Consider the following 72089-nt stretch of genomic DNA (forward strand, 5'->3'; position numbering starts at 1 on the left):
ATATAAAAGTGCAAAACCTAAGAGTCTTAATCAGTTGAGAACTATCTAAATTGTCCAATATTCATTTTAGAATTGTGCAGAAAATACACAGTCCTCACAAGATAGTTCTGAACGTTTACAGATCCTGAATAGTGATAGGATTTGGGGAGTTAATGATTTGTAATCTGTTTATGAAGGTGGGAAAAGATTAATCTTAGAAATAATGTTTGGTTTTCAGTAGCTAATCTGTACATCTAGGAAGAAAGAGCAATTAGTAAGAAAGAAGGAAGAAGGTCTTAAATCTGGGTCTGTGGTTTGTCTCTAGCAGATAAAGCTCAACAATTTTAGTTCATTCTTACTAGAAACCGCTGTGAGGCATTTTGTGTTTGAGGCTTTATTTGGACTATTTCAGTATCTGAAGCACCAAAGATACTCTTGATTTCATTAAATTGCTCTTTGTTATAATGGTACTATACAGCTATCCTTCAGGTTTGAAGATAATGCTACTGATGGTAGGATTTTATCTGTGTATGTGGTGTAGCTGAAAAGGCTACACATGTAATGCCTTCCTCATTGTGTGCTCATAATAGGTGTCCTTTCCTGTGCTGATTCGTTTTGCTATTTTGGAACGATGACAAAAATTCTAAATCAAAATGACTAAAGTCAGAATATCAGAAAACACAACTTCTCATTTTGATGGAAGAAATCAAAAATTAAAATCAACCCCACCTAAAATTATGGAAAAGGGGAAATCAGTGTGACAAACGCTGTCTAAAAAGAATCACTGAAATGTCAAAGCTCAAAGGATCAATCGAGGTAAATATTTATTTGACTTTGGTTTATCATCTTTTATTATATTTTGACTGTTTTTTTCCCCTCTGCATAGCCCTGGCTACTTGCCTGAGAGGAGAGGTCAGAGTTCAGACTCCTTGTATTGATGAAATGAGAGAAGGAAGATTGGAGTCATTCGTATTTATTAAGCGCTTACTGTGAGCAGAGCACTGTTTTAGGGAGAGTATAATATAACAATAAACAGGCACATTCCCCACCCAGTTCCACCAGAATAACAGAGATGATGGCCCTCATGTCATGTCAGCCAAGGGGGAAAAAAACATTATTTTTGCCCCCTTGATATCAGCCCTGGACTGCAGAGGGCAGCAGCAAGTTTTGCTATGCCAACGAGAAAGGGAGGATTGCCAGCGGCTCTTTTTTTGACTGCTCTTTCAGCATGTAAGGAGGAGCCTAAAGTGCCTCTCCTTCCTCTACAAGGTGTGCCATTTAAAGTCAGCCTTCGCGGGAGCCTGCTTGCTGTGCACCCACGCCCTTTCCTTCTTCAGAAATGATCCCAAAAGGAATGGGAAAGTGGAAGTCCATAGCTTCTCAAGCTAGGCATCAGAAGAGATTGGCAGGGCACACCTTCCCAAGAGACCCTGGACCCAAATCAATTAATCAATAATATTTACTGAATGCCTGCAAAGGGCAATCGATTATATTATTGAGTGCTTACTGTGTGCAGAGCATCATACTAAGATCTTGGGAGAGTACAATATAACAGTACTGGTAGACAAGACAACAGAGTTGGTAGATAAAATCCCAGCCCACAAGAAGCTTATGGTCTAGATGGGGAAATGGAGTAAATTATGTGTATGTTCATAAGTCCTTTGGGGGTGACAGTGGGGTGAATATCACGTGCGCAAAGTGTACAAATCCAAGTGCGAGGGTGACACAGAAGAGAATGGGAGGCGAGGAAATTAGGGTTTAGTTTGGGAAGGCCTCTTGGAGGAGACATAATTTTAATAAGAGTTTGAAGATGGTGGTGGTCTGTTGGATATCAAAGGGGAGGGAACTGCAAGCCAGTGACATGATGTGGGTGAGGGGTCAGCGGTGAGGTAGACAAGATCAAGGTACACTGAGTAGTTTGGTGTTAGAGGAGAGAAGTGAGAGTGTTGGGTTGCAGTAGGGAATCAGTGAGGTAAGAAGATAGAAGGGGCAAGGTGATCAAGTGTTTTAAAGCCAATGGTAAGGAACACCAAACTAAACACTTGGGAGAGTATAATAGATGTAGGTCTGTGTTGATTCAGAGGGGAATGGTAACAGTTGAGGATTTGTGAGGTGAGGAGGGGCATATGCAGAGCGACATTCCAGAAAGGTGATCTGTCAGGCAGAATGAAGTACAGACTGGAGAGGGGAGCTAGAGTTAGCAAAATGTTCTGGAGAAAAATCTGACAGGATTTAGCAACAAACAATGTAAGAGGGAAGAATCAAGGATAATGCCAAGACTGCAGTCTGTGGACAGGGAGGATGGAGGTGTGGTAAACAGTGACTGGAAAGTTAGGAGGAGGAAAGGATTTAGAGGGGGAAGATTAAAGAGTTCAGTTTTAGACAAACGGAGTGGAAATTGCTGGGGAAACACCCATGTGAATACTCCCGCTAACTAAAGGAAATGTGAGATTACAGATGTGGAGAGAGGTCTGGAGATAGCCAGGTACATTTGGGAGTTATTTGCAAAGAGGGAGTAGCTGAGTCACTGGAGCAGATGAGCTCCCTAAGGGAGTGAGTATACTCCCTAAGGGAGTAGGGGGCCCAGAAGAGACCTTTGTGGGCCACCCATAGTTAGGGGAGAAAGAAGGAATAGAATCCAGAAAATAAAAAAGGACCATGAGAGAGAGACCAGAGAGCTAAGTGGATATCAGGAGGGAACTATTTTGGTGAAATCAAGATTAGACAGTATTTCCTGGACAAGGGAGTGGTCCACAGTGTTAAAGGCAGCTAAGTAGGAGATTTAGGATAGAGATCATTAGATTTGGCAAGGATTTGATGACCTTGAAGAGCACAGCCTCAGTGGAGTAAAAAGGGCAGAAACCAGATTGTAGTGGGTCAGCAAGGAAGTCGGAGGAGAAGAAGTGGGCAGGAATGGAGCAGGGAAATGGGGCAATAGATGGAGAGTGCATTGGGCTCCAGAGAAGGCTTTTTTAAGTATGAGACTGTTTGAAGGCAGAGGGGAAGGAGAATTTCAGAGAGTGAGCTGCCCACCCACCATGCCTGTCCAGCTACGCCAGAGCACAGTAGGGAGAAGATGAAGTGGTAGCATATTTTCAACTTTAAGATCACTGGAAAGACTGTGGCTGTTATGTTTGTTGTGGCTGTTGGCCTCCGGACAGCCCTGCCTGGACAGCGAGGAGCCTGAAAATGGCTCTCAACCACAATATTTTGCAGCTCTTTTTGTATTTTTGGTTGGACTTGTATTTTTATGTTGCTAGGTCTTTAGTATGACAATCTTTCCTCATAAGCCTATGACTAACTTCCCTCCCCTCCCTGAAAGCTGTGAGTTCCCTCCCGGACAACCAGAAACCATGTCTAATTTATCCTGGATTATAGTCTTTCCCCAGAACTTAGTACAGTTCTCTGCAAACAGTCCGTGGCTCAGTGGAAAGAGCCCGGACTTGGGAGTCAGAGGTCATGGGTTCGAATCCCGTCTCTGCCCCTTGTCAGCTGTGTGACTGTGGGCAAGTCACTTCACTTCTCTGTGCCTCAGTTCCCTCATCTATAAAATGGGGATGAAGACTGTGAGCCTCACGTGGGACAACCTCATTCCCCTGTATCTACCCCAGCACTTAGAACAGTGCTCTGCACGTAGTAAGCGCTTAGCAAATACCAACATTATTATTATTATTACTCTCCTTGTGGGCTGGGAAAATGTCTTCCAACCCTGTCGTACTGTACTCTCCCAAGCATGTAGGACACTGCTCTGCCCACAGTAAGAGTTCAAAGTTACCTTTGACTAAATGAATGATTTTAGCAGCCACTTAATAAATACCATTAAATGAATGGCCATAGAGAACTTTCGACAATCAGCTTTTGGTATGAGATTCATTATTTTCACTGACTAGTGTTTTCAGGGCTTGGCACTGTCTTCAATTCAGCTATTTGCTATCCCATTTTACCTGAAACCTCCATTCTACTAAAAGCAAAGTCAGGTCAAGCTGGTCTTTTGCCCACTGTCGCCTCCCAACAGGTGACAGCCATAACTCATCGTTTGAAGCTATGCTTCACTGAATTGTTAAAAATTGGCCCCATTTGTTTCCAGAGCAAATCCTGCAGCTCACTATCTAGCTATGCTGGGTTGCAAGGAGCACAGGTTTGATGCTGGTGAGCCTGACTATATTCTAGTATCTCGCTGTTTGAGTCCCCAGGTATAATAAATTAGCCACAATCAAATAACTAATGGTTTAACATTGACACATCTAGTGTTTCATCAACAAATGAAGAGTAGATCAAACTAAACATCGAGCCCCACCTTAATAAGGTTTTTCAACAATTGAGTTTTGTGACAATCAAATGTCAACTTCTGACTTGATCAAACTTACTTATCAATGTTTCATTATTGATTTTGGACAATCTGTCACATTTAAAGTTTTTTTCTGGTAAAAGGGGGGCCTTGCACTCTAGCTCCTATTTCATTTCCATTAAGCAAACCACTATATGGCAGAGTGCTTTGCTCCATTCTGAGCATCTTTTCCCTGCATATGAGCACACAATGTATTTATTTTTATAGATCCTTTCAGAAAGAACATTTTATCATGATAAGTAAAACACACAGAAAACACTTACCCGAGTTGGGTTTAATAGCCCTTAGACTGGCAGAAAGGGAAGCAAGAAAGAAAAGGGAAACAGCAATCCAAGCTGAAATTTAAAAGTGGTTGTGTTATAGATGAGCATTCACAGTGGGCTGAGAAGTAGAAAATGATCAGAGAAGGAAATGGTGAGCAAGAACGGTGGTTGATGTGGGTCTCAAAAAAAGGGAAAAGTTTGATTATTTAGTTATGAAAAGGATTAGATACGGTTGTGTTAGAAGCTGGTATGAAAAGGAAAGAAAAAAAGCAAAGTTATAGCAGCATGGGGAAAAAACATCAGTAATCATTTAATTATTTTTAGTAAGTCCATGCCTATAATGGAACTAAATTAACCAATAATCATATTCCATCATTACATTTACTTCTCTAGGCGTATCGACAGCTATTTGTAATGACCACGCAAACTGATGCTGCAGTTACTGTTTCCTATGAGCTGCTGCTAAGATATAACTGTATATGTCATTTATTAGGAAAATTCAATAATGTCATTTTAGTGCGTTGGCCTTATTGGGTTAGAGTCTGAGGACTGTAGGCAAACTTGTTAGTATTGGTTCCTAGCCAACATTATGTCCAATGTTACTATAAAAGTCATATACCGCTGTGCTGTTAGTACTGCATTTATGGTAACGCTAATCCTAATCATATCACCAAATTCCGTTTATGAGCTGCTGCGAAATAAGAAGAGTATTTCATTTTCCAAATATTGCTAGGGAAAGAAGCAGAAGATCATAAGACTGGGCTGTGGGTACAGTCAGCTGAAGTTTAGAAGAGCAAAATGTGGAAGATTTAATGAATTTTGGCAAAGTTTCTAAAGTCAAAACCATTAGGTGTTGTTTATCCAGAGCTCAAATAAGTACCTTAGAAGATTGATAATGATTTCCATAAGCGAACAGAGAGCCTTAATCGGTCGGACCAAATGGTTTGCCCCGTAAAATTGGACCCCAAGGCAGGACACATACATAGGACAAATCTAAGAACAAGCAGAACAATTTTCATGGTTTCTGAATATAATAGTAGCAGTGATATCTAATTAAAATATTGGAATTTGTTACTAGAATTTACACTAACAACTCAGTGCATAAAGGCCGGAAAAACATTCAACTGAGGCTATGGTGACAAATAAACAACCTATTTGGACAAGGGCTTCTGGTTGGCCTGAGAGCCACCTAATTCACTGCTGCTGTCCATTGGTGCTGGCTACTCTGTGCACCCATCCTATTTCTAGCATGCCAGAACTCTGTGACTCTCTAGGGCAGGGTAGACTGAGTGAAGAGCCTGGAGCATGGAGGGTTGACACAAATAATTACAGCCCATTGAATTCTCATTGGCCCCTCCTCCTAGGAGAGGTAAATCAAATCTCAGAGCCCAAGGGTGTGTGAAAGATCATCTGGTTTAGCGCCCTATTCCCAGATGAATGATAAAACCATCTGGGATGGAGGGTCATCTCCAAGATTTCTGGGGACGGAAATACCGTCTCTTTCCTTGGTAGTCCGTTCCAGTGTTTTAATCACCCAGATAGTCAAGAAATTCATAATTCTGTCCAATCCAAATCTCTCCTGCTCTAACCATTCCTTCTCATTCAGGCCTCACCGAAGAACTGGTCAGCAACTTTCACACAAAAACCCTTTGTTTTCTTAGTATCATATATTAAATCTCGCCTGAGCTTCCTCTTTTCCAGGCCTAACAACTCAATTCCTCTAACCTTTCCTCGCTAGACTTATTTTTTATCCCCTCAATCACGTTTGAGTGCTTACTGTGTGCAGGGCACTGTACTGAGCGCTAGGGAGAGTATAATATAACAGAATAGGTGAACATGTTTCCTGCCCACAAACATTTTGTTTTCTCTAGACCCTCTCCAGTATCTCCACCATTTTAAGTAGGTAACAAAACTAGACACTGTACAACCAGGGCCTGACTAACGTAAAGTTCATTGAAGGAAGAATCCCTGGCTAGTGTATGTCATTCTCTCTTTAATACATTCCAATACTATGTTGCCTTTTATCATTATAGCATTTCATTGCTCCCGCCTGTTCGACCTGTATTTGCATATGACCCCCAGCTCATCTTCTGTCGTTCTTGGTCTAGCCAGTCTATCCTCATCCTCACGGGAAGCAGCGTGGCTCAGTGGAAAAGAGCCTGGGCTTCGGAGTCAGAGGTCATGAGTTCGACTCCCGGCTCTGCCACTTGTCAGCTGTGTGACTGTGGGCAAGTCACTTAACTTCTCTGTGCCTCAGTTCCCTCATCTGTAAAATGGGGATTAACTGTGAGCCTCACGTGGGACAACCTGATTACCCTGTATCTCCCCCAGCGCTTAGAATAGTGCTCGGCACATAGTAAGCGCTTAACAAATACCAACATTATTATTATTCATCTAACATTAGTTGGAGGAAGACAGAGAGAATTAGAGAAGGGGCAGGGCATAAAGACAAGCAGAGGAAAAGGAGGAGAGAAAGGAGTGGGGAAAAGAAGGAGAAAGAAGAGGAAGAAGAGAAGGGAGAAATAAGATAAAGGAGAGAAAAAAGAAAGGATGAAGAGAAAGAAGAGCCAGGGGAAAGGGTAGCCTTACGGTATTTTTGTTGCCACTGCCTAAACTGTGGTGGCGTCGGCAGTCTAGCCCAAGATGGGCCAGAATAGCCACAGAGGGAAGAGGAGATGGAGAAAACATCTGGAGGGTAGCGTTCAGTATTCCTGCCTCTATTTCACTACAAGGAGCAGTGACGACAGTGCTGGTGGCGGCTACAGCTGCAGCTGTTTAAACGCCCGGCCTCTGAACATGTTGGAAAAGGACTCTTGAGAACAGCTGGCCCAGAAACTGCACCAGAAACTCCCATCGTGCACTACCCGAAAACAGGCCCGAAAATCTGCAGTGGGCATAGCAGCAGTAACCGCAGTTGCCACTGAAGTGGCAGAGAGTGGGTAGCCTCCTCTTTATTTGTGATGCTCTATGTGTGTGAGGTCCCTGTCTGATTAGGGTCCTGCTTTAGGCTTCAGGTTGGATGGACTCCCCAAATTTATAACTATCCTACCTTATGCAGACCAGCTGGTCATATTATTCCAAGCCAGCTGAGCACCCAATTAACAGCAGTACAGTTGAGATCATACTTTTCTGACCTAACGACTTCAGTCTGCTGCTAGGATCATTTTTCTCAATCATCTCTCTGCACATGTCTCTCCACTCTTCCATTCCCCATTGCCTCAAGCAGGAACTCCTGCCCATTGGCTTTAAGGCAGTCAATTAGCTCTCTACTCACTACTTACCTGCTCTCTTCTACTACACGCCAGGTTGTGTTTCATTCCTTTTAAGGATCACCCTCTCAATAAACCTCATTCCTGCCTCACATCTTCCTCCTTCCTGAAACTCCCTCCACCTCCGAATCAGCAAGAACTCAGCTTCCCCCATCTTCAAAGTCTTCCAGTAATTCCATCTCCTCCAGGAGGCTTTCTCTGACAAGTTTTTCTGCTCACATTCTCCTAGCTAGCAGCGCAGCACTTTTGCACCATCTCAGCTCTGATGAACTCATAACCTCCCATTGAATTTTTTGTACATATCCTTTTACATATCTCCTCCCTGGTCTCCCAAACTCCAGTCTCTCCCCTCTCCACTTTTGTACTTCACACCGCTCCATGCATCAATGTCTCGAATCATCTCTCAGCCCACATTTCTCCTCTCCTCAAAACCTTTCACTGGTTCCCTGTGTCCATTGGTTTCAAGGCTCTCTAGTTCTACCTCACTCTCAGCTGCCCTGCCTCTGTCTCCTCACTCCTACAGCTCTGGCTTGAAATCCCCTCCCTTCCATCAGAAAGACCACAGTTTTCCCTCCTAAAATCTCTCCTCTTCCAACAAGCTTGCCCCAATTAATTTCCCATCACCCTAAGCCATATCATCCCTCCATCCACCTCTAACACTATGAACTTATTTACACCCTCCTTAGCGCTCATGCATATCTTTATTATTGATCTCCTTAGTTGTAAATATTTTTATGATTGCTTCTTCCATTGGAATGTAAGCTCCTTGTGGGCAGAGAACATGCCGCTTCTTTATCTATACTTCCCAAATGCCTAGCACAGCGCATCAAATCAAGTGGGACCCCAGTAAATGCTGCTACTACTACTAAACAGTCTACTTGAGCACCTCTGCCTCCTGTCATAAATATTTCACATCCACCTGCCCTGTTAGATCGTCAGTTTCTTGAGGGCAGGGATCATATCTTCTTACTCTACCATACTCTCCCAAGCCCTCAGTAGAGTGGTCTATACACAATAGGTGTTCAATAAACGCTATTGACTGATCAATGGAAATACTTCCTCATTTAGAATTTCTTAAATATACTAAGATGCAAACCATCAAGGTCTGATGATTCAAATGCATTTCGTTGTTTGATATTCAATTTCTTTCCTATTCTTCCCTCTTCATAGTTGATCTTTTCCATAAAGATAAAATTCAACACACATTTAAGAACCTCTACATTTGCAGTCATCTACTTGCTTTGCCTTTCCTTTCCATCAGGAATATGACATGTTCTCTGTTCCACTTGTGTCTAATATAATTGAAAACTTTTTTACTACTTTCTATGCTTAATGTTAGATGCAGTGTTTCTCAGCCTATAGCTTTTTGATTCTTGTCCCTACACAGTATTGCTAATTATTTATATATACCTCTTTGGTAATGTGACCTTATATCCATTTTTGCCACTTTCTCGTTTGCCTTGCAGGTCTCTGTGTAAGTCTGAGTTTAGCCAGCTCAACGTCTTACAACTCTTCCTGTCCCTAAACAATAAAATAGCTTGTCCTGGGGACTGAAAATTGTTTTTATGAAGTACGGTCATCTTTTATGAACTCCTTTGCCTTAAAGGCTTCATTCCATTGGGTCCCTCCTACAAGCACCCCAAGACTATCAACACCTGCTTGTTGTTTTTGTCCTTGCTGATATCTCTCCTTTGGGTCCTGATGACAAGCATTTTCACCAAGGTTTCAATTCACTTGAAATTCCTGACTTTTTTGCATTCTATCATAATTCACTATAATTTCCCATCTTGCATCTCACGCAGGCAGAACGCCCACTGATGTAAACTGAGAGATTTCCATTTTGTTAAATCCAAAAACCAATCTTGCCACACTGCATTCACTCTTCCCCTTGAACTGACAACCTTTCTTTTTTTACTTCATGTACACCATCTGGTCTTCGTAAACCCTAGGGCTTCCAAACCCAGGAAACACCACTGTGGAAACTTTGCTGAAATGGAGGGTGGGCAGTCTAGAGTTTAGTTTCCCTGTATTAATCAATCAACAGTGTTTATTGAGTACCTTTGGTGTGTAGCGCTTGGGAGATTACAATAGCAGTAGAAAATATAATCCCTGCCCTCAAAGAGTTTACAATCTCATGGGGGAGAAAAAGAATGGAAAAAGGGAAAGGTGAATAAATAAGTGCTTAAATGGAGGAGTAGAGTTAGAAAGTAGGGGAGATTGTGGCAGTTTCGACCAAGGACGGCTTTGTCTGAAGTGGTGTGGAGTCCAAGGACTGTTCCCTCCCAAGAGTAGTGACTGCTACTTGTTGATAGATTACTGTTGTTTTTGTTGAATTTACCTTGTTACCTTACCTTGTTACCTTGACACCCATGGCCCTTGCCTTCATCAGTTGTTTCAGACATTTTGCTCCCTCCTCAAACCCCCTATCACCCTGTCATAAGGGAAGAAAATCAATCAATTGTATTTATCGAGTGCTTACTGTATGCAGAGCATTGTGTACTAAGCACTTGGGAGAGTATTCATTCACTTAATAGTATTTATTGAACACTTACTACATGCAGAGCACTGTGCTAAGTGCTTGGAACGTACAATTCGGCATCAGATAAAGACAATACCTGCCCATTGACAGGCTTCCAGTCTAGTCGGGGGAGACAGACAAACAAAAACAAGACAACTTAATAGCATTAAATAGAATCAAGGGGATGTACACCTCATTAACAAAATTAATTAGGTAATAAAAATATATACAAATGAGCACAGTGCTGAGAGGAGGGTAAGGGAGAGGGGGAGGAGCAGAGGGAAAGCCGGGAAAGGGGGCTTAGCTGAGGGGATGTGAAGGGGTGGCAGAGAGGCAGCAGAGGGAGCAGAGGGAAAAGGGGAAGGTCAGTCTGGGAAGGTCTCTTGGAGGAGGTGAGCTCTCGGTAGGCCTTTGAAGAGGGGAAGAGAGTTAGTTTGGCAAAAGTGAGGAGGGAGGGCATTCCAGGACAGCGGAAGGACTTGGGCCAGGGGTCGACGGTGGGATAGGCGAGAACGGGGGACGGTGAGGAGGTGAGCAGCAGAGGAGTGGAGCGAGCGAGGTGGGCAGCAGAAAGAGAGAAGGGAGGAGAGGTAGGAGGAAGCAAGGTGATGGAGAGCCTTGAAGCCTAGAGTGAAAAGTTTTTGTTTCGTACGGAGGTTGATAGGCAACCACTGGAGGTTTTTAAGGAGGGGAGTGACATGCCCAGAGTGTTTCTGCAGGACGATGATCCAGGCAGCGGAATGAAGAATAGACTGGAGCAGGGAGAGACAGGAGGAAGGGAGATCAGAGAGAAGGCTGACACAATAATCCAGCCATGATATTATGAGAGCCTGTACCAGTAAGATAGCTGTTTGGATGGAGAAGAAAGGGCGGAAAGGATGGAGAGTACAATACAACAGAGTTGGTAGACATTCCCTGCCCACAGTGAGCTTTCAGTCTAGTGGGGGAGACAGACATTAACATAAATAAAATATTATTACTAGGTGGCAGGTATAGACCCCTATATACACTGAACAGTATTCTTGTACCTAGATCTCCCAAGGGTAAACAATTTAGACCTTGGAAGCTACAAGGAGGAGGATAACCTTCCTCCACCCCATTCTTTTATTCCTTGCTCCAACCAAGAGTGAATAATGATAATAATAATAATGATGGTATTTGTTAAGCGCTTACTACATCCCAAGCTCTGTTCTCAGCACTGGGGTAGATACAAGGTAATCAGGCTTTCCCACGTGGGGCTCACAGTTATAATCCTCATTTTACAGATCAGGTAACTCAGGCACAGAGAAGTTAAGTGACTTGCCCAAAGTCACACAGCTGACAAGTGGCAGGGCCGGGATTAGAACCCACTACCTCTGTCTCCCAAGCCCGTGCTCTTTCCACTAAGCCGAGCTGCTTTCACTAATCAATCCTTGGGCAACAACAATCTGGACTTCCATGCTCTCCACAATCCCCCAGGGCATTTCTCTCAGGAGCACTGGGAAGTTTGTTGAAGGGTGACAAGAGGGAGACTTATTTCCCTGGGTAGAATATCTGGGAGCACATTCACCCCTAACTTTTTGCCCTCTGTTTGCCCTTACCATAACCCAGTAGCATGAAATCACAGCTATGATTTTATTTTGTGCATTTGTCTGTGTTCTGTTTTAAGGTTTCATCATTCCTCTTGTGTCTGCCACCCAGTCCCTCATCCCCACGTACACTCTTAGACTATGAGTCCCCCAGAAGGACAAGGACCACATCTAGTTCCCACCTGTGCATCTTCTCCCAGTTCTTAGCACAGTGCTCTGCACACAGTAAGCACTTAATACTGTTACCACTGCTATAATCCATCACCGACCTACCCAGGACCCTGCACTTCCCAAATAGGGTAGAAGGAGGGTTATATGAAGACTTTGATGAATTTGAGGCAGAGGAAGTCTGGTGGGGGCGGGGTGGACCCACCTCAAAATTCCCCCTCACGCCCACCCCTGGCCCATGACTGTCTGAAAGGGGCACCTGTGTGCTTCCCACACACCCACTTCCCTGCCCTCCCCCCCCCCCCCCCCCCCCCCCCGGGGTTATCTTTAACTCAGCAGATGAGGGGGAAGGCTATGCTGTCAGGAAGGACACAGGGAGCTCCCTTTGGGAGGTGGATCCAGGGCAATCTGCCTCTTTTCTCCAGCAATTAAAGCAGCCCTGGATGGAAGAATTCTCTCACCCCCTAGGAAGTCCAGGAAGGGAAGCCTCCATGAGCTTATGACAGCTTTTCTTCCTGCCTGCATGGGGGAAAATGAGGCATAATGTTAGAGCCAATAAACCACTCTGAAGCCCTTTGGATTACGCACAAAGTGAATGACAGTATCATAAGGATGGGCCATGAGCCAAAAGTCCTGAATTTTAGTTCTAGCTATGCCACTGAAAGGCTGGGAGTTCACTACAACTCCTTGCCTTCTGGTAAAGTGGGTATTAAAATACCTCTCGCCTGCTGCTCCTCCTCCCTTTGAACCTTGTGAACATTAACAAGGAGCTCTCAGCTCCACAGCAAGGCTTACCTAAGCACAAATATTCCCCCATATTAGGAGGTTAGCACCTCAGCTTACCTTGTCTTGCTGGGTCATTTACTTAACATAAACTCTAAATCCCAGCATTTGAAGGATCAGAATCCCCTTCCGCACAGCTGCCTCTAACCTGCCTTCAGACAGAAAGCAGCTTCTCTCCACCAGCTTCCTGTTAATGTTGATTCCCTGGTCTCCTGACCTGATCTTTTCAGCTGGGGTGGTTTGTGCCCTCTTCTTCAAGCAGTACACTTCCCCTCCTGCTCACTAGTATCCCTCTGAGGCCTCTCCTAATGGAATTTACTTTCTAGGTTTAACTCCTATGATGAAGAGGTGCTGTAAAAATAAGCATTATTATTACACTTACGTAAATGTGAGTTAGTGTGATTGTTCCTGCATGATTAGACAAGCTGGGTCTATTTTTGTAACCATTTTTCCTGGTTTTGTAAAGCTGCCAATACTCTCTTTTTACTTGCCATAGAGTTCTTTTCAAAGCTGCTACATTGTCCCCAGATGATAATACAAAGAATAACACTGTATCCTTCTCCTATCAGTTGCCTCAAGAGGCATCCTCAGATGTTCATCCCTTTCCTTCCAAGAGGAGAAGAGAGCATCCCTAGGTAGCACCCAACTGTAGTAGCCATCACTGTTGTCACTAACAACGCTTCTGTCTTGTGGATGAATCCAAAGGGTTGGAGGGAGGGGCTGGTGTGGTGTGATCTGTGGAGATGAGACTAAATGGATTTTCCTGGTTAGCACCAGGAACTCTCTTTTTCTGCGATTTGAAATAAATATAGAAACTATAGGCCAGTGAGCACATTCTGTAAGCATGAGCTACAGTAAGGTCATCGTATGGTTAGCAATACATTTACACATGCCAAGCTTCTCCCCCTCTAAACCATGAGCTCACTGTGGGCAGGGAATGTGTCTGCTGTTGAATTATACTCTCCCAAGCACTTAATACAGTGCTTTGCACACAGCATGCGAGCTGTACCTCATTCTTATCTTTCTCACTGCCGACCCCTCACCCACGTCCTGCCTCTGGACTGAAACGCTCTCCCTCCTCAAATTGGATAGACAATTACTCTCCTCTGCTTCAAAGTTTTATTGAAGGCACATCTCCTCCAAGAGGCCTTCCTTTCCTCTTCTCCAATTCCCTTCTGCATCGCCCTGACTTGTTCCCTTTATTCATCCCCCGTCCCGGCCCCAAAGCTCTTATGTACATATCTGTAATTTATTTATGCATATTAATATCTGTCTCCCCCTCTAGACTGTAAGCTCATTGTGGGCAGGGAATGTGTCTGTTTATGGTTACATTGTACTCTCCCAAGTGTTTAGTACAGTGCTCATCACATAGTAAGTGCTCAATAAATGATTGAATGAATGATTGACTACACATCAATGAAAAATGATAATAGTCTGGCATCAGAAATTTCCACCACAGGTCACCGCTGAGGGTTAAATATTCTACTGTGGTTGCGAAGCCGAGCAAGCAACATGAGTTCTAATCCCAGCCCCACCACTTGGCTGCGTGTGACCTTGGGAAAGGAACTTCACTTCTCTGCGCCTCAGCTTGTTCATCTGTAAAAGAGAGATTAAATATCTGTCCTCCCTTTCTCTTAGACCATGAGCCCTATGTGAGATAGAGACTATGTCTGATCTGATCGTATTGTACCTATTCCAGCACTTATTACAATGCTTGGCACCCAAAAAACACTTAACAAATGCCACAATTATTATTATTAGTATTATAATTGGTGCCTAAGAAACAGCAGCTGGCTCTCCCTATCCTGCACTTAGCTCTGGAAAAGCAAATAATATTGCTGCAGTAACACCTTCTTTCTACTAGAGTTAACAGGCAGGCAATAACCATCAGAATCTCCTCTCAGCAGAGAGTGGTCTCCTTAGTAACGCAGGCTCAAGCAGCATCCCTTTTTCTGCCCTAAGTGTTGAGGGGTTCTCAATGCCCCTTGTTCTGATCTTAATAATAATGATGGTATTTGTGAAGTGCTTACTATGTGACAGGCACTGTTCTAAGTGCTTGGTTACTCCCCTCACTCTAATCGGCTCAAGCTGGACTCCTGCCCATTCACTCCGCAGCCCGCAGGGCAGGGTTGGACCCACAGTACCTTTGGGGAAGAGGGAAAGATTAGAGGAGCTGCCCCTTCCCAGATGTGCACTCAGTAAACTTACCATAATGAGACCCAAGAGACCCCTGCAACATCCATTTGTTATTTTAAAAATTTATGATCCAATCAAATCTCATTTTAACACACACCATTGTAACAAGCTATTCATTTAAAGAGCCTTTTACATGTCCTTTTGTAATACTGTATGTATTTCCAAAGTAGTGTATGTTTCAGTAATGGTGATACTTGTTAAGCACTTACTGTGCACCAAGAACTGTACTGAGTACTGGGGTAGATTAAAGATAATCAGGTCAGACACCATCCCTGTCCTATTTAACACTCACAGACTTAGTAGAAGGGCGAACAGGCACTGAATCCCCATTTTATAGATGAGGAAATTGAGCCACAGAGAAGTTGAGTGACTGGTCCAAGGTCACACAGCAGTTAAGCAGTGGAGCCAGGATTAGAACCCAGGCCCTCTGGCTCCCAGGTCTGTCCTCTGTCCTCCAGGCCATGCTGCTTCTCTGTCACAACATACCAGATTTTATATTGTTTCAAAATTTTAAAAATAAGATTAATAAAAACAAACCTAGAGTGCTCTACAGGTCCCAAAAATGACAGTTTACAGTTCATAAAAATCCTAGATGGTAAAATACAAGCCCACCACTGCTTTCAGGCTCAGTTTGTGAGCCTCTGAATCCTACCCATTGGTCCTGAACACTCTAAATTGTCCCTGTAATCTGCTTGATTAGAGGGCTTTTTCTTTTTCTCCCAGGACTTTGAGTTTCCACTGGAAAGGAGGGAAGGAAGGAGGGCTTTGGGAGAATAGGGGAGATGAGAGAGAGCACCAGGGCAGAGTTCAGACCAGACCAGAACAGAAATCTGTAGGATGTGGAAATCTAATTTGGGAGTAGAGCTGAGGGAAGGAGGAGAGATGAGTTCTTGAATTTTAAATGTTTGTTACTTTGAAATTTGTGCTATTAAGAAAGAATGAAATGTGTGTGGGCATTGGAAAATATTCTCTTTACTCGAATGGAAATGTCCTATAGTTTTCAGCCCCCAGATCCTTCCCTGGCACTGGCTCCACAGGTAGGGCAGCCATCTTGACCAAGAATGAGGGAGCTGGCCCAGCTTCTTCTGAACCAGGCAGGGATTGGTTTAGTAAGCACTGAATTAACTTGTTTTCTTTTCTATTCAGCCTCTTAGTCGGCTGGGTCCCATGCTAAATTTTAAATTGGGCATGAAGAGTTTCACAGGACAGGCTCTAATGAAGACCCAGTGAAATGTAGACAAACATAGGCACACACACAGACAGAGCTAACCGTTGCCAACCATGGGAGTTAGTTTCCTGAATGTATCTGTGACTAGAAAAACCAAAAACAGTAAGGCCCACAGGGGTTAGAGTCTGCCCGGCTTCTACCACACGAGGTAAAATTCAAGAATGTTTGTGGAAAAGAAACAAACTCTAAGGTACTCTAAGGCATTTTCAAGTAAGCTGCACAACGACCTACTACCTTCAGTGCCAGAATTACATTATACTTCTCTATGAGTTTATCAGTGGTCATCATCGATCTCCATCAATGGTATTTATTGAGTGCTCACTGTGTGCAGAGCCCTGTACTTGGTAGAGTGCAATACAACAGAGTTGGTAAACACTATCAACAGGGAAGTGAAATTGTAATTGTTTCAAGGTCATTGTTGCCAGTAAACAATGCAATCCAGGTAGCAGAGGTAGAGAGTGAGTGAAAGTACAATCAGAAGTCGTAGGTACCTACAGAATGTGATGCACTGTACTAGCACTTGGGGAAATAGGTCAGAAGCAAAAACCTGTTCCCTGCCCCCAAACAGTTTACAATCTAATAGACTTGTAATGTCTAATATTTTAATCCAAAGTCGTGGTTGACCATTTTTACTCAAAACTGTACAGCATAATAGCCAAAATGGTATTACAAAAGATTGAGCATGGGTTCTCAAGTTGGGAAAACCACAGTCGGTAACAGAAACCTGTGCTTAAACACACAGACACACAAACACACACAGACACACACACACTTATATATGTGCATAAATGTCTCGCCTTGAAGATTACACTAGTGATGTAATCACTATACATATTAATGCAAGTGTGGCTAAAAAGCCTGAGGGGTGTCTGACAATCCCTTCCACACTGCGCACAAATAAAAATCATTCCCTTCGCTGTGTTCTTGCATTAGCTATTGGCATTGCGTCGTGCTATTTTCAATTCTGCTTCTTAGTATCACTATTTTCCCCAAATCTCTGCTCAAAAAGAACCCTGTTTCTTGATTAACTCATGCTCAGCTGGCTAGTCTTTTGCTATTATCTTCCAATATTTCCCCGTTTCAATCTAGGTTGCGCTTGACTGTTTCTGCCTGTCAGTCTCTCCAAATATTTGCTGGGCTTCTCGATTAGGCTTCCTATTTCTTTGGAGCATGTACTGCCTAGGAAGCAGAATTCATTGACAGCTTTTGGTTCCATATCATCAATAAAAATCTTTCACTGTGATTAGATGTTCCACAGTACAGACAGGCACATAACTTCTATATTCTTCAGGCCGGTTGTTCAATCTGCAGAGCGGGCCACTGGAGCACAGTCATCAGCATAGAATAGTTTCTACCTGAATGGAATAAAAGCCAGAGGGAAGTCCAGAATAAAGAGAAGACAAAATAAACTCAATTATGTTTCTAAGACCGTGAACACATTTTGGCTTTCATTCCCACATTCTGGGGTCTACAGCAGTAAAGTTAGGCAGGGATGGATTCCCGTGGCAGGACTTGAATGTTTTCTCTGAACCCTCCTATCGGGAGCATCCTGTATCCAGGACCAAGTAACACCCCTGTGGCCTCAAGGCTATTCAGTTTGGGGCTGCCTTCCAGTGCCACCCCCATCCTTCTTCCCTCCCCATCCCTGTTATCTTGCTCCAGCGCCACCCCTCATCTCCCTCCCCCAACGCCGGTCCCCATCAGCTCACTCCCACCCAACCTCTCTCCACCCTTCGTGCCGTCCCCTCCCCGCAGGCCTCCCCCACAGCCTCAGCCAAGTGCAGCCTGTGGAACCCTCGCTTCACTGTGGGAAAAAATTTCCCTTCATCACTGACCTGTTACTGACCTAGTCGCTGCTCCTCCTCGCCATCACTGAAACTTGGTTCTCTCCAGATGACACTGTCTCCCCTGCCTCTCCCTCTAGAGGGGGGCCTCATTTTCTTCCACTCCCCCAGATTCACCAGGAAAGGGGGAAGGAATCGGCTTCCTTCTCCCTCCGCAAAGCCGATTTTGTGACATTCCACTTCCCCCATCCCTCTCTTTCCCTTCCTCTGAAGCCCTATCGTCCGCCTCTACCACCCACTCCAAATACTAGTCCCGGCCATTGATTGATTAACTGATTGACAGACCACCGCTCTCCCCACCTTCAAAGTCTTGCTAAACTCACATCTTCTCCAAGAGTCCTTCCTTGACTATGCCCTCATTTCTCCTACTCTCTCTCCCTTCCGTATCACCTATGCTCTTGGATCTGTACACTTTAAGCACTTCATATTCATTCCACTTTCAGCCCCACAGTGTTTGTGTATATATCTGCAATTTATTTTCATCTCTGTCTCTCCTTCCAAAGTGTAAGCTCCTTGTGGGCAGGAAATGTGTCTAAAACCTCTGTTGTACTTAGTACAGTGCTCTGCACAAAGTACTGCTCAATAAATACCATTGACTCATTGAATGCTAATAATGAAATAATGTGTTTGGCATTTCACCACCTGGAAAAGCTTAATATCATCTGCACATTTGAAAATTTCACCATATACTCTCTCCTCCAGATCTTTTATGAGAAAGATAAAGTCCAGCCAAGCAACAATCCCTGAGGGAAAATTATTTGCACTTTTCCATAAAAAAAAAATCTATGTCCCTCTAGTCTTTGTTTCCTTTTAGGCAGTTTTCTAGTCTCATAATGACTCTTTTTTTTAAAGCCTTTTGTGCAGAACCTGGTCTAAGATCTTTTGAAAATCTAAATACATTATGTCCACTAGTGTCCCTCCAACAACCTTAATATTGATCCTTTCTAAGGCATTTGCCTGGTCACTAGCTTTTCCACAATTTTTTGAGCCTCTATCATAGTGATGATAAAAATGGATATTTCATACTACACATAACACCATTCACTATTCCCTGGTGAAAATCAGGGCATTTGGAGGGGTCATGTTTGATATCGCCATTACTCAAGAAACCCAGCCTTAACCATTTTTGTCTGTTTTCTCTTCCAGTTAAATAACTCCTCAATAATTATACTGAGAAAACCCCCACTTTAAATGCAAAAGTAAATGAAATAAATGTGTTGTGATCCAAATCACCTATTGAGTTATGAAATATCAGAGCTCTGTGAGATGATGAGAACACTCACCCAGAAAGAGGAATGGCATAAGTTACATCCAATCCAGCCAGTAAAAATCAACATCGGCTGACCCGATTATCTTGTATCCACCATAGCGCCTAATATAGTAATTGGCACATAGTAAGCACTTAACAAATACTACATCAGTGAGGGAAACTGATTTCCTAATAAAGGACAGCTCACAGAGAGATCTTCAGATCTTCAGATTTCCTACCAGCTTTCCAACCATTCACTTTTCTTGGGCCTCCTTAATCTCCCCAAAGGCATTAGCGACCTTCCAATGACCTTACTTCTAAATCTAAACAAAAATTGCTAGGCCCCAATCATCAATACATATGTCCCCCAAAGTGACAAATACAGATGAAGAGGAAAGACTTTATATCGATCTGGTCCAACTCTCAGAAGCAGTACCAACATGTGATGAGCTGATAGTCATGGAAGATTATTTTATGGTATTTGTTTTAGAGTTTACTTTGTGTCAAACTCTGTTGGAAGCGCTGAGGTAGGTAAAAGATTTCAGATCATGGGCTAGCAGTGTTACCACAATGTGGAGAAAAGTAATCAGAACACAGAGATTAGGAAGGCTCAAAAGCAGTGGCCTACTTCGGGCATCACACTTTAAAACGGACCCAGAGGAACTGGAGAGGGTCCAGAGAAAAAGAGCAAAAAGATGATTTAAGGGTTGGGAAAATAGGTTCTATGAAAAAAGATCATAAGCAGCATGGCCTAGTGGATAGAGCACGAGCCTGGGAGTCATAAGGAAGGACCTGGGTTCTAATCCCAGCTCTGCCATTTGTCTGCTGGGCAAGTCACTTCACTTCTCTGTGCTTCCCTGCCCACAAGAAGCTTATGCTTTAAAGGGAAGGACAGGCATAAAGATACATACAGACAACTTTGAAGACGGAAAGGGCTGTGGTCTGGTGGATTTGAAGGGAGAAGGAATTCCAGGCAGGGGAAGAAAGTGAGGAAATGGCTGGGGACAGGAGAATAAAGAGCAAAGTACATGGAAAGAACAGTTAACTTGGGAGGAGAAAAAAGTGTGAGCAGTGTGGTCACAGGCCTAGGAGTCAGAAGACCTGAGTTCTAATCCCAGGAGGAAGGAATAACTACTTCTCTTCCAGAAGGTGATATTTAAGGCATTCTTTGAGTGATGGAAGGGAGAGAGCTTGCTTAGCCAGCCATGAAGCGGAGAAAGGTAATCATATTCCTCCTGAAAGGGAGGTTCAATTCGATGCATCCAAAATAATTTAATAATTATATCCTTCCCGAAAGGGGAAGTTCAATTCATCTTGTGGAATAAATTTCAGCCTTTCTGTCTCTCTCTCTCGCCGTGCCGATTCCTGAATGAACCCGTCCCCGGTCGATGGGTGACGGGGGGAGGGCAGGCATTGAACCCCCATTTTACAGATGAGAAAACTGAGGCACAGAAATGTCGTGACTTGCCCATGGTCACACAGCAGGCAAAGTAGCAGAACTGGGATTAGAATCTAGGTCCTATGACTTCCAGGTCCTTATTCTTTCCACTAGGCCATACTGCTTCCCAAGCTTGACCCAGACTTTTCAACAGCTAGCCCATGCCTACAAAATGGCAAGGGTTTGAACCCTACTAAGCTAGACAATGGCTTAGTGGACTCCAGGAAGAATAGCAAGTTTCTCAGCGAGTTAGGAGGAAATCCCCATTATAGAAACTGCAGTCATGCCAGAGAGCAGCCCCCTTCCCATGTGGAGCTCCTGTTAAAGTCATCAAGGCCTATTGGCCCAGTGGGGGAGATATTGGGAGGAGGAAGAAGGCCACATTCAAGTGAGCAAAGACAGCAAATGTGGCATTCCTCTTTATTTCTGAGCAACCTTTCCAGGAAAGCAATGAGTCAGTAATCTATGTTTCCAGGTGCAATTGGAATACTTTTTGAGCTAAGGAAAAGTACCTGTGCTCTCACCACAGTCCACTCTGTCAAACTCGTGCTTTTCGAATGAAACAATGAAAAGGGATGGCAAGAATGTCAGCCTGTTTTGTTCCGTCAAATAATACCTCCAAATATTCCTATTCAAGCAGTCAACCAGCCAATTTCAGAGAACCGACGATACTCATGCTTTCTTGAATCCAGAATGCACATATGCATATGTGATCCTGTGATTAGTGTTTTTTAAGCTACCAGCAGGCCTCTTTTAACCAGTGGGAAAGAGTGAGGTGCAGAACTGAAGAAAAGCAAAGGGTAAGCCGTAGAGCTGAGCGTGAAAAGCAGAGGTGAATTCAGGGGTGATAGTGAAGCATTTCAGAGTGACTGCGGATAACCTGCATTTCTAGATGTAATCATTTTCAGTCTCTTCAGTGATTGATGTGAACACACTTGCAGATATTTTGAACTCCAAAACTACAACCGCAGAGCCAATGTTCAATCACAATACTGAGGTTCTGTTCTCCATAAGCCGCTACAGATGCCAAGCTCAAAGTTTCAAAACACAGACCCCTTGTAAGATTTCCTCACTGAAAGAAAAAAAAAAGCACCACAGAAACTTTCTGGTACTTACAGATAATTCAAAATAGGCAAATGGGTTTGGGGTCAGTTTCATAAATGAATTCCCATCTGTGATGTGCTCCACCAATTTTTATCCCAAATATCCCAAACAGTAATTATATAAGAAACAATGTAACTAAAAATTGGGGTTTAAAATAGCAAAGTCCTTTCAACTGTGGAGTTCTAAAAACAGTCTAATACATCTTGTCCAAAAATTTTGGCAATAGAAGAGGTTTAGCTGTGTAAAGAGCTAAAAGTCCAAAAAAAAAGCTAATATCTTCAAGACATAAATCCCATTAGGAAAGAATTAGCTATTGAATTGTCAAGGCATAGTTAGTTCTCATTTAGTATCCTATTGCTCTTTCCCTCCCTCCTTCCTTCCCTCCCTCAGGATCCAGTCATAAACCCCTTCACATGCTCCTAAATTGGGGCAGAGGTCCCAGTTTAACCCTGATCATGCTGTGGTTTCACTTTTTAGTCCTATATTTTTTTTATGGACATTTGTAATTGAGGGTCTGAACTGTTCTTTTCCTACCTGGGTTTCTTTATAGGCCAAATGTTTTGGATTAGATGTGATTTTTTTTTTCTTTTTGCTGCAAAATTCAGATAGGAATGGATCTGCAACTGCACCGAGGAGGCAGTAATAGACATGCGTCTGAAGACAGGAACTGAATAGATCTTGGTCTTTGTTACGATTTTACCCTCCTGTATCTAGAGGTTCATAGCCGATATCTGTTCAAGCCTAATGTACCCATTAGGTAGGGGAGGGAGGATTCACAGAGAGCTGAAGTGACACCCTTCACCACACACTGGTAAGAGCCAGAAAGGCTGGGCTTCATCAGGAAGGTCGTAAAGAACAAAGCAAAAAGGCATAGTTTGGCCGCTCTTTAAAACCATGGTACACCCACACCTGGGATACTGTGTGAGTTCTTGTCGCCACCTCTCAGGAAGGGCATATGGTATTACTATTCATTCAATAGTATTTATTGAGCGCTCACTATGTGCAGAGCGCTTGGAATGTACACTTTGGCAACAGATGGAGACAATCCCTGCCCAATGAGGGGCTCACAGTCTACTAGCACTACTCATGTGTTTAGTTCAATGCTCTGCACACAGTAAACAATCAATAAAACACCACTGATTACTGGAAAAGGTACAGAGGAGGGCACTCAAGATATGGGGGGAGCGGAGAAACTATCTTGTGAGGACAGACGGAAATTGTTAGAGTTCCTTACGGGCGGGCCTTGGGGATATGACGGACCTGACTGAAGTTTACAGAGTCCTGAAATATGTGAAACCCAGAAGCGCTGTTATCCAAATCCCACAACATCAGGGTGAGGGGACAACCCTTGAAGCTTAAAGGTGGCAGGTACAAAACAAATCAAAGGGGTGATTTCTTCACACGGAGGGTAGGAAACCTATAGAATTTGTGATCAAAGGAAAATGTGCAGGCTGAAAATATCGTAGATTCAAGAGGGGTTTAGGTAAATCTATGGAAAGGGGGGGGTCTAGAATGGGTTACTTGAGGGAAGGTGGAGGATAGAGAAGACAGAGATTAGAAATGTTAAGTAGTACATCCCGGAATGTTAGGCTGAATGACAAAGAGGGTTTCCTCCAAGCATCCCGTTGCTTCTGTCTGAGAAAAGATATTGGGCTGGAAGGACCATTGATTTTACCTAGACCATAAGCTCATTGTGGTCAGGGAATGTGTCTTCTAAATCTGTTATATTGTATTCTCCCAAGCACTTAGTACAGTGCTCTGCACACAGTAAGCACTCAATAAATACCACTGACTGGCTGACTGATTATTGTCCTTGCCCAAGTTCTAATCCCCCTAACATGATTTTTTCTAAGATAGTTTTCTATAGACAACTCAGTTTTTGCTCCCAAATTACAAGGACAAACTCTCATTAAGGACCAACCTAATATTAGAAAGCTTGCCCCATCTAGACATGGTTCATATTTTTGTAGCTATGTACACGTCCTATCCTCCAGCCTGCCCCAAGGACCCTGATGTCAGCACTGGGTTTGATCCGATCATCTTGTCTCTATCACAGTGCTCAGCACAGTCGATGCTTGGCACATATTAACTCTTAATAAATTCCACATTTAATGAATCAAACTAGCAATCAAGCAATGACAGCTTTCCTTTTCTCTTTTCCTTTCTCAAGCTCTGTTACCCTCCACCCCATCTCACTGTCTCCCCGCAAGCTCTCTGAGACCTCAGTTTTCATGTACTCCTTTCCTTTCACAGCAGTGAATGCAGCCTGGAAATTCCCAAAACAACTGTAATATTTTTTATCACGTCTACTAAATATTAACAGCCCAAAGAACTATGAAGTTTTATTTTGGCCACTGGAGGGCTCCCATATTTTTTTCCTGTGAAAGCAACAAAACTGCATCCATCACCAGCAAAACAAATACATTTGAGGTTCCCTTACAGTGTGAGCATAGGGTGTTGTCTTATTCTTAGGACAAAAGGCTATTAATGAAGATTTTTACCTTTGTTCCATCCAAAAACCGTGAAAAGAACACAAACTTGCTAATACTGGTAAAGCCCACTCACTCTTTTTTGTTCTTCTCAGGAAAACCTTCTATCTGTTTTTCTTAATTGCTTAGTACAGTGCAGTGGACCCAGTGGGTCCTCAGTCTATTACTACTCTTCTTATTATTCGATTCTCCCACCTATGACCTCTCGTTCACAGTGTTAGTGACATTTTCTGTAGCCCAGGCCTGCGCTCTATCCACTAGGCCATGCTGCTTCTCTAAGGTCCTTTTGGGCAGGGAACGTGTCAACCAACTGTGTTATACTGGGAAGCAGCGTGGCTCAGTGGAAAGAGCCTGGGCTTCGGAGTCAGAGGTCATGGGTTCGACTCCCAGCTCTGCCACTTGTCAGCTGTGCGACTGTGGGCAAGTCACTTAACTTCTCTGTGCCTCAGTTACCTCATCTGTAAAATGGGGATTAACTGTGAGCCTCACGTGGGACAACCTGATGACCTTGTATCTCCCCCAGTGCTTAGAACAGTGCTCTGCATGGAGTAAGCGCTTAACAAATACCAACGTTATTATTATTATTATTACTGTACTCTCCCAAGCACTTAGAACAGTGCTCTGTACACAGTAAGCACTTAATAATTAATAATTAATTGACTGATAAAGAAGATCCTGCCAGTAGCAGCAACAGCAATTCTTCCAACTAAAGTGCAACAAGAGGGGAAGGGCAGCCTCTCAGTATCTCGTCCTCCTTTCTGCAGTCACTGACACTTGGCCCCAGGAAGCAGTGTAGCCTAGTGGATAAAGAATAGGTCTGGGAGCCAGATGACCTGGGTTCTAATCCCGGCTCCACCACTTGCCTGCTGTGTGATCTTGGGCAAATCATTTAACTTCTCTGTGCCTCAGTTTCTTCAACTGTAAAATGGGGATTCAATACCCTTTCTCCCTCCTACTTGACTGTGATCCTCATGTAGGACAGGGGCTGTGTCCAACCTGATTTGCTTGTATCCACCCCAGCACTTAGTACATACTAAGTACATAGTACATAGTGATTACATAGTAATCGCTTAACAAATACCATTAAAAATACAAAAAACACCATCACAGTAGGAGCCCCTACTGCCACAATATTCTCGATGACTAACATTGACGTCTAAGGCTATTTCCATAGTGACTCTGGGCTGCTCCCTGGAAGTTGTGGCAGAAATGACCTTGGAAATAAAGGTCAGAAGCAGGGAACAGAGCAGGAATGGCTAAGCAGCAGAGAAAATAATAATGATTGGGGTATTTGTTAAGCGCTTACTATGTACCAGGCACTGGGGTGGATACGAGCAAATCAGGTCGGACACAGTCCCTGTCCCAAACGGGGCTCACAGTCTTCATCCCCATTTTACAGAGGAGGTAACTGAGGCACAGAAAGTGAAATGACTTGCCCAAGGCCACACAGCAGACAAGCGGCAGAGCCGGGATTAGAACCCATGACCTCCTGACTCCCAGGCCCGTGCTCTATCCACGGTGCCATGCTGCTTCTCATGTCTGCACTTCAGCCACGGCTTCCAGATGCCGCCCCTCTGCCCTACGCTCTGCTGCCGGCTATGACAGAGGCAGCCTCGTGGCAGTACGGTGCCTGAGGTTCTATGACCGTACTGCCCAAAACAGGACGTCTGGTCAGTCTATCCCGCCTCCTATAGCAGTGACCGGTCTTGCCTTCCTCCTGCCCCCCGTCTCTTCAATCCCCAAAATGGAACAATGATAGCAGACGTGGGGCAAAGGTGATGTGCACAGTATGGTGTGGAGGAGAAGAGATTCCCTCCTCCCTTTTCTAATACTTTCCCTTCAGGGTCTGCAGGCGGGCAAGTACACTGGATGCACCCCTTTTCAGAAAGCTAGAGGGGAGGGAAGAAGCAAAGTAGGTGGTTAGGCTTGGGAACGGTTATGTTAGTTTTCAAGATTTATTTACATGACTAACCTTAGAACCTCAAGCTGTGTCTACATGAGGTGGGTGGGGCACATATGCTCGAGCATACTGTGTTGTTCACTCGGATTGTCTTTTCCCCGGTCTTAATTGTTTATCTTCATGGTTGGAATGAGTAAGTAAGCAAACTCAAGATTACACGGGCGCACATGTTGAGTAGTTTGAAACAGAAATGATGAGGCAGCAATGAGTTTCAGATCAATAGGCTTAAATGTCTGGATTGTACACCGACAGGACTTTCCCAGATGGGAGGACGGGGGAGTGAGAAGAGGGAGTTGTCTGGAGTAGGCGGAGGTACTGGCAAGCATCTGAATCAGCACCAATTTTCAACTTGGGGAGTCAGAACAGAGGCGGATTTACTTCTTCTTGGGCCAAGGGGTACAATCCTGGCTCAGGGCCTTCCCACGTTTCCTCTCAGTATTGGTGAACATGGGAGCAGGGGAGAGAGAGAGGCAGAGGAAGAGGGAGAGGGAGAAAGAAAGAATGGATTAGCTCTATGGTTGTTCAGCTTCTAAGCCAGGGCCAGTTGAATTCTTGTTAGTGATGCTTCCCCTATGCCTCCTGCCTCTTTCCTTACCCAGCTCTCTGCCCTAGATCTTTTGAGGTTCAAGTGTTATAATGAAATTTCCATCTTCCTCTCTTAGTCCATCTATTTAGCTGACCTTAAGGCTTCAAAGATGGTACTATTGACAGTGATATTTTATTAGCGTGTGCATGTGTGGCTGATAAACCAAAGTGTGACTGACATCCCATCCACACTGTACATGTAAATATTGCCGCCTTGCTGTACTGACACATTTACTACTTACAGTGCCTAGAACTGTTCTCATTTCCCTCCCTGTGTGTTACGATCGTCTTACTTTTTCTCAACATATCTGACTGGTCTGTCTTGTGCTGCTACCTCACGGCTTCACCTCGTCATCTGAGGCTTTTCTTCATTATCAATCAATGTTATTTATTGAGCACTTTCTGTGCTCTGTACTAAGCACTTGGAAGAGTGCCACAGAATAAGTAGAACGCAGTCCCTGCCCTCAAGTTTCCAATTCATTGTGGCCTTAAAAAATTTATTCAGTCCAGCCTGTCTATAGGCCCCTCCCCAACTCCTTATTTCAGATCAGCGCAGAGAAGCTATTGGATAAGCTACTGTTCTCCATTCATTCATTCAAATAGTGTTTATTGAGCGCTTACTGTGTGCAAAGCACTGTACTAAGTGCTTGGGAGAGTCCAATATAACAGACACATTTCTGCCCATAATGAACTCACAGTCCAGAGGGAATCGCTTACTATGTGCCAGGCACTGTACTAAGCACTGAGGTGGATACAGCAAAAGGGGTTGGACACAGTCCCTGTCCCATGTGGGGCTCACAGTCTCAATCCCCATTTTCCAGATGAGGTAACTGAGGCCCAGAGAAGTGAATTGACTTACCCAATGTCACACAGCAGACAGGTGGCAGAGCCAAGATTAGAACCCATGAGCTTCTGTCTCCCAGGCCCGTGCTCTAGCCACTCCGCCATGCTGCTTCTATTCTCTTGACATCTCTCACCCAGCAAAAGTGTGATGCGATCAGTGCTGAAAGTAAGCTGAAATAGGAAAAAAAGTCAAAGAGCAGGTGTTCCAGGATGGTGGGGGGGGGCAGGACAGGGAGGGGCTGTACCCCCCCAGCCTCTGCTTTCGGCTGTCTCTTTGGTCACTAGCAGCTGCTGTCAATTAACTTCACCCCGAGCTGCATGTCTGGTGTCGTCTTCAGTGGCTGGCCGGTCCTTTTCTCCCTATCCTCCCTACCCTCCCTCAAGCCTGCTCGCGTGACATTGAAGCCATCACCACCGCCGCCCTCCCCACCCCAAATCCCACTCCTTTCTGGGGTTGGATGGGGCACGGCAGGATGGGGCCAGGGGTTAGGACAGAGGTTGCCGGTGTTCCAGCTGGAAAATGGTTTCACTTACAATGCTAGACGTAACAAGCATTGCTGCGGAGCTACTGCTCTTCTAGACTGTGAGCCCGCTGTGGGCAGGGATTGTCTCTCTTTGTTGCTGAACTGTACTTTCCAAGCGCTTAGTACAGTGCTCTGCACACAGTAAGCACTCAGTAAATACGACTGAATGAATGCTCTGACTGCTTTCCAGGATCTCATCATTTGGGATCCTGTCTTGCCACTCAAACTTATGTTTGGCTCTGAGGTGACATAGATGAAACTGCGTTCAAAGTCAGATGTCAGGTACAATACGTGTATAGACAGATCAACACTGTGATTATTCTAGAGACCTTTAAATCGGTCTAAATCTTGATGCTGTGTTAACACCTCACTCTCCCTTCTCCAGCATGGCAGAAGGAGGATGTAGCTGTATTGACATCCTCAGGCAGTGACCAGATAAGCTCCACCCTCCCCTCAGCCCCTTCTTTATCCAGCTGCCCATGCAGCTCTTTAAAACCTTTTTCCCGGCCATTTCCACATAGCTCTTGTGAGCACTCACCTGTGCCCCCAAATCTCCCTCCCACAAATCCCCTTCTGCTCTCCTGGGATTTTTTTTTCTACCAGTTTTCACTTTTGGCAGCCCCCTTAACTGGCTAGCAGCCCCTATTTGGGGACCATCCAAAACCCCCTGGGAGGGGTCTGCCACTTCCCACCCCATCCCATCCTTGCCCAACCGATCCCATGGCTTCATTTTGGCAACTCCTCAGCACGTAGGTCCCCACAACCTCCAGGAGCACTGGCCATTCTGCCTATCAATTTACAAACTCTACTATTTAAGCACTTCTTTCTCTGGTCTGAAATTCGTATTGTGTCTGTCCCCCTCATGAGATGGCAAAGTCCTTGAGGGAGTGATCTGCACACCGTGGGCACTCAATAAATGGTGTTAGTTGATCGATTCGGAGGTCTTTGAAGAGGGTAAGGATGGGGCGGGGGGTCAAGAAGGGAGCAGCCTCTTTTCCTCTGAATTGGGTAAATTCCATGTCAGGTGGCAATGGCCTAATACATTCGGGGGTAGGGGTCCGATTTATTTGGCATTTCAGAGCAAGTCACTGCTTTGAACTGGGCTGCTAATTTACCAAGAAGGAGGTGTCCAGCTAATGCTCTTGATTGAGGAAGGGAATTATCATAATCTTTTTCTTGAATAAGGGCTGCCTATAGCATCTGAATTTACCCAGCTATGACTGATAGCTTCAAGTCTGCTCAGAGTAACAGGGGCTGAGTTCTGATTCTCTGTTCACCTGGAAATCATTAACCTTCCTTATCCTGCATTTGCTGGCCAAAATAAGATACTTGTTGATTTTGAAAGTGTTTTGAAATCTTGGAGTAGGACCTGATCAGCAAAACTGCCTTATTTTTAATCACTAGTCCTAGAGATACGTGTTACTATATTTGGACTTTGCATTTTTCATCTGCTATTTTCCCACCACAAACCTGCTTTTTGTACTGCAAATAATCGTGAATTATCATCCTGAAACAGTGTACATACATAAGTGATAGCCGGTTCCTTTTTCATTTCTCTAGAGAGCCCATTTTAAATGATCTGGTTAGGAATAAGAAATATCTTCTCGGTAATATCATTACGGTTTTCCGCATGAGGATATAAAGGAATAAGGTGTTAATTATTTAATGTTTCTGTGGAATAAATTTGGTATAATATAAACCGTGTGAATTTCCCTTTGTGTTTGTAGGAGAGCACAGATAATTAGACCTAAGTTTATGATAATATAACTCAACATATAGAATATAGAATTGTTTGACATTCCCCTGCCTTGAGAGTAGATAGCCTGTAGGCATCTATCTCTTCTTAAAATAAATAGCACATTCTCAAACACTTGAGAGTAAATTAAGATTCTCTAATTTAGGAGAAATAAGTTTTACAGATAGCTCATGAACCTCCCAAGACAAACAAAGCCAGCATCAGCAGAAAAAGCTCAAAGAGTTCAGAGATCCCATGAACAATCCAGGGAGAAAAATTAACCCTTGCTAAGAAGAATAATTATGGTATTTGTTAAGCACTTACTATGTGCCAGGCACTGTTCTAAATGCTGGGATAAATACAAGATAATCAGTTTGGACACAGTCCCTATCCCACATAGGGCTCACAGCCTTAATTCCCATTTTCCAGATGACGGAATGGATGCACAGAGAAGTCAACTGACTTACCCAAGGTCACACAGCAGACAGGTGGCAGAGGTGGGATTGGAACCCAGGTTCTTCGGGCGGGGGGGGGGGGTAGAGAAAGAAAGAGGATCAAATTAGATAACCAGCTTCTGAAAACGTCTCCAGAACTGGTGTGGGGACATCTTTGTGACTGTCATTTTAGCTAGTCCCACACCTAGAGATAGGAGCAGGGACAGCTTCAAAGTTTCTAGGACAAGTAATTACTTCCTCCTAGGTATCCCTCCCCAAAGGGAAAGATAATCCGCAAAAGTATCAGATACTTATCTGATGACTCATCTGGAACACAGTCAAACACAGGGAAGGAACTATAATTGGAAAAGGAGGACGATGCTAGTTAATTGGAGAAAGACATCCAATGGCCATTTTAGCAGGAAGGACTGAGAAATCCTTGGGACAGGACACTGGAGAAGATTTCCCCATTTCAGGGGTTCAGAGTTTAGGAAAACAACTCCCTCCGAAGGGTGGAAAGGAAACAGTTTCAAGGATTGGTGGCACTGTTTATCCCGACATCTAGAAATCCTGAAAGGGGGTGAACCTGAAACCTGGGGTTCCCTGAAGGAGGCCTAGAATAGCAGAGGAGGAACAGACTCAAGGAAAATCCATCTGGACTGCTTGCAGGTAAGTAAGAGGGTCCTGAGGAAGGGGAAGTAGCAATAATAGCATATATCGTGTGCCCAGTGGGTGCAACATATTGTAGAAGGCTCTTGGCAAATACAAAACAAGCAAGTGCCACGTTCCCTGCCCACAAGGAATTTACACTCTACTGAGGAGATTGGAGTAAAACTATTTTAAAACAGGAATCAAAATAAATGTTTCAATGTTCAAATGAATTAACACTTGAGAGAAATGCATTAGTTCGGGGACAGGTGGTTTGGAAAGGTGACTTGATTTACAGTCGATACCTAAGAAACTTTATTTGCTAAGTGCACTATCAATGAAAAAAACGGTTAAGAAGTCCAACTTCGGTGATGGAGTTGAGGAAAGAAGGTAAAGGGCTCAGGTTTGCTGGAGAAAGCTCTGCTTGGGGGAAAATGGCAAATGGAGAAGGAGCATGGCCTAGTGGATAGAGCATGGGCCTGGGAGTCAGAAGGACCTGGGTTCTAATTCCAGCTCCATTACTTGTCTGCTGTGTGATCTTAGGCAAGTCAGTTCACTTTTCCATGCCTCAGTTATCTCACCTGTAAAATGGGGATTAAGAATGTGAGCCCCAAGTGGGATAAGGACTGTGTCCAACCTGATTAGCTTATCTCCCCTAGTGCTTAGTACCCTGCCTGAACATAGTAAGCACTTATCAAATACCATAAAAAAAAAGGAAAGTAGCAAAGCCTCTTCAAACATCCAGCAATCAACTCTCTTAAAGCAGGACTGATTAGCTGGGCCCTTGCCATTTGGGAGTGCTTAAGTACAAACTCAAGGGGAAATGGCAATGAATGGAAGGTGGAATCTTTAGGGCAGAGACTTCTAAAACCACCGCATCCTTGGAAGGGAAACACCAGAGGTTTTAGGACCCAGGGCCACCCCCCTATATGCAAGTCCTCCTTCGAGTGGCTTTGGGGGTAATTTTGGCCTGGAGAAAGGCTGGGGTGCTCTCAAATTACCTCAACCTTCCAAAGGTGAACTGCCTTTAAAACCAGATGCTGTTCCATCAGGAGGGATATATCCCTCAAATTGCTTTGCAAACTGTGCCTCAACTAACTGCCTTTAGTTTTTCAAATTTTCACACGTGACTTCTATTTCTCAGTGGATGACAATGGAATCCTCTTACTCCAGTCAAAATGCTCATCGTCATCCTCGCCTTTCTTCGCTCTGTCTTCAAATGGTCTTCAACACCACACTGAACTAGGTTCAAATGGCCCTTTCTCTTCACCATGTTTGCTATGACAACAGAGTAAATTAAATTCTGACTTGGTATTGCTTCTGAAATTTGGATGCAGCTAGAAACAAAGACTAAAGATACCAGGAAAGATATTGAGAGACTCTGTGACATTCAATCTATGTAAAATGGTTGTCTGAAGAGCATCCATATCTCATTTTTATGAATGTAAATAAGTATAGGCTTTGGAAAATCTGATCAGGAGAATGGGTTCTGTAACTCGTAAAATCCCGACCTGTTAATCCAGTACAATCTTCCTAACTTTCTAGTTATCTCCAGCATCTCTCATTAAACACAACAAGTACTGTACACAATTTCATTGTTTGTTTTTAAAAAAAAGCCCACACCTCTCCTTGTACTACAAAGGAAGCATTTTGATAGACACTATATCATAAGTCATCACAATACCCCTGTGAAAGTTAAATAAGTCTTGTATGGCAAACTGAGGTATAGAAAACTGCCTTGTCAACCATGACTGAGTGGCATGCATGACTGGGAACAGAATTCATCTTTCCTGACTCTTATTTTTAACTGTACCCGTGCCCAAGATAATAAACTTTCACGATTGCAATTGTTAGCTGGAATTTTTTTCCTTTAAATTTGCAAAGGCCCTCGATGTTTCTTTAAGCTTTTCTTCACAACAACCTGGCAAGAGTGGCTCAGCATTACTCCCCCTCCTTTTTTATCTGTGTCCCTGAGGTCAGGGAGGATAAACACTAAATCAGAGCCAAGATTAGAGCTGCAGAGTTTCTGAGGTGCATGGCCCACCAGACCACATAGTCTCCCAAATCACAGTTTCACAGATTGGGAAGAGGCACATGTATAACAGAAATAAATGCTTCATCCATTTTAAATCTGCTGGTTTTCTAGCCGATGAAATTTATTTGACCGCATTATGGAGTATAAACAAAATAACTGAAATGCATTAACACTACAAGAACTTTGCACTGATAAGCTTTGATTAAAAAAAACCACACAGAAAATTGATATAATTTATTTTCAGTCTTTGGATATTACATTTTAGCCATAGGGCAAAACTTCATGCCCAAATGCTTAAATTGTTTAGGAACTGGAGCTATGGTAAGTTGATTTTATAGTGATGATAACTGCCCGGAAAGCTATTTTTAGTATATTTTAGTAAATATACATTTGAAAATGAATGTAGCATACTATGGGCAGTTTCGAAACTTGTGATTTCTCCATAGAGCTCCTATTTTTTCCCCCAAAATTACCAAGTAGCATTACCAACATTCCTGGGGTAAACTGATGACTCTCATCATTTAAATGTTGGGAGGAAGCATAGCCTAGAGGCAAGAGTCCAAGATCAGGAGTCAGGAGAGTTTGGTTCTAGTCCCAGCTCAGATATTTGTGTCCTGTGTGACCTTGGGCAGGTCACTTAATTCCTTGGTGCCTCGGTTCCCTCATCTGTAAAATGGGGATAAAATATCTGATTTCCCTCCTTTTTAGACTATGGATGGGCCCCTTGGGCGACAGGGGCTGTGTCCAATCTACCCTGCTGCTTGACACTTAGTATGTACTTAATAGATGTCACTATTATTATTAGTAGTAGTATTATTATGGAGAAGCAGCATGGCTCAGTGGAAAGAGCACGGGCTTGGGAGTCAGAGGTCATGGGTTCTAATCAGCGTGGCGCAGTGGAAAGAGCATGGGCTTTGGAGTCAGGGCTCGTGAGTTCGAATCCCAGCTCTACCACTTGTCAGCTGTGTGACTGTGGGCAAGTCACTTAACTTCTCTGTGCCTCAGTTCCCTCATCTGTAAAATGGGGATTAAGACTGTGAGCCCCACGTGGGACAACCTGATTCCCCTATGTCTACCCCAGCGCTTAGAACAGTGCTCTGCACATAGTAAGCGCTCAACAAATACCAACATTATTATTATTATTAATCCCAGATCTGCCACTTGTCAGCTGTATGACTTTGGGCAAGTCACTTAACTTCTCTGGGCCTCAGTTACCTCATCTGTAAAATGGCAATGAAGACTGTGAGCCCCATGAGGGACAACCTGATCACCTTGTATCCCCCCAGGGCTTAGAACAGTGCTTTGCACATAGTAAGCGCTTAACAAATACCAACATCATTATTATGTAGTTGCAATACAGAGTGTCCAATGCAAGGATGCAAGACACAGATGCTTTGAATTTCCCAACTAGAGTGCTAAAAAAATGCATTCCACATCTTCGCATTTTTCTCTTGGACGCCGGAGTTCCCAAATTGATTATATGCACTAAACTGTTTTTCTGGCTTCCTCAGAAACACACAGTTCTGGCCCCATTCACTAACGAAGGGGGCCGTTCAGCATCAGGTGGACCTGTGATATGGAAATTCTTGTGATCCTGTGTGTCAAATCTTGACATGAACACAAATTATTTGATTTATTGAATTTCTTGTATTTGCCAGTCCCTTTGTACAGTAACTCCAGATTTCCAAATGTCATCCAGAGTCCTGAAAAATGGGGTTGCTGATGTTGGAAAATGACATCTAACCATTGCAGGGGATCTGAGCAATGACACTGGAATATGTATCTTGTCCTGTATTTTGGGGGTGTTCTACTTTGGACTTCTCATCTGACCAGCAGTGGAAATAACTAGTGCTCCGTCACAAGGTAAGTTTGGCAACTGCAGGAACCTGTTATGTCACAACACTGTTCTAGCAGATTTTCATTTAACTTTCTGGTCATTTCCTAAATCTTCTGGTCCAAATCTGTGGTACTAATGGTAATTAAAATGAAAATGACAATTTCTGTTTCTATAACAACTTTCTCCCAAAGAGTTTAGGGTGCTTTTCACAAATTATCTTTTAACCCCTCAGATATCACTACACAGATAGAGACTGTAAACTCACTGTGGGCAGGGTACAAGTCTACCAACTCTGATGTGTTGTACTCTCCCAAGAGCTTAGTACAGTGCTCTGCACCCAGTAAGTGCTCAATAAATACCACTGATTATTATTATCCCACTTTTAGAGATCAGAAAATCGAAGCATCGAAAGATGAAATGTCCTGCCCAAATTCCCTCTGCAAATCAATCAAGTAGTCAGGACATGAAATCAATACTCCCATTCCCTTTTCTCACCTAGGGGCTGTCTACCTCCTAGCAAGTCAGAGGCAGGAATTTCTAAAGGCAGGCCTTCCGGGAGGTGGGACATCGAGATAGCCTATTCCTCGCTATAAAATGGAAATCTTTTTTGGTGTTCTTTTATACCACAGATGAAGGAATTATGTCATGTCTACCAGCTATATTGCATTGTACTCTCCTGAGTGTTTAGTACAGGGGTCCACACAGAGTAAGCACTCAATAAATACCATTGAGTGATTACTAGATGACTGGTTACGGGCAGGGCCATACTGAAGAAGGGGCTCACCAGGCTGAAGCCCAGGGCCCCCAAACACCTCATAAGGTAACTTCCAGCCATCTGACCTGCTGTCTCCACTGCAGCCCCTTCCCCTACCAAAAGTCGCCAATCAGTCAATAGCTTTTTCAGCTAGTTGAAGCATGCTTTCCCCCTCAATCACTCTCCCTCCTACAGTGGAACTCTCCTCCCTGCAGCTCTGGTTTGTTGCCAGGGATAGCGTGTAGGTGACTCATGTGAACTATAGCCCCGGCCAACCCAGTTCAGAAAACTCCAGTTCAGCTTTGGTAAACTGGGAAGGGGAGAGAGCCCCTCAGCCGTCAGCCAGAGAAGCGGAGGTGGAGGACTGCCCCCATCACCCATCCTCTCCCCTTCCCCTGGCCCCAAAACACTTCCCTGGGAAGGAACTGAAGCAGGCAGAGTTTCACCAGCAAGCCTTGGAAGGCTGAACACAATAGCCCCATCAATTAGCAATAGCTAATTACTCTATCTAATTTGTTAATTAACCAGGGGATTAGTGAATGTTAATGGCGGGAGTGAGGAGGAGCCTTGTGGCACACACTCAACTCTCAGAGCCAAGCCGATTCCCCCTGGGGCAGGGGATTGGCACAGGGCAGCTAGCATGGCGGGAGGGGTGGGGGGGGCATCCGATCTAATGTCACCATACTCTGCATAATGTAACGACGTTATGGAGGCCCCACAAAATCTATTAGCCCTGAACCCACAGAGGCCTAGCTCCCCCTTTTGAATCCAGTGACTATTTCTTGATCTATCACCTCTTCTTTTTCCTTTCATCCTCTTCCCCAGTTTTTCCTCTTCTATTTCTCTGTTCAGGGCCATAACAACTCTATAAAAGGCTGATCGATCAATCAATCAACGGTGCTTGCTGAGTGCTTACTGTGTGCAAAGGACTGTTCACTTGGGAGAGTACACTGGAGCAGAGTTGGTAGAAATATTCCTTTCCAAGCACTTAGCACAGTGCTCTACACACAGTAAGTGCTCAATAAATATAACAATGAATTTCCTGCCCACAGCAAGCTTACAGGCCAGAAAGGGAGACTGGCATTATAAAGAAATAAATTATAGATACGTATGTACTTAAGTGCTGTGAGGCTTAGGGAGGGGTAAACAAAGGAAGGGTACAAGACCAAGGGCAAGAGCGAGGCAGAAGGGAGTGGGAGAAGAGGAAATGAGGGTTTAGCCAGGGAAGGCCTTCTTGGAGGAGATGTGCCTTCACTAAGGCTTTGAAGGTGGAGAAAGTGATCGTCTATCAGATATGAAGAGGGAGAGCGTTCCAGGCCAGAGGCAGGACATGGGCACATGGGTCAATAGGAGATAGACGAGTTAGAGGTACAGTGAGTAGGCTGGCATTAGAGGAGCGAAGTGTACTGAAAAAAAGCATGCTTCTTTGAAAAAGATCTGCTTTTCATTGACTGCAATAGGTGGGTTACTCATATATTCTAGTATAAAATCAATGTCCTTAGCATTGAGTGCTGCATTTGTCCACAAAATGAAGGCTCCTGCTCTCTGAAGAGCCTCTCTAAAATGTCTTTGACTGTAGCATTTGATTGTTCCTGAAATGTTTCTCTGAGCTTGCCACACATCTAAGTCACTTGCCTGCTGATACTCTGAAAGAGGTGTAAATGATCTAAACATTTTCATTGAGTAGTAGATATGGCTTCAAACCCACTCAGCAACTGTTTTACTGTCCTAAACCCAAATCTAGTCCTGGAGGCATATTTTCAACATCGCCATTTGGTTCACAAATATTGAATTAGTCGCTTCTTTAAACCTCCACTTCTCATCGCTCCCGCATCGTTCCCGATGAAAGAGTGAGAATCCCAAAGGGTGAAAATTCCAGCAAGGTCAGGGAACGTTCTCTTGCTGATCATTCCTTTGCTCTTTTCCCTTTCGAATGTTTCACTTTTGATTTTCAATCTCCCTTCCTTCCTCTGGTGAAATGCTCAATGATGATGATGGAGTCTCCCGTAAAGAACGGTCTCTGGTCTTGAGATATCTGGGCCCAGAACCCGTATAAAGGGATTTTAGTGAAAGTGGTTTGCACAGGGCTGGTTGCACTCTCTTTCCTGTCTGTTATGGTCCCCCTGAGGAACAGAGTGCAATGAGTGAGTAGGCAGGAATGCAGTATATTGCCAAGGGCACACAAAAAAAATATTTACGTGTAGGACTCATTTGTGACTGAGATGGCTACAGTCCACTGCCAATACCGGGCCTTAGCACCATGGGCTGGTGAATAGTTGTCTTGGAAGCTGTTGCATTCTTCACTATCCACGTTAGCCAGCTCTGTTTCACATTTCCTACTGGGTTTGCCCAAGGTGGTTCTTTGATCAGAAACTTTCACCACTAATGGCATAGCCCAAGCAGGCATTCCCCTACTTTCCTAGGAATTGACTGTTCCCTATGTAACCAGATGATTTAAAAAAAAATGACCAAAAGAGTGTAGAATATATGCTGGAGATTGCTGCTGCTTGCTGTTGTCACCACTGCTGCCTGCAAGCAGCATGGCCTAGTCGAGAAGCAACATGGCCTAGTGGAAAGAGCATGGGACTGGAAGTCAGAGGTCCTGTCTTGTCTTGTCTTATGCCATCGAGTCATTCCGACCCATAGCGACACCACGGACACATCTCTCCCAGAACGCCCCCCTCTCCATCTGCAATCAATCAATCCATAGAGTTTTCTCGGTAAAAATACAGAAGTGGTTTACCACTGTCGCCTTCCGTGCGTAAACTTGAGTCTCCGCCCTCGACTATTTTCCATGCCGCTGCTGCCCAGCATGGGTGAGTTTTGACATGTAGCAGATCGCCTTCCATTCGCTAGCCACTGGCCAAGCTAGGCATGGAACGGGTAGGCCTCTGCTTGATTCTCCCTCCCGTAGCCGAGACTGGTAGAGTACTGGAAACTCTCCAGGTGCGACCCCGAGAGGGTGGAAGTCAGAGGAGGTGGGTTCTAATCCTGACTCTCCCAAATGCCTGATGTGTGATATTGGGCAAGTCGCTTCAATTCTCTGTGCCTCAATTACCTCATCTGTAAAATGGGGATTAAGACTGTGAGCCCCACGTGGGACAACCTGACTACCTTGTTATCTACCCCAACACTTAGAACAGTGCTTGGCACATAGTAAGTGCTTAACAAATACCATAATTATTATTATTGTTATGTGGGACAGGGACTTTGTCCTATCTTCATTCATTCAATCATATTTATTGAGCGCTTACTGTGTGCAGAGCACTGTACTAAGCGCTTGGAACACACATTAAGTGCTCAATAAATATGACTGAATGAAAGTACAATTTGAAAGTACCATAATTATTATTATTATGTGAGACAGGAACTGTGTCCTATCTGATCATCTCATATCTACCCCAGGACTTAGAACAGTGCTTGACACTTAGTAAATGCTTAACAAATACCACAATTAATATCAGTATTATTATTCTGCTGCTTCCCAGACCAAGCGGGCGGCTCCCTGATCCAATTGCTCCCCGATCCTTCTGCATCCCAGGTCTGATGCTGCCAAGCCTGAGCTAAAATCATGGAGGGGGCCTTAACTGCAGCACCCTCTATCAAGCATACCACCCCTTAACTCCTGGCCATACTCTGACCAGTCAATAGTCCATCATCCCAGTTTGAAACTGGAATGGGTAGGGGTGAGACCAGAGATGATTTCCCACAGGTATGGATCCCACGTCTGTGGCTTAAGCAAGGGAAAGATCAGCTCACTCCCCTCCCAGCTGACAGCCATGTGAATATTTCGCGATTTGCCACTGCTTCTCACAGCACAGCCAGGGAGGTCACAGCTCACCAGCTCACAGCTCACCAGCCCTCCAGTTGCCTGTGCTGCATCCTTGGCTACTCTGGCATGTCAAACTGCGCCAGAATGAAAACCCAAATTCCCTCAGTCCCACCTAAATTCTAGCTGCAGCACTAGAGCATGTTTCTTTGGAAAGCTGATTAAGGAATAATGCATAATGTAGTCTTGTCCTTTTGACTAATCTTTGTCTTCTAAGCTCCATTTTCCCAAATGGCAGTTTTGAGTTGGGAAGAGAGGCACTGGGTATTGGTGGCCCTTATATACCCTGGTCAGCTCTAACAGAGAAGCAGCATGGCCTAGTGGATAGAGCACTGGCCTGGGAGTCAGAAGGACCTGGGTTCTAATCCCAACTCTGCCACATGTCTGCTGTTTGACCTTGGGCAAGGCATTTAACTTCTCTGGCTCTCAATTTCCTCATCTGTAAAATGGGGATTAAGACTGTGAGCCCCATGTGGGATAGGGATCGTGTCCAATCTAATTAACTTGCATCTACCCCAGCACTTAGAACAGTGCTTGGCACATAGTAAGCGCTTAATGAGTACTGTAATTATTATTATTATTCATTACAGAATATGGATCTAACATGATGGATGGAAGTATTAGGGGATAGTCTTCCCTACTAATAATAATAATACTTGGTTTTATGTGCTGTGTTTATCACTGGGATAAACACAAGTTCATCGGGTTGGACACAGTCCCTGTCCCATATGGGGCTCACACTCTAAGTAGGAGGGAGTAGGCTTTAAGCCCCATTTTACAGATGAGGCAACTGAGGCACAGAGAAGTTAAGCGACTTGCCCAAGGTCACACAGCAGACACGTGGCAGAGCCGGGATTAGAACCCAGGTCCTCTGACTCCCAGGCCCATGTTCTTTTCACTAGGCCATTGAGTATAGGGGGAAAATTATGTACGTACATGTGTGGCATTAATCTAGGTATGTTGCTGCTAAACTTCCAAGCCTCTGCCTCAGCCATACTGTTCTGTACCATAGAGTACTTTGTATTTCTCTGTATTTTTGTAACTTCACAGTATTTAATACAATGAAATAAATCAGTGGCAAGGATGCAAAGTGGTCTGCTACTGGTGGACATAATAATAATAATAATAAGTACAGGAAATTGTACGGCCAAATAATCACAGTGGTAACTCTGAACCATCTACCCCTAACCCCTTAATTCCCACTGAATCAATAATTACTCTAACACAATACCCCATAGGACAGGGATCTTCCAGACTGCAACCTCCTGTGTTACAGGAAAAAAAAAACCTGTACAGCAAAATGTTATTTCCTCCTCCTGGCCCTTTAGCCCCATCCTGGGGAGGGGCTGACTTCAAATCTTTCCTTGTGTAACAAGAACTGCAATGTCCAAGATCAAAGGAATGTGTTTTTCTTTGTTTAGGCTTTCCCTTATTGCCATCTTTCATTCCCCACTGATGCACAAAAGCTGAGGTAGCAAGGGAGTCGAAGGCTGAGACATGGTTGAAGTTAAATGATTCATACAGGGAAGAAAGATGCTGTTGCTTGGTGAGAGAGACAAAAAGACCCTTAGCATAAAAATACCAGGCTAGAAAAATCTCTACCCACCACACAATGTTAACCCTTTGTTGTCTTTTGATCTTTTCAATTATGTTCGGCCACGGGAGATACACATCGGGGTTTTTTTTTCCCACTTCAGGATAAAAGCAGTATGAGGCTGGTAAATATTATGCAAAAAAATAAAGATTCAATAAAAATATTTTGCACAGGGACAACGTTTTATAGCCACCCATACTGTTTTCATTACCAATTTTCCATACCACCTGGCAAACTTTTTCTGTCTGCCAGGAAACAACATACAGTATATAAAGCCCCACACATCTGTGCACTATGAGTTGTTTCAGTATCAATTTTTTTCCCTACTTTCAAACTAGGACAAAATCCAGATTTCCTGAGAGAGCCAGCCTCCCAGCCGGCCTTCAATAGAGCTCACCCCAGGAGTTGGAGACAAACAGTGCAAACCATCTCCCAGGGAGGGGCGACCTGCCCTTGTCCTCCTCCAGGCAAAGGCAAGCATGGAGGAGAAGCAGAACCAGGACTTTGTGAAGGGGTTTTGCTTCATTTCAAGTTCCTTCACGGGGAATTTTCCTGCCGAACTACCATCCCACAGGGAAATCCCAAGGGAGAATTTTTCAAATTTGAACAAAACCACTACAGAAAACAAACTGCCAATTGGAAAGCCATAATATTCCTCTTCTCTCTTCTTGTGTCTCAAAGCAAGTGAGAGACGGTTCTGTTTTTCTGTGGAGATGGGGGACATGAAGGGCACATATAACTGAAATTAACCAATAGCTTTGCTCCCCTTTCATCATAGACCTTTTTTTCCAGATCTACTAACAAACAGCAAGATTGACTGGTTTGGATTTCATTTTTTGCCGAATTGTACTTCCCAACCAATTAGTACAGTGCTCTGCACACAGTAAGGGCTCAATAAATACAATTGAATGAATGAATGACTCTCCTTTAACTGCTGCTGCTCACTCTCTGGTAGGGGTGCCGAAAAACAGTGAAACAAATGATTGAATGGTTAGCATGGATGGCAAGGACCAATCGATCGGTCAGTGGTATTTATTGAGCACTTACTGTGTGCAAGTAAGTATGGTACTATTAGCTTGGGAGAGTTCAGTACAATAGAGTTGGTGGATCCCTGCCCACAAGAAGCTTACAGTTGAACTTCTGGCAAATCCTAATCAATCGATCAATCAAGAATATTTCCTGAGCACCCACTCTGAGGAGAGTACTGAACTAAGCTCGTGGGAGACTATAGGAGAGTTTGTAGATATGATCGCTGCCTTTAAGGAGCTTACAGTCAAGTGAGGGAAAGGGACACTAAAATAAATGACAGATAGGACAAAGAAGGAAAAAGGGATATCTACATGAATTAGTACTTAGCAAGGAGGGGCATGTAAGATGATTCATAAGCGCTGAGGAAAGCTGTGAATACTTAAGTGCTTAGATAGTTCTGAAGTGGTAGTTGAAGAGATACAGGGTGGGATGATTAAAAATTAATAGAGGAAGGCATCCTGAAGGAGATGTGATTACAGAAGGGCTTTGAAGATGGAGAGAGCAGTGGACAGTTGGATTGGAAAGGGGAGACGTTCTAGGCAGAGGGAAGGGTGTGGGGCAAGAAGTTAGAGGCAAGAGAGGTTACAAGGCACAGTAGGAAGTAAGCTTTAAAGAAACAAAAAGTGAGATCTGGGGCATAATGGAAGGAGAGAGTGGATGAGAAGGAGGGGGAGAACTGACTGAATACTTAGTTAAGAGTTTCTGCTTGATGCAGAGAGGAATGAGCAACCTTTGGAAGTTTTTGAGGAATGGAAAGAGGTGAACAAAACAATGTTTTAGAAAAACGATCCAGGCAGCAAAGTATGAACTGGAGGGGGAGAGACAGGAGGCTGGGAAATCCGCAAGGAGGCCGATATAGTAGTTGTGGGAAGTGGACAAGTTATTGGAGCAGCATGGTGGCAGTTTGGAGGGAGAGCGAGGGGCAGATCCTGGAAATGTTGTGGAGCAAGAACTACCATGATTTGAAAACAAACTGGATATGGGGACTGAAAGAGAGGAAGCAGCTAAGGGTACTATTAAGGCTGCGGGCTTGAGAGACAAGGAGAACGCTGGAGGATTGGAGAAGGAAAATGATAAGTTCAGTTTTAGATATATTGAACCAGGAGAATGAGAGAGAAGTGTAGAGTTGCAAAATGCAAAGCAGTTGATTTAACAATTCTATAGCAAATCTGATCAAAATCTTTGGTGGGGAAGAAAGTGGAAACTATACATGTTTATTTTATCTGCATATTTTAATCATCCGCAGTACTCCTGGCCTACATTTACAAGGCCTTTCCTTCAGTAAAAACATATATGAAATGTATAACAAGTGGGTATATATACATATATATATATACACACACACATATATACATATATAAATGCATATATATATATATATGCTCAAAAGTTGGTATTCATAGATCTGCCCATTATATATCTTTTGTTTGTTTTACTGAGGAAACACACCAAAACAACCATACATTAGTAACCCAGACAAATGGGTAAGTGAAAACACATAGAGCAAGAAAGCAAATACCTCGGCTAGGAAAAAATAAGTGGAGGGTGAATACTTATTTAAAGCCTCCTAGCTCTAGTTTCCAGAACCAGCATTACTGAGGAATACAGTATTAAGCTCCTCTCCTCTAATGGCCTCCCTCCCAGCCTGACTGGGGCATGGAAATTGCCAGTTTCAGAACTGTTTTTGCAAGGAAAAGCACACTGTATTTACAAACGCATTATTATACCAGATTTTCCTCTGGGCCTAAATTACTCCCAGTAGTAAGAAACCAATAGACAACCAACAGCCCTGAGGCTCTAGGATTCCAACCTCTTTCATGATTTTATGGGGCTTGAGATCTGCACTCCCTCTTTCAGGCAACTCGGAGACCTTTAGTATCCTGTAGCAGTAATGGATTATTAAATGGCATCCTAGAGTTCTGAGAGGATGGATGTGCCTCCTTTTATGCTTTAACTTAACTACCAGGGAGGGACTTGGGCCCTGTGGAGAATAAAAGCCAGTGTGACTCACTGTGTAAATACAGTCATGTAAATACCACTTCTAAATGCCAGAAATATGTGTGTGTGTGTGTGTGTGTGTGTGTAGCTGCCTTTGATTTTTTGAAGATAATGCTTCCGATGGTGAGACCCTATACTCGCATGCAAATGTGACTGAAATAACCAAATGGAACATTGTTTACAAGTAAGGATAAATCCTTGGTAGATGTTTTCTGCCTTGGATCTGCCCCGTTTTTGACTCTGCCACCTGACATCATGGTCAGATGTTCCAAGCATACAGTGGATTAAGCGTAGGATACAGCACCCTTGCAAATATCCCAAAGGGCTGGAGTGAAAGAAGGGAAGCAGATGCAGCAGATTCCCTTTAGGCCCAAGGATGGTCCAGATCGCACTGTTCACCTTGGGACCGACCCATTCTTGGGAGTCCTCATCTTGGCTTGTGCCGTCGAGTCGTTTCCGACCCGCAGCAACACCACGGACACATCTCTCCCAGAACACCCCACTTTCCATCTGCAATCGTTTTGGTAGTGGATCTGTAGAGTTTTCTTGGAAAAATATGGACGTGGTTTACTACTGACGCTTTCCGCACAGTAAACTCGAGTCTCCACCCTTGACTCTGTCCCAGGCCGCTGCTGCCCAGCATGGGTGAGTTTTGACTTGTAGCAGATAGCCTTCCACTCGCTAGCCACTGGCCAAGGTAGGGAATGGAATGGGTAGGCCTCTGCTTGACTCTTCCTCCCATAGCCAAGACTGGTAGAGTACTGGAAACTCTCCAGGTGCGAGCCTGAGAGGGGATTCTTGGGAGGTAGGGAGAGGATATTAACAGATCTCTGGACACCTCCAGTCCTGGTCATCCTGGGGAGGCAGCATGGGTCTTTGAACTTGGGAGAGTTCGAGTAGCCATTTGGTGAAGAGTGGGGTCTGGTTTAGGCCCCCCTGAACAGCAGCCTAACTGGGGTGGACCCCAGATCTGACGCAGACTCCCTGAGAATCAGAGATAATCTGGGTGCCGTTGGTTACCAGCCAAAATAATAATTATGGTGGTATTTATTAAGCAACGACTGTGTGTCAAGCACTGTACTAAACACTGGGGTAGATATAAGATAATCAAGTCAGAGGATATGGGTTCTAATCCCAGCTCTGTCACTTGTCTGCGGTGTGACCCTGGGCAAGTCGCTTCACTTCTCTGAAAATGGGTAATAAGACAGTGAGCCCTATGTGGGACAGGAATTGGGTCCAACCTGATTACCTTGTATCTACCCCAGCACTTAGAACAGTGCTTGGCACATAGTAAGCGCTTAACAAACTATCATTATTACTATTAAGTCAGACATAGTCCCTGTCCTACACAGGGCTCACACTCTAAGTAGGTGGGAGAACAAGTACTGAATCCCCATTTTGCAGATGAGGAAACTGAGGCACAGAGAAGTTAAGTGACTTTCCAAAGTCACACAACAGGCAAGAGGTAGAGCCGAGATTAGAACCCATGTCTTCTGACTCCCAGGCCCGTGCTTTATCCACTAAGCCACGCTTTTTGTCTTCACACCATCGCGCACACCTTCCCTCCATCTGGCCCACATATCTTTGGATTTGCACTGGGCAGGTAGCAGAGACTGTTGATTTAAGTCATTTTTACTGCCTGTCTTTAAAAAAATCTGTGGCCCGAACCTATTTGCCAGGCTAGTACCTAGAACATATCTCTCTTCTGGCAAATGATTTATTAGGTAACTGTAGCTCATATAAACTGGGTTGTGACTTTTTCGAATGTATCAAAAGGCATTGAAATCAATGTCATCTGACCCATCAATACTGCGCTACAAGAAAGTGAATATTGATGTTTCATTTAGAGACCATCACCCACTGCCAGGTCAATAATGGGATGATTGCTGCACTTCTAGAGGAACAGCAATTCTGCAGAATGGTGTTGGCATTGGTGAGCGGATTATTAGGAGGGAAGGGAAACTGTGGAAAGCAAGGTTTTACAGGTAGGATTGAGTCAAATGGTTTGTAAAAATACTCTGTAAAAGCGCTGAACATCTCTCTCCCGATCTTTCAATTCCCCTTCTCCCTACACCACCACTGCCACTGCCTTCTTCCTCTCAGTAAACCTGAGTCTCCGCTCTCGACTCTCTCCCGTGCCGCTGCTGCCCAGCACGGGTGAGTTTTGATCTGTAGCAGATGGCCTTCCACTTGCTAGCCATGGCCCAAGCTAGTAATGGAATGGATATTCATTCATTCAATAGTATTTATTGAGCGCTTACTATGTGCAAGGCACTGTACTAAGCGCTTGGAATGAACAAGTCGGCAACAGATAGAGACAGTCCCTGCCCTTTGACGGGCTTACAGACTAATCGGGGGAGATAGGCAGACAAGAACAATGGCAATAAATAGAGTCAAGGGGAAGAAAATCTCATAAAAACAATGGCAACTAAATAGAATCAGGGTGATGTACATCTCATTAAACAAAATAAACAAAATAAATAGGGTGATAAAGATATATACAGTGGAGCGGACAAGTACAGTGCTGAGGGGGTGGGATGGGAGAGGAGGAGGAGAGGGAAAGGGGGAAGAAGAGGGTTTAGCTGCGGAGAGGTGAAGGGGGGTAGAGGGAGCAGAGAGACAAAGGGGGAGCTCAGTCTGGGAAGGCCTCTTGGAGGAGGTGAGTTTTAAGTAGGGATTTGAAGAGGGGAAAAGAATTAGATTGTCTGAGGTGAGGAGGGAGGGCATTCCAGGACCGCGGGAGGACGTGGACCAGGGGTCGACGGCGGGATGGGCGAGACCGAGGGATGGTGAGGAGGTGGGCGGCAGAGGAGCGGAGCGTGCGGGGTGGGCGGTAGAAAGAGAGAAGGGAGGAGAGGTAGGAAGGGGCAAGGTGATGGAGAGCCTTGAAGCCTAGAGTGAGGAGTTTTTGTTTGGAGCGGAGGTTGATAGGCAACCACTGGAGGTGTTTAAGAAGGGGAGTGACATGCCCAGAACGTTTCTGCAGGAAGATGAGCCAGGCAGCGGAGTGAACAATAGACTGGAGCGGGGCGAGAGAGGAGGAAGGGAGATCAGAGAGAAGGCTGACATAGTAGTCCAGCCGGGATATAACAAGGGCCTGTAGCAGTAAGGTAGCCGTTTGGGTGGAGAGGAAAGGGTGGATCTTGGCGATATTGCAAAGGTGAGACTGGCAGGTCTTGGTAACGGATAGGATGTCCCTGCTCGACTCTCCCTCCCGTAGCCAAGACTGGTAGAGTACTGGAAACTCACCAGGTGTGATCCTGAGCGGGGCCAAAATGCTCTAGATCATGCAAAATGTCACACTTCCAGAAATTGGCACCTGTGACATCATCACTTTAGGCTGCATGCCAAGAATGCCTCATATGGTGCTAAGAGCATCTCCTTGTCTGGTATTCCTGAGTGGCCAGCCGCCGTAGCCATGAAGGCTTCCTACATCTCAAGTTCCAATCAATCAATCAATCAATCAATGGCATTTATTGAGCGCTGGCTGGGTGCAGAACACGGTAATAAGCACTTGGGAGAATACAGTACCACAGCGTTGGTAGAAACATTTCCTGCCAATAGGAGCCAGGATCCCGTCCCCAAATCCACCTCTCTCTCGTCCCCCCACGACCTCTACTTTATTCAATAGTATTTATTGAGCACTTACCATGTGCAGAGCACTGTACTAAGCACTTGGAATGTACAATTCAGCAACAGATAGAGACAATCCCTGCCCAATAATGGGTTCACAGTCTAATGGGGGGAGGCAGACGGACAAAAACAAGACAACATAATCACGATAAATAGAATCAAGGGGATGTACACCTCATTAACAAAATAAATAGGGTAATAAAAATATATACAAATATATACAAATGAGCACAGTGCTGAGGGGAGGGGAAGGGAGGGGGGAGGAGCAGAGGGAAAGGGGGCTCAGCTGAGGGGAGGTGAAGGGGGGAAGGGGGAGGGAGCAGAGGGCGGAGGGGGAGCAGAGAGGGAGCAGAGGGATCAGAGGGAAAAGGGGTAGCTCATCCTGGGAAGGCCTCTTGGAGGAGGTGAGCTCTCAGTAGGGCTTTGAAGAGGGGAAGAGAGTTGGTCTGGCGGAGGTGAGGAGGGAGGGCATTCCAGGGCAGCGGTAGGACGTGGACCAGAGGTCGACGGCGGGATAGGAGTGAACCGGGGATAGTGAGGTGAGCGGCAGAGGAGTGGAGCGTGCAGGGTGGGCAGTAGAAAGAGAGAAGGGAGGTGAGGCAGGAGGGGGCAAGGTGAAGGAGAGCCTTGAAGCCTAGAGTGAGGAGTTTTTGTTTCATGCGGAGGTTGATAGGCAACCACTGGAGGTTTTTAAGGAGGGAGTGACATGCCCAGAGCGTTTCTGCAGGAAGATGATCCGGGCAGCAGAATGAAGAATAGACTGGAGTGGGGAGAGACAGGAGGAAGGGAGATCAGAGAGAAGGCTGACACAATAATCCAGCCGCTTCTCCTACCTCTCCGTATGTCTCCGTAGGAGCAGTACCTGGGCCCGAATGTAGCCATATAGATTTACAATCATGTTTGCAGGTCTGAAAAATACGGCGTATTTAAACCTCATTAGTAACGTTTCCTTCCGACAGGTGAAGTCTGTGCATTTTCTCCAAGCTCTGCCCGAAACAAGAAATTTTAGGGAATTCATTTCTCTGTAACTGTTTACTAGGCTTCTATGCTAATAGATGAAAAGGTTGTTTTGGTCTTCACTTTCCCTGAATTTCTCCATTTCTAAAACAAGACTAACCCAATTTACCACCTACTTGTATCAGGAGAACCAGGAAGTCTAATGAAACAGCAGGATCTACTCTCCCCTGGCTTAAGTTCCTCCCTGCTAATATACCCTGCATTTCAAGAGGCATGTTCAGTCTTTCAGTGTCCTGCAGGGCTGCAGAGCATAACAGAGAGGTTCTGATTAATCCCAGGGCAGCGGTGATTCACTCTGTGGCCCCTTTTGGCCTGAAAGGGTGAATGCATTTCCTCATCAGGCCTCCGGGCCTCTGGCAGCCCAGGGCAGGTTCTGGCTCCGTGCGTTAAAGAACCCAAGATTCTTGAGTCAAAAGGTGCTGTAATGTACAAAATGTATGATTAGTATTGCTGTTATGACTGCTGGGTGCCCAAAGAACAATTAGCATTGTTAAGACAATGTTCCCAAGAAAGCTTACCAACACGTAGTTTATGTACTACTCAGCAAATCGAATGAGAAGAAAATCATCTCATTTCACAAAGGGTTATGGAATATGTGAGCGCTTCTTGCATTGATCTAATTAGTGCACACGTATTGACTTCCTCTGGAACAACTGGGTATTACAGAGACTTACTGACTATTTGCTTGGGGGGGCCTGCTCTGAAACAGTAATGAAGCCATTTAGATTCAGCAGGATATGTGTCGTTCTAATGTATGATTAAACAAGACACCAAACATTACAGGAGGCAAAAAGGTAGAAAACATTGGGCCAGACTCTCCCCAGTGCCCAAGTCACTTTTACTCAGGGAGACGAATGAACTTGTTCCATCCAGCGGAGCACCAGTTATTTCAGAAGACCTACACCCCTGTCGCTGGTCTCTGCTATGACAAGGGCATTTTCCCACCCAGACAACTCTCCCCCATTCATACACCTCCACGTGCTATTCTCCCATCTTGAATGCTCACCTCACCCCTATTTGGTCAAACTCTTTCACTTCCACCTTTCAAAATGCTACTAAAAAAATTCATCACCTCCAGGAAGCCTTCCCAGATTTCTCTTGCCCCTTCATACTTGATTAATCTATGTTCATATATTTCTGTCATTCATCTTCTAAGGTAGTGGTTGATAGACCCCTGTCATTTGTTTTGGGGATTTTATGTATTCGAGTTAGTCCTTTCTTCCTCATTAAATAGTGAGATCCTTCAGGGCGGGGTCCTTGTCTTGTTCTTCCTTTGTCATTCTGCCCATTACTTAGTACAGGGCTCCACAGCCTGCAGACATTCAATAGAAACTGCTGGGTGGCTGACTGGCTAGGGGCCAATACCTTCGCATAAAGCCAGTGAGCAACGGGAGCCCCCTTGGCTTCCCGTTCTGACCATAAATTAATTACCATCTGGAGTGGCAGCATGGCCTTCATAATTGTGCTCATAAAGTCACACAGTTACTCAATGGAGAGAGAAGAGAGACCGTGAGTCTATTAGTGATTTACCCATGGAGAACTACAGCAGGGTGAAATAAGACAGTGCCTTCTCTCTGCCACAATTACTGCTCACCAGTAAGGAGGCTGTTACTTGTCACCTGGCCAACAAGTTCCCCAACCCCCACTGCTCTTCCTCACTGGCTAACCTGGGTAAATCATCCTCCACACCTCACTTCCTACTCCCCATTTCCCTTAGACCGCATCCAGGCTGCACAATAGGTAGCCCATGGCAGGCTTGTTGCTCATTTCTCGGGCCTTTGAGACAGGCCTCTCAGAGAAAATAAGGCTGGACGCTAGGACCCTGGAGAACATAGAAATACACCATAACTTCACAGTCACTCATTGGAAAATTCTGGTTAACACGGTTTACATTGGAGCTCAGTGGAGAAGTGTCTAGCAAAATTATTTAGAAAAAGGCTCCCAGGGAGCAGCATGGCCGATGAAAAGAGGTAAGGGTTTGGGAATCGGGGGATCTGGGTTCTAATGCTGACACTGCCATTTGTCTGCTGTGTGATCTCGGGCAAGTTATTTAACTTCTCTGTGCCTCAGTTACCTCATCTGTAAAAGGGGACATTAAATCCTGCTCCTTAAGACTTAGACTGTTAGCCTCCTGTGGGACAGGGATTGTGTCCAAACTGATCAGTGAATCAGTGGTATTTATTAAGTGCTTACTATGTGTGGAGCACTGTACAAAGTGGTTGGGAGAGTACAATGCAACAGAATTAGTGGACACATTCCCTGCCCATAACGACTTTACAATCTACAGGAGGAGACCGAGACATTAATATAAATAATTTACAATATATGATTTAAAGATATGCACATAAGTGTTGTGGGGTTGGGGAAAATATCAAATGTCCAAAGGTCACAGATCCAAGTGCCTAGACGAAGCAGAAGGGCGAGCAAGCTGGGAGGCTTAATCGGGGAAGGCCTCTTGGAGGATATGTTTCCTTAACAATGCTTTGACGGCGGAAAGAGTGGTGGTTCGGAGTATATGGGTGGGGAGGGAGTTCCAGGCCAAGTGGAGGATGTGGGAAAGGGGCTGGCGGTGAGATAGGAGCACAGTGAGCTAGCTGGTGCTAGAGGAGCAGAACCCCTCTCAAGATGGCACCTGGAGAGTTTCCAGTACTCTACCAGTCTGGGCTATGGGAGGGAGAGTCAAGCAGAGGCACACCCGTTCCATTCCTAGACTGGCCAGTGGCTAGCGAGTGGAAGGCCATCTGCTACAAGTCAAAACTCACCTGGGCTGGATAGCAGCGGCATGGGAAAGACTCGAGGGCCAAGACTCAAGTTTACTGCAAGGAAGAAGGCAATGGTAAACCACTTCTGTATTTTTAACAAGAAAATTCTGTGGATACACTCCCAGAATAATTCCAAATAGAGGTGGGGCGTTCTGGGAGAGATGGGTCCATGGAGTGGCTACGGGTCAGAGACGACTGGACAGCATAAAACAAGAGGAGCAGAATGTGAGGACTGGGCTATAGTAGATTAGCAGTGATTAGTAGAGATTAGCAGCACCGTCGCTGCTGCCTCTCACAGCCCTCTCACAGCCTTACTGCCATTTCCACCATCTTGCCCTACATCTCCTATCTTGTATCTACCCCAGCGCTTAGTACAGTGCCTGGCACAAAGGAAGCACTTAACAAATACCATTAAAAATGTGTGTCTATATAAATATATATCAGACTCTGCAATACCATAATCAAGATTCTGGGATCATGCAATGTTTGCCAATTAAAAAATTAAATGTTTGAAGAAAAAACACTCTCAAGCGGGACAAATATTGCAAGCAAAAGTTTCAGAACGTTGTGCATTAGGAAGTGATTTGAAAGACAAATATCATATTTGGGGAAGAGTGTAAGGTTTCAACTGGTTCCCTTTAATAAGGCAGTGGGTTAATTAAGTGGCAAGGCATTCGTGGCTTAGGATTAGTCTGCAAAGTCATACTTACCCACATAAAATAGTGCCTGATTCACTAACATTGGGCAAGGTGCAAGATGTCCTCTAGACAACTATAGAAGACAACTAGAGAAGCAGCGTGGCTCAGTGGAAAGAGCACGGGCTTGGGAGTCAGAGGTCATGAGTTCGAATGCCAGCTCTGCCACCTGTCAGCTGTGTGACTGTGGGCAAGTCACTTCTCTGTGCCTCAGTTACCTCATCTGTAAAATGGGGATTAACCGTGAGCCTCACGTGGGACAACCTGATTACTCTGTATCTACCCCAGCGCTTAGAACAGTGCTCGGCACATAGTAAGCGCTTAACAAATACCAACATTATTATTATTATTATTAACTATGCTCTTGGCTGTGTAACACTTAAGCACTTTCATATTCATCCCAATCACACAGCACTTATAGACATATCCTTATACTCTCCCATTTCCCCTATCTGTATTTTATTTTCATGTCTGTCTCCCCCTCTAGACTGTAAGCTCCTTGTGGGGAGGGAACGTGTCAACCAACTCTATTCTATTGTACTCTCCTGTGCGTTTAGTCCAGTGCTCTGCAAATAGTAAGTGCTCAATAAGTTCCACTGATTGATTGATTCAGGGTGGCACCAGGAGAGTTTCCAGTACTCTACCAGTCTCGACTATGGAGGGAGAGTCAAGCAGAGGCCTACCCATTCCATTCCTATCTTGGGTAGTGGCTAGTGAGTGGAAGGCAATCAGCTACAAGTCAAAACTCACCTGTGGCAGCGGCATGGGAGAGAGTCAAAGGTGGAGACTCAAGCTTACTGTGCGGAAGGCTGCAGTGGTAAACCGCTTCTGTATTTTTATCAAGAAAACTCTAGGGATACACTACCAGCCTGATTGTAGAAGGAGGTGGGGCGTTCTGGGAGAGGTGTGTCCATGGCATCGCTCTAGGTCAGAGAAGACACAACAGCATAAGACGGGACAAGCATAGTCGACGCAGAGAGGAGAGTGGATGGGGAAATGGGGGCTTAGTCAGGGGTGGCCTCTTGGAGGAGGTGTGATTTTAGGAGGATTTTGAGGTGGGGAGAGTAGTGGACAGTCAGATATGAAGGGGGACAGGGTTCCAGGCCAGAGGGAGGACATGGGCAAGGGGTCAGCAGCAGGAAAGATGAGACGGAAATACAGTGAGCAGGCCGGTGTTAAGAGGGTGAGAGTGTGCAAATTGGCTTGTCATAGGAGATGAGTGAGATAAAATAGGAGGAAGTGAGCTGACCAAGTACCTTAAGGGAAAGGAAAGTGTTATAGGAATTCACAGTGATGTTACTACTGTTAACATTTTAATTTTTAACCTAAATCATTCATGCTTCAGTGTAAATCCATTTCCTTTTAAAACTACTCAGTCTCATGTGTGGGAATTGTTTTTATTTAATTAACTCTCAACCTTCTCTTTTCTAAAGAAATGATCATAACTCCCTTATCTTTCCTTTTAGGTCCTATTTTTGAACTCCATAATCATTTTCACTACTCTCTTTTGGACTATTTCCATGTCGTTCACACTTCCATTTCTTTAAATGAACAATAAATTTGGAATTTCTGTTAAAATTGGAGAAAAGAGTGACACAATTAAAACAGAAGAGTGTCTTCAACTCACTCTAAGAAATAAAATTGCTCTTAGAATTTTTTAAAAATCCCCTAATCAGAAGATATTTTCTTACTTAATTTCCTTAACCCAGAATATAGAGATTCTAAAAATCAGGGTTACAAAAATGTATTTTTGTTCAACTCTACCCATAAGACAGTCTCGGAGCTAAGAAAATCATTTTTAAAGTTTTACTTAAATCAGGACATATCTCCTCCCAAGAACTAAAATGTGCTATTTAAAAAGAAACCCTGAAGCGATACCAAATAGATGAATGATGAAAATGTCTGTAAAACTTGAGGAAAGTGTCTCTGTGGAGAAAGATGGAATTTATTTTTTTTACAGTATTTGTTAAGTGCTTACTATGTGCCAGGCACTGTTCTAAGTGCTGTGGTAGATATAAGATAATCAGGTTGGACACAGTTTCTGTCGCCACATGGGGCTCACAGTCTTAATCCCCATTTTATAGATGAGGTAATTGAGGCAGAGAGAAGTTACATGTCTTGCCCAAGGTAACACAGCAGACACGTTTCTGTTGCTGCTTCTGACTCCCAGGCTTGCTCTCTCAACAGCAAAGCTTCCCCTCCAGTGGATTCGAGAAGATGTGCAAATGCAATGGATTAAGAAGACACAGATGTATGCTACAGGATCATTTATTCATTCATTCAATACTATTGATTGAGCACCTACTGTGTGTGGAGCACTGCCCTATGCGCTTGGGAGAGTACAGCACAACAACAAACCACACATTCCCTGCCACAGCAAGCTTACAGTCTAGTGGGGGAATCAACCATTAATATAAATAAATAAATTACAGATACGTATATAAGTGCTGTGGGGCTGCGGGGGGGGGGGGGGGGGGGGGAGGAATAAAGGGACCAGGTCAGGGTGATGCAGAAGGAAGTGGGAGAAGAGGAAAGGAGGGCTTAATCGAGCTATCTCGATTATCTTGATTATCTTAATCAAGCTACCTGTATGTCTAAGAATTATAATTGTGGCATTTGTTAAGCACGTACCATGTGCCAAGCACTGCACTAAGACCTGGGGTGGATCATAAGATAAACAGGTTGGACACAGTCCCTCACCCACATGGGGCTCAGAGCCTAAGGAAAAGGAGGAAAAGGTATTGAATCCCTATTTTACAGATGAGGAAGCTGAGGCGCAGAAAAGTTAAGTGACTCATCCAAGGTCATTCAGCAGGCAGGAGGTGGAGCTGGAGTTAGAATCCAGATCCTCTGACACCCGGTCCTGTGCTTATTCACTAGCCCATGCTGTTTTTTCCTTATAACATGCCCAGTTCTAATCCAACTACAAATCCACAAAAGTTACTCCCAGGCTTCCACACTGGAGTAATAATTTACTAGATGATTTCTCGGTGACCCAAAAGAGCCAAGAAAGCTTTCCCAGACCTAATTTTCCCCTGCACTGGTCATATGGACTAGAAAACCAGAGAAGACAATGTGACCTAATGGAAAGAGCATGGGACTAGGAGTCAGAGGACCTGGGTTCTAGTCCAGGCTCTGCCACATGTCTGCTATGTGACTTTGGGCAAGTCACTTAACTTCCTTGTGCCTCAGTTTTCTCATCTGTAAAATGGGGATTAAGACTGTGAGTCCTACGTGGGACATGGACTGTGTTCAACTCGATTATCTCCTGTCTACCCCAGAGATTAGTAAAATGCCTGACACATAGTAAGCACTTAACAGATACCATTTTTTAAAAAAGGAGTAATTTACCAACTCTGGGACTTTACAAAAGGAACTCCTGTACGAGTTCATAACTCCTGCAGGAACATTTATATTTTTATTCAGCTAATTTTGCGTAAAGAAGCAAAATTATGCTTCTTGTGTGCTGAAAACAAAGAGAGATGTAAAAGCTGCTTTTAAGTACAGTCATTTCAGCTATAATGTGGGAGTTGTATTCTTGAAGAACCTGGTGTTATGGGAAAAGAACATCATATTACCTATTGATTCAATGGGAATTAAGGGATTAGAGGGTAGATAGCTTGAAGATACTATCATGACTGATATTTTGTGGAACAGATTACTATGTCATTTTTAGGTCTCCCACTAGCCGAATGCTTTACCCTTAATAATAACTGTAGTATTTGTTAAGGACTTACTATGTGCCAAGCACTATACTAAGATGAAAGGCAGAAGATAATCATGTAGGACACAGTCCCTGTCCCACATACATACTTAATAGTATAAGTAGGAGGAAGAACAGGTACTGAATACCCATTTTACAGATGAGGAAACAGAAAAATTAAGCGACCTGCCCAAGGTCACCCAGCAGGCAAGTGGAGGAGCTGGGATTAGAAACCAGGTCTTCTGACTCACAGGCCTATGCTCTTTCTACTAGGCTACGCTGCTTCTCTTTTGCCACACATTGTTATTTTACTGTATTGCATACCTCATCTGTAAAATGGGGATTAAGACTGTGAGCCCTACATGGGACATGGACTGTGTCCCACTCGATTATCTTGTATCTACCTTAGTGCTTAGTAAAGTGTCGGGCACATAAGCAAGCGCTTAACAAATTCCTCTAAAAAAAAACCACAACCTGGGAAGGGTAGCAGGATAAATCCTTCACTGATGCCAAGATCATCTATACTTTCATTTGTTCTTATACCAAAACCTCTTCTGCCAATTTGTGGATCATGTTACAGAACAGAACAGACCCGTGTTTTGGGAAAACGTTTCCTAATTCTTCCATCAGTGCTGCATCTAAATCGTGTAATGAGAACATGTGTGAGCAGAACTAACTATAATTTGGTTCCATAACGATTTGTATCTTTGGTGCTATGAAATGTAATGATAACAGTTGTGATATTTGTTAAGCTCTTACTGTTCTAAGCACTGGGGTAGATACAAGATAGTCGTGTTGGACACAGTCACTGGGGTTCACAGTTTAAATAGGAAGGTGAACAGAAGAACTGAGGCACAGAGAAGTAAAGTGACTTGCCCAAGGTCACACAGCAGAGAAGTGTTGGAGCCGGGATTAGAATTTAGATCCTTCTGACTCCCAGGCCCATGCTCTATCCGCTAGAGAAGCAGCATAGCTCAGTTGAAAGAGCATGGGCTTGGGAGTCAGAGGTCATGGGTTCGAATCCCGGCTCTTCCACTTGTCAGCTGTGTGACTGTGGGCAAGTCACTTCACTTCTCTGGGCCTCAGTTACCTCATCTGTAAAATCCCAGCTCTGCCACTTGTCGGCTGTGTGACTGTGGGCAAGTCACTTAACTTCTCTGTGCCTCAATTCCCTCATCTGTAAAATGGGGATTAAGACTGTGAGCCCCACGTGGGACAACCTGATTCCCCTATGTCTACCCCAGCGCTTAGAACAGTGCTCGGCACATAGTAAGCGCTTAACAAATACCAACATTATTATTATTATTATTAAAATGGGGATTAAGACTTTGAGCCTCACGTGGGACAACCTGATTACCCTGAATCTACCCCAGCGCTTAGAACAGTGCTCTGCACATAGTAAGCACTTAATAATAATGTTGGGATTTGTTAAGGCCATGCTACTTCTGTGTAATCAGGTGAACTCCCTCAAGATGATCCCATATGGAAGCGGGTTATAGCACCTCCTGGCCAGCTGTCTGCATAATTTAAATCACAAAATCACCTGCCCTTCAGAGCTCAGGTCCCAATCTCTCTGTCTGAGCTTCCAGAGCCACCGGGAACAGAGAGAAGGTGAAGGATAACCCGAAAGGACTCGGACCTGGCTCCTTGGGGAAACAGAGCCATTGACTGATGGGGATAGAGGGGCCTCTGTGGGAGACGCGGGAGCCAGGACTCTTCTGACGGGATGCGGAGAGCAGCCGCCACCATCACCTTGGTGGACATGCACGGGGGCAAGCCCCAGGCTGGCATGGGATTGCACCATATGACTGACTGGTGGTATCAATCGTAGAAGAGCAGGAGCCATGTTGGGCTGTAGGTCAACCCCTTCATCCTGGGATGGGCTGACTGTTGTGGGACCTTGGCCAAGTCACTGCACTTCTCTGTCCCGCAGTTACCTCATCTGTAAAAGGGGGATTGTGACCATGAGCCCCACATGGGACAGGGACTAGGTCCAACTCGATTTGCTTGTATTTATTCACTCACTCATTCATTCAACAGAATTTATTGAGCGCTTATTGTATGCAGAGCACTGTCCTAAGCACTTGGGAGAGTTCACTACAACAATAAGCAGACACATTCCCTGACCACAGTGTGCTACGGTCTAAAGAGAGCTTAGTCTATCCACCCCAGAGCATAGTACAGTGCCTGGAACATAGTAAGCGCTCAACATCATCATCATCAACCACCGACAGGCTGCCCAGACAAATTTATAAGCCAATCAAATGCTTCTTATGCAAATCACACCCCCATCTTGGACCCCGTAGATTGATACATTCAAGGAAAATATTGGGGTTTTTTCACTAGTGTTGCTACATCCAGCATCCTCTACTTGAGACCATTTAAATCTACTCATAAACTGAATCTCTCTAATATCCACAGGAGCTTCTTGGACACCTGATATAACTTACATTCTGTACAGAAATGCACAGTTTACTTGAAAATAAACAATTTCATCAACCCCACTGTGAAGGGATAAACATTGCCTGCAATTCAGGAAAGCTGGTAAGCAAACCCCAAAAAGAACCAAAATCAGGAAAAACATGAAAAAAGAGCTCTGCATTTGAGTAAAACTAAATTATGGTTCCCTAAACCACCCATACAGTTCAACTGAAATATTCTACTTTGGCATTTTTTCTTACCAAGAGAAGCATCCAGCCTTTAATGTCACCTCAAACTTTTCTAAAGTATTGATTTTTATGGCCTGTATCACAACTTTCTTGTTCAAACCAAAGCTCTGGGTTCAATCTGCAATGTGAGCCTGTGGGGTTCCTTAAGATAAAATGACAAAATGATTGATTTGGAGATTTAGAGTATATCATGCTGAAAAGCCTGGAGTAAGCACTGAGACACCCAGGTATTTAAAATTACAAGGCTCATTAGGGACAGTGTGATCTGATATTCTATGTAGTTGGCTGGGCATCAGAAAACCTGGGTTTTTTCCCTGGTTTGCCCAAGCACACCAGTTTTTTGGGTTTATTTCTGTAACCCTTGGCAGGCTGCATACACTGCCCATGCCATTCCATTCACAAAAAGGAGCACACTCTTGCCACCGGCCTTGCTTCATTGTGACGGCTAACAAGACGAGGTTTATACAATTCCAGGAATTCCTGGGAAGTTACTGTTGCAGTATCGGAACCGAACCCATACTTGTGCTCTGAGTTGCTCAGAGGAAAACACTTAAGGGGCTTGATTGCTTTGTTTTGGGCACATGGACACTTCATTCCCTTCGGCCTGTCAGATCAGGAGGAAAAACATGTTTATGCCCCTAAAATCAATAAGAATGTCCATGCATGCTAAGAACAGTGTCTCTCATTTTTGGAATTTCTAATTGCTTCCAGAATTTCTGTTCCAGCCCAGCCCCAGCTTCCTCCGACTGAATATTGAAGAGTCTCGCCAGAGAGAAATTCACCTGCCTCCAAAGCAATACACGCATGACCCATTTCATTAAGTGTCTGTCTCCAACTCGCATTCAAAATCGTGTCTCCAGTCCAATTCCCTCCTCTACAAAAAGGAAAGTAAGCCACCATGAAGCTTCTGAGAGATGTCCTCAGCATCCCGCCTGGGTTGTCCACAGGACACGGAGAATATGCCCGCCTCTTTATGCACTCGCTCTGCCAGAAAACTCTGCTCCACTGCGCTCTTGCATTGCTGTGGCTGCACACACTGAAAGGGGGAGTGTCAGGGGAGGGGAGGGTGGCTACACATGAGTGGTAATTCTGCTACTTACCCACTAGCAACCACGCCTCTTCCTGGCAAGAAAGAGGCTATGCTACAGAAGCCGCATAATAATTCTCTTTGGCTAACAGACATAGAGCTAGCTAGTGGCTGGGGAGCAATTCAGCCACTCATTCAGGTGCACTCCTGGCCAAGGGAAATCACCTAGGGAAAATGGGAAGGCTGGAGGGGAAGAAGCATTTTTCACTCCTCCGTGCCCAGAAAAGCACATTGCTCACACACTCCTAGGTCCTGAGGGAAGGATTGAGCTGATAGAATTGAATCGTTTATGATCTAATCACCATTTCTATTATGCTTGGTGATATCGTTTCCTAGAACATGTTATACAACTACAGTACCTATTTTCACTTTCCTGTGTCATCCAAGTACAGAGAAAAATGAAAATGTAAAAAGGAAAATCACCTAAACACAGATAACCACTGTGCAGAAATCCACAACTGGGAAATTTTCAGTAACTCCTCTTTAAGGTTTCTTTTTCCCCCCCAGAGGGTATATTCTAACACTTACAATCTCCTTCCCGCCCCGCCCCCAATCTTTTTTCTTCTCTCCACCTCTTTCTCCCAGCTCCTCCTCGCTTCCTCCTTCCCTTCAGCCCTGAAGCTCCATCTCCAAGGCCAGTCCCTAAATTTGTCCCCAAGCTCAAAGTGAAAAGTTGGTACCCCTAGAACTTATCCTTTGCTGTTGCCACCTTCTGCCAGTGTACACTCTGGTAAATGTTGTCCATCAAAATGGGCACTGTATCTTATTCTTGGGAGAATTCCAGGATTAGGATAGATGTTTACCTGTCCTTTTAGGTGCAGTTCTGCCTGGAGGTAGGGTGTTGGACTACGGGACTTTTGGAGGTCTCTTCCAGCCCTATGAATCTGATAAAGATGAAATTGGAAGAGGAGGGCAGGTGGAATGCTGCTGGGATCAGAATTAAGACTGTCCTTATTTAAAGATTTCATTAAAGATCTGGAAAAGTTGTAAGCATCACAATAATTAAATACAGAGATAATCCTAAAGTAAGAAGTGTCGTGGACACCAGCAATAGCAGAAATGCTTGGTTAAGCATTCAAGTGCATAACACCTTGGGTTATTACTATTTGCAAAGGTTTAACAATCATTTTATTTTTCATTCTATCGTTATTAATTCCATTGTTCTTTATCAAATGTACTGCCCAATTGCTAATTTAATACTACATAATCTGACCTCTGATTACATAGTAAAATCTCCCCATTTGCCCCTTTCTATTCCCCTTCCCCTCTCTGCACCCCCCCCCCCACCTCAATTTTAGCTGCCTTCCTTCTCCCTCCAGCCCCAGCACTTCCATCCGATCCCACTGAAGATGAGCAGAAGTCTAATACTAAGACGAGTTCCAGTGGGCCTTGATTCTCTAGCCCCTGGGTCCCCCTAGACTCTGTTCCCACCAGGATCCACATGCCTTCTTGAATTGTTGCCTCAGAGACTTTGTCAGCAAGTAGCAGAGATTAATTGAGAGTGGATTAATTGACAATAGGTAAGGAAATACTGAGCAGGGAGATGAGATAAAAAAAAGTCTTACAGCCACAAGGCACTATTCCAGACAAATCCCACTTTAAGGTTTATAGTCAGCCAATTGCTAATGACTTGCAAACACTGCCATGTCACTCCCTGAAGTGAATCCTACATGATTTTAATTATTTAATGCAGTGATTCTATGCATGGATTAAAATAATCAACTTCATTAATACGTTTCCACCAGGGTTTTCACCTCAAACCCCTCTCCATGAGCCCTGCCCCTCGATGTGAGGGATTGCTCCAAAATGGCCCAGATCCACAGAAGGCCAGAGGCAACCATGTCTCCTATCCCACCACTTTCCCAACATCTTAATAAAAAGAGTAGGTGAAATCCAATTTTCAATTCAAATAATGTATTATTAAAACTTTGAATGAATAATGAAGTCTCAGCAGGTTATCCCAGTTGGGTTATTCCCCAGAATGACCCACATCCTCCCCTCCTATCCCCAGTGCATGTCGTGTTCCATAACACCCCAAAAGACTTTACATCTAAAAGCACAAAGTATTTTTGTAGTTAAACAGAAAAACCTTCCCTCTTCCTCTGCCCCAACCCCCGCAATGCACACACGTACACACACACACACACACACACACACACACACACACACACGCCCAGGTCTGAGTTAGAGCAAATGGAGCTAGGAAGATGGGGATGGGGTAGAGAAAAAAGACTGTATACCCTCTGAAGGCAGGAATTATGTCTATTAACTCTACTGGACTCTCCCAAAGCTTCATAGAGTTCTCTGCACACAGCAGATGCTCGATAAACACTAGCGATTGAATAATCAGGGAAAATATTGGGAGAGGGGAGGTTCATTAGATTGATGGGTGAAACCCTGTAATACGACCTTTCCTCCTCAAGACTTTTTAATGGCAGGGGAAGAGAGCATCTGAAATGCAGTTCTTTGATCAGAGATCAAGTCCTGTCGTTTGCATAAGAAGACCATGTTGGCCAAGTCTGCAGAAGCCAAAAATAACCACAGTTTGAAAGAAAGGCTGAATCTACAGTCTTGCCTCATTAGCCAGCTAATGATGGGGCCATTAGTTACTTGGATGTTTTTAATCACAATTCAGGATGGAAGGACTAAAGGTATTAGGCTGAGGTCATACAACTAAGGCTTTTTTTCTGTAGGGTTACATGCCTGGGGGTGTCCCCTGATTAACCAAGGAGCCTCACCCACTGACATCTGTTACTGAGAGGTTCTGGCGGCTCTGGTGATGCCTCCCTCTACCACTGCCCTGTTTGAACACTGACCCCTCCCATCCCATACCACCTCGGGGACTAGGGCTAGGGCCTGGAAAAGCCAGAAATGCTTTCTGTCCATCAGGAAAATGTGGTGATGGAAGGGTGAGAGGATCAGGAGCCATAAACAATTGTTTGTATAGCTTGAAGCCCACTAACAATAATTTGGAACCAAAGGTTGGATTTGCCCTGAGAAAAGATTTCCCTCTAGAATTTTTCCACTATAAAATTTCTCTCACAGAGTATGTTTGGGACAGAGTGAAAACATAGTGCTATTTTGTGGCTAAGAAAGAAAAACTTCCTGTCAACTGACTCGATTTCAAAGAAACAAGCAGATAAACCCAGAAACATTTTACACTGAGAAATGTCGATCCCAGTGCTTCTCGCCTTCCTCCCAAATGGCCACTGTATTTAACTAGTTTCTGGGGCAGAATAGATCAATCAATCAATGGTAATTATTTAGTAATAATAATAATAATTGTGGTATTTGTTAAGCACTTACTGTGCCCCAGACACCGTAGTAAGTAGTGGGGTGGATACAAGCAAATCGGGTTGGAACCAGTCCCTGTCCCACATAGGGCTCACAGTCTTAATCCCCATTTTACAGATGAGGTAACTGAGCCACAGAGAAGTGAAGTGACTAGCTCAAGGTCACACAGCAGACAAGTGTGGTACAATAGAGGTGGTACAATACAATAGAGTTCCCTGACCACAAGGAGCTTACAGTCTAGTGAAGGAGGCAGACACTGAAGTCATGTCCAGACAGGGGAAATAGTAGAGTATAAGGAGATGCAAATGAGTGCTGTGGAGCTGGGGTCCATTCAAAGTGCTTAAGGGGTACATAGCCAAGTGCACAGGTGATGCAGAGAAGAGGGTGGGTAGGGGAAATGAGGGCTTAGTCAGGGGAGGCCTCTTGAAGGAGATATGATAGTTTGCTCTTCCTATTAGGTAATTTGGGGAATGAAAAATGATTTTTTATCCTGTTTACACTAGCATTAGGGGAAGAGAAGAGGATTGAAGGGTTAGAAAGTTAACCAAACCAGTAAGTTTTGAGGGGGTGGTAACAGAGAGAAGTCAAAGCGGACAGAGGCTAGTAGGCTTGGGCTACTAGGGAGACATTACAAAGGATCGATCGGACTATGATATTTATTGAGCCCTTGCTCTGTGCAGAGCACCATACAGTACTTCAGAGAGAGTCCAACAGAGCTGTTAGACAAGATCCCTGCCCTCAGTGATCTTACAGCCTAGTGGGTGGAGACGCACATTAAAATAAATTACAGGTAGGGGGAAACTATAGAGTCTAAATATATGTACACAGGGAATGTGAGTCCCCAGGTGCTTAAGTGATGTGGAAGTGCAGAAATGGCCTTTGGGTAGGTGGGGGCTTAGAGTTGGGAGATGAGAGATTAAGCAAGGAAGGCCTCTTGGAGAAGGTGTGATTTGAGAAAGGCCTCCAAGATGGGGAGAGAAGCGATTCCCCCAGATGAGAAGAGGGAGGGAGTTCCAAATAGAGGGGAGGGTGTGGGAAAGAGGTGGATGGCGGGAGAGATGCGAATGAGACACAGCGAGTATGTTGGCTTGAGAGGAGTGAAGTGTGTAAGCTAGGATGTAGTGGAAGAAGAATGAGGAGAGGTAGTGGGGGGTAGGAGAGATAGCTGATTGAGTTTTAAGGCTAATAGAGAACCAGGAGAGGACTGTATCAGAGAAACCGAGGGTTAGTTAATGTCACGCCTTTAGCTAGAACTATCCAGGTGACTATGATGCACTATGACAGTCACCAGGGTAGTTATTGTCTTATGCTATCCAGTCGTCTCCAACCCATAGCGACACCATGGACACATCTCTCCCAGAATGCCCACCTCCATCTGCAATTGTCCTGGTAGTGATAGAGTTTTCTTGGTAAAAATATGGAAGGGGTTTACCATTGTCTCCTTCCGTGCAATAAACGCAAGTCTCTACCCTTGACTCTCTCCCGTGCCGCTGCTGCTCAGCAAGGGTGAGGTTTAGCTAAAGCCAAATCAGACCTTACTGGTTATCAGAGATACTAGTTTTTCATTTTGAGTGTGTGGGAGCACAGAGTTTCAGCTTCCAGGGAGCAGTATGAATAAATGGCAGGAAAAATGAAGACCCCCAGACACGCAGTGTGGCATCCATAATTTGCAGTCCCTACAACAGCCAGAGAGACAGATGGGTGCAGTGAATGCCTGAGATGGAAAGGGATGAAAGAGTCAGAACTGCTGAGTGGAGAGAGGCAGCCAGCCAAGGGACTGTCTCCTCAAGAGCTTGTTCTGAGCCTGAGAGAGGGGACATTAGACCATCCCTTCCTCTCCATCCATTTCCAGTCTCCCAAGACAGAGGAACAGGTGCAGGGGATGAGCAGGGGGACATGTGAGGAGGGAGAGAAAGAAACAGGAGACACTTACAGAGACTGAAGCAGGACATGGGTGGAGGTAGAAAAATGAGCCCCCCCAAGCCCTTTCTATATGCTGTGCCTGCCTTAATTAAGTGAAAAGTGCATATTGCGTCTGTGGAACACTCCAAAATGCTTGCCAATAACCAACCTCTGCCATTCTATTGTTTAAACAAGAATAGAATGTGTTCAGTTTTATATGCCTTCATGCTGCTTATAGCTCAAGATTTTATTACATTTTTCTTTTATTGAGAGATAAGATGTTGGGGAGATTTCTCAGTGATGGGAGAGCTATATTGAGAGAACATTTCAGATAGAGGGACTTTCTAATGAGTTTTATAGGAACTTTGAAGTTGAATTTAGTTCCTTTCTTGCCAAAGGCAGCCACGAACAGCTTTCCTTAGCCAGTTTGGCAAAGTAGCAAACTCTTGGATTTGTAATCTAGCTCCTCTGCTACATGGTAAATTCCAGGAGGGCGGGGATCATGTCTACTAACTCTATTGTACTCTCAAAACTGCTTATTACACTGCTCTATGTGTAGCAGACACTGAATACTGTTGATAGATTGATTCAGAAAGAAAAGAAAAATGGTAATAATAATGTCGGTTTTGTTAAGCGCTTACTATGTGCAGAGCACTGTTCTAAGCACTGGGGTAGATACAGGGTAATCAGGTTGTCCCACGTGAGGCTCACAGTCTTAATCCCCATTTGACAGATGAGGTAACTGAGGCACAGAGAGGTGAAGTGACTCACCCAAAGTCACACAGCTGACAGGTGGCGGAGCCGGGATTAGAACCCATGACCTCTGACTCCTAAGACCGTGCTCTTTCCACTGAGCCACGCTGGTACCAATGTTGTCCCCTACAAAATAGATTCTAAAATAATTCAAAATATTTAAACCTAGGAATGGGATGCCTAAAGGTCTATTTGACATGGCCAGTCAGTCTGTCAATCATATTTATTGAGTGCTTACTGTGTGCAGAGCAATAAGCAATAATTACACTGTGTGCAGTGTAATAAGCACTTGGGAGAGTACAACATAACAATATGACACAAACCCTGCTCAAGGAGATAATTGGAGGAGAGGAACTTGAGACAGCAGGTGTAGACAACTTGCTCAAGGAGTTTGGAGAGGAAGGGTAGGAGGGAGATGGGGTGATAACTGGAGGGAGCTGTAGGGTCGAGGGAGGGATTTTTTTAAGATAGGGGAGACATGAGAGTGTTTGAAAGCAGTAGTGAAGAAGCCATTGGAGAGCGAACAGTTGAAGGTGACGGTCAAGGAGGGAAGAAGGGAGGGGTCAACTGCTTTGGTAAGGTGTGAAGGGATGGGGTGGATTTTGAGAGAAGGCAGGAGATCGCCTCTTGAGATACTGCTGGGAGAGATGGGAGAGTTGAAAAAGGGGCAGGAGGAGGGAGGGACTGGAGAGGAGCACCCAAGATTTTAGAGAGATCACACCTGATAATTTCTATTTTCTCAATATAGTAGGTAGCCAGATCATAAGGGGCAAGAGAGGGGGGAAGCAGGGGCACACGGGGTTTGAAGAGGGAGTTAAACTTCTAGAAGAACTGGCAAGGGCAATGGGCATGGGTTTCAGTAAGGATGGAGAAATAATTTTGCCGGGCAGAGGAGAGGGTAGAGTTAAAGAATGCAAGGATGAACTTGAGGTGGATGAGGTCCGCTGAAGGGGCAGAGAGGAATCCCCAGCCATACTTCATCTGCTAGCTTCGGGACATTCAGAATCCTCTCTCAGGCCACCCATTTCCAGCCTACCCACTTCTGGAGGTGAGCCCCTTAAAGGGATGGTTTTCCTTTTAAGAATCAGCCACACTTGGACTCAGCCAGACATGAGATTGCCTAGTTCAGGCTGCTTTCATCCCTGAGACTGTGCTCCACAGGGACGGAAGATGTGTGTGGAAGAGGGAGGAGGGGGTGGGGGGTGGTGGTAAAGGCAGAGCCCGGGGCGCACCAAGGCAACACTTAGAAGACAGAGCTGAGCTCCAAGAGCACAGCCCCACATAGACCTTTCCTTCTCTGCTCCTCTAGAAGATAACTCACTCCTTCACAGAGTGGAAAAATTTAAAATGGTATCTGCTTTTGCACATATTCAGAAGGAACAGATGAGTCGGAAGGCAGGACTACAGGTCAACTCCAGCGCCGTCCCCTCTGACTTAGCGCGTGCGCATCAACCACCTTGAGAAGCCCTTGTTTGAACTCTATTCTCAGTGGCCGAAGCCACAGCCATGTTGGTAGGGTCAGGAGACAACTATTGCCCCCTGAAGTGGCGGTGTTTCAAAATACATTTCCCTGAGGCCCCAATTCTGGCCTCTAGTGGCAAGACCATGGGCTTGGGGGTCAGAGGGACCTGGGTTCTAATTCTGGCTCCGCCACTCATCTGCTGTGTGACTTTGGGCAAGTCACTTCACTTCTCTGTGCCTCAGTTACCTCATTTGTAAAATGGGGATTAAGACTGTGAGCCCCATGTGGGAAAGGAACTGTGCCCAACCTGATTACCTTGTATCTACCTCAGTGCTTAGAATAGTGGTAGGCACATAATAAGCACTTCATAAATACTACATTATTATTATTGAATCTGTCCCTGTTCTTCACAAACTTGACAGCTTCCTTTCCATCTTTGCTTAACCAAAAAGTACGTCTCCAACATTTTAGCCATTTTGAGGGTTTCAGTGCTTTTTTCTTTTTAATTACTCCAATGGAGTTAAGAATCAATTCTGTTCCAAACACAGGTACAACCTAGAAAAGTTAACACAATTTTGTAAGAACTGCTGCTCGGGTGAAATAATGAATGGCCGGGTTCTAGCCAAATAATACTTTTCCTAACCAAATTAGAAATTTTTGAGAGTAGGATTTAGGAACCAAAACACACTCTGCATATATCTGTAATTTATTTATTTATCTATTCCTTTATATTAATGTCTGTCTCCCCTTCTAGACTGTGAGCTCATTGTGGGCAGGGAATGTGTCTGATGTTATATTGTACTCTCCCAAGAGCTTAGTACAGTGCTTTGTACACAGTAAGTGCTCAATAAATGTGATTACTAATAATAATAATACAACACTTGCACTCCCTCAGCTGAAGTGCTACACAACAATTGAATTAAGCTAAATCTGGGGAAATATCTGGCTTTCACAAAATCACCCTAAATCGTTATGGTTTTCAGATTTTCTGCCTTTCCCATTTTAGCTCTTTCACAGTTAGTTTGAAAAAAATTTACTCTTCCATTAAAAAATCCAATGAACAACACTAACTGAAGGGTTCAATTTTACTTAGAAGTTTTGCCTAGTATAATAGAATTAGAAATCAGAACTTCTGGGTTCTATTACTTGGCTCTGTCAGTGTCTTGTCCTGGGATTTTGATAAAGCATTAAACCTCTCAGTGCCTTCATTTATCCAACTGGAAAACTCTAACTCATGAGTGCATGATAAGGCTTAATAAACCAATTTTGAGATACTTAGACTAGGCAAAGAGACAAGAATAATCAATTCTGCCACCCAAGCAGAATTTAAAAGGTTCTTGCTTATAGATTGTCACCACTTTGTCTTATTCCATACACTTGATGGTATTCAAATAACTAGTTACTAATAATCTGCTTTCTCTGCACAGTGATGACAATGACATTTTTGGATGATGTGTTCTACGTATATGTTCTGCGTGCTCATATTGGTGATAATTAAAGAGCTAGCCTGTATTATTTAACTGGTTTTGAGCACCCACTACATAATTGACAACCTAAAGTAACTAAAGACATAAACTCCATCGCACTGACTTAGTAACAAGGCATATATTAAACACAAAACGGGTGCAGGATCCCACTGTGTAGCTTTGAATTCCGAGACTATCAACCCAGAGGTAAGCAGGTTACAGTATGAGAGGACATACATGGTGTAGCAAGGGATGGTTTTCCTGTTTGTTTTTAACAACATTTGCTATGTACTTACTATATGCTGGCGTTGGGGTAGCAACAAGATAATCAAGTTTGACACAGTCCTTGTCCCACGTGGGGCACACAGTTTTAGTCCCCATTTCACAGATTTTAATTCCCACTTCTTCCAGCCCACACTTAATGAAGTCATTACTGCAATCACTGATGAAGACAGGCAAAGCTCTCAGATCACATGTTATACCAGTTTAGAGTTACCTGTTTTCCCTCTCCCTAAGGCTATGAGCCCCTCTCAGGGTCACATCTGGAGAGTTTCCAGTACTCTACCAGTCTCGGCTACAGGAGGGAGAGTCAGGAAGAGGCATATCTATTCCATTCCTAGCTTGGCCAGTGGCTAGCGAGTGGAAGGCAATCTGCTACAAGTCAAACCTCACCCATGCTGGGTAGCAGCAGCACAGGAGAGAGTCGAGGGCAGAGACTCAAGTTTACCGTGCAGAAGGAGGCAGTGGTAAACCACTTCCAAACGTTTACCAAGAAAAGTCTACGGATCCACTACCAGAACAATTGCAGATGGAGAGCGGGGCGTTCAGGGAGACGTGTGTCCGTGGTGTCGCTATGTGGTCGGAAACAACTTGAAGGCATAAGACAAGACACGGCTATGAGACCCATGTGGGACAGGTACTATGGCTGACCTGATTATCCTGTTTCTAGCCCAGGGCTTAATGCAGTGCTTGGCACATAGTAAGTGCATAAATACCACAATCATTATTATTATTATTGTCATCATCGTTATTACCCTAGCAGTTAGGGATAGGGATTATGCTGCTGAGTCCTCTGCAGTGGCTCTTCATCAACAAATGGAACATGGGAGATCTCAAAGATGCTATCAATTTCACCATTTTCAAAAAGAAAGGGAGGGAGTGGAGTAGAAACTATCACTGAATTTCAATACTCTGGCAAGATCCTTGTAAGAGTCCTCTTGGACAGACAGAATGCTTCTACTTCCCCCTCTAGACTGTAAACTCATTGTGGGCAGGGAACGAGTCTATCGATTCTCTTATATTGTACTCTCCCAAGCACTTAGCATAGTGCTCTGTACAGAGTAAGAGCTCATTATTACGACTGATGGATTGACTACTGAGGAATATCAGTAACTATATAGGATTCCTTCCTTAATTCATTCCTCTTCTCCTCAGATTGTATGTCCCCTGAACTACCACCTCACCACTTCTGCATCAACTATACACTTATATACTCACGACCACCTGTACCATTTCAGAACATACTGACTTACCTATTTCCCTCGGTATGTACACATGCGGACTCATGTACGCAATCCCCCTTTCCTTCCTCTTCCTATGTGTAAATTATTTTAGCGTCTGGCTTCCCTGCTACATTTGGCAAGTCACTTAACTTCTCTTTACCTCAATTTCCTCAACTGTAAAATGGGGATTAAATACCTGTAATCCCCCTGTGGGACAGGATCCATGTCCAACCTGATTAACTGATCCTGTCCCCCATTTAGAACAATGCTTGACACATAGTAAGCAGAAGAAGGAAAAGAAGAAGAAGGAGGAGGAGAAGGAGAAAGAGGAGAAGGACGAGGGAAAGGAGGAGGAGGAAGAGGAGAAGGTGAAGGAAAAGGAGGAGGAGGAGGAAGAGGGGAAGGGGAAGGAAAAGGAGGAGGAGGAACAAGAAGGGGGAGAGGAAAGGGGAAGGAAAAGGAGGAGGAGGAACAGGAAGATGGGGAGGAGGAAGGGGAAGGAGGGGGAGAAGAAGGAGAAGAAGAAAGGAAGATAATGGTGATGATCTGGACTCTGAAAACTATTAAAAAATATTTACTCTACAATGATATGACTAATCTTGTTAGATCCTTTCCTAATCACCAACAAAAGAAAGCAGGGCTGTGTACCAGATCCAGTCCCATGAAAATTTTTCTGCACAGCCATGCTCGAGGATACAACAAGGACCGTGAAGGCACAGTGTCAGGATATGATTCTGCTCCTCTGGGAAATTCTTTCAATTCAACAGAATGAGAGCATTTTTGAAGGTCTTTCAATAAATCATACAGGAGCTCCCATGTGCCAATGACTGTGCTCTGGAAATGCTCATGCAGAAAGACATGCAGATGATTAGAAGCCATTTCTCAGAATCAGCAAAGCAATATGGATTGACGATTAGTCTGAAGACCAAGGTTATGTATCAGCACATACCTGGGAAATCCTACCCACAACCAAGAATCAGTAGTGGAAATAGAGAGACTGTCAGAGAATTCTGTTACTTGGATGGCACATTGTTCATTTTCTGGTTATTACTCCTAATTCCCACCCTTTCTGAGAAGAGGAGCAGAAGCAGGGAAACCAGCAAAGAGGTAGAACTGTGAAAAGCGGAGAAGGAGGAAAAGCTGGTCTTTCTCCCCATGCATGGCGAAAAGGTGGGCTACACATTAAAGTGGACATGACACAAGCCACTACAGTAATTTTCCCATTATACCTTGTGTTCTCTTGCCTGGAGCCAGTTAGATTAAGGGACCAGAGTCCTGGTTATCTTACAGGAGATGATGTGGAGCCTAAACGTAGAAATGACCCGAGGAGAAAAGATGGAGCAGGATAAAAGCGGGAGGGGGAGTAGGGAGGTGTTAGAGGGAGAAAATAAAGTGGGTGTTCACCCTTGACTCACACTTCGATCTTCTGCCAATGTAGCCACTACTCTAGCAGTGGCGGCGACAATGGCCCGACTCAGAATGGTTCTGGAGGCCATTGATGCCATCACTGCTTCTGTATGATGGCAGCCCACTGTAACCCAGTATGGTAGATCCAAAACTTCATTCAATCAATCGTATTTATTGAGCGCTTACTTTGTGCTGAGCACTGTACGAAGCACTGGGAAAGTACAATTCGGCAACAGATAGAGACAATCCCTACCCAACAACGGGCTCACAGTCTAGAAGGAGGAGATAGACAACAAAACAAAACTTGTGGCCCATCCTAAATTGACACATGAAAGGAAGTTTCCGGCTTAACTGGAAACGTGCAAGGATCTGGGTTCTAATTCCAGCTCCGCCACTTGTCTGCTGTGTTACCTTGGGCATTGCACTTAACTTCTCTGTGCCTCAGTTACCTTATCTGTAAAATGGGGATTAAGATGACTGTAAGCCCC

General features: G+C 44.4%; 1 long non-coding RNA gene and 4 other non-coding genes across 5 annotated transcripts; 3 read left to right on the forward strand and 2 right to left on the reverse strand.

Moving 5' to 3' along the window:
• The first annotated feature begins 650 nt into the window (after window positions 1–650).
• Window positions 651–59545, forward strand: LOC114808246. Its single transcript, XR_003756094.2, has 4 exons — window positions 651–795; window positions 54544–54607; window positions 58481–58603; window positions 59440–59545. It is a non-coding gene; the product is annotated as an uncharacterized LOC114808246 (long non-coding RNA).
• Window positions 38626–38763, reverse strand: LOC114808275. Its single transcript, XR_003756122.1, has one exon. It is a non-coding gene; the product is annotated as a small nucleolar RNA SNORA7 (small nucleolar RNA).
• On the reverse strand, window positions 44905–45043 carry LOC114808421. The gene has a single exon (XR_003756269.1). It is a non-coding gene; the product is annotated as a small nucleolar RNA SNORA7 (small nucleolar RNA).
• On the forward strand, window positions 51514–51651 carry LOC114808430. Its single transcript, XR_003756278.1, has one exon. It is a non-coding gene; the product is annotated as a small nucleolar RNA SNORA7 (small nucleolar RNA).
• A 9671-nt stretch (window positions 59546–69216) lies between the features above and the next one.
• LOC114808277 lies at window positions 69217–69354 on the forward strand. The gene has a single exon (XR_003756124.1). It is a non-coding gene; the product is annotated as a small nucleolar RNA SNORA7 (small nucleolar RNA).
• The last annotated feature ends 2735 nt before the right edge of the window (window positions 69355–72089 follow it).

The sequence above is a fragment of the Ornithorhynchus anatinus genome, chromosome X5 (assembly GCF_004115215.2).
Source record: "Ornithorhynchus anatinus isolate Pmale09 chromosome X5, mOrnAna1.pri.v4, whole genome shotgun sequence".
In the NCBI taxonomy this organism is placed as follows: domain Eukaryota; kingdom Metazoa; phylum Chordata; class Mammalia; order Monotremata; family Ornithorhynchidae; genus Ornithorhynchus; species Ornithorhynchus anatinus.